General features: G+C 43.2%; 1 protein-coding gene across 4 annotated transcripts; it reads left to right on the top strand.

Annotated features, from left to right (window-relative positions):
* The first annotated feature begins 4251 nt into the window (after window positions 1-4251).
* On the top strand, window positions 4252-23183 carry ticam1 (toll-like receptor adaptor molecule 1). Of its 4 annotated transcripts, XM_039767099.1 has the most exons (4): window positions 4252-4318; window positions 15344-15426; window positions 16464-16553; window positions 20861-23183. In XM_039767099.1, exon 4 carries the CDS (start codon window positions 21003-21005, stop codon window positions 22992-22994), a length of 1992 nt encoding a protein of 663 aa, XP_039623033.1. In that variant the 5' UTR covers window positions 4252-4318; window positions 15344-15426; window positions 16464-16553; window positions 20861-21002; the 3' UTR covers window positions 22995-23183. The 4 variants fall into 4 exon arrangements, with proteins under 4 accessions (XP_039623033.1, XP_039623031.1, XP_039623032.1 ...); XM_039767097.1 differs by lacking the exon at window positions 16464-16553; XM_039767098.1 differs by lacking the exons at window positions 4252-4318; window positions 16464-16553 and having other exon boundaries at window positions 14951-15426.
* Window positions 23184-60948: the final 37765 nt, after the last annotated feature.

Raw genomic sequence — 60948 nt, 5'->3', positions numbered from 1 at the left:
TTGGGCACCGTTGTCATTTTATTGATTCCCAAACTTTTAGAACTAATTATTGGAACTCCAATTGGCTTGGTAAGCTCAGTGACCCCTGACCTACATACACAGGTGAATCCGAGTATTTAAGGGGGTTAATTGTAAGTTTCCCTCCTCCTTTCATTTTCTCTGAAGAGTAGCAACATGGGGGTCACAAAACAACTCTCAAATGACCTGAAGACAAAGATTGTTCACCATCATGGTTTAGGGGAAGGATACAGAAAGCTGTCCCAGAGATTGAAGCTGTCTGTTTCCACAGTTAGGAACATATTGAGGAAATGGAAGACCACCGGCTCAGTTCAAGTTAAGGCTCGAAGTGGCAGACCCAGGGCCGGATTTTCCTATAGGCTAACTAGGCTTCAGCCTAGGGCCTCAAGATCAAGAGGGGCCTACATTCAAATTGTTAGCAATTTGAACAAACTTAAAAATGGGAGGTGAAAGGGCCTCATAAGTGGAATAGCCTAGGGCAGTGATGGCGAACCATTTAGAAACCAAGTGCCCAAACTGCAATCCAAAACCCACTTATTTATCGCAAAGTGCCAACATGGCAATTTAACCTGAATACCACCTAAAACTGAACACCAGCATAACCAAGGAGCTGGTGGTGGATTTTAGGAGGCCTAGGCCACTCATGGACCCCGTGATCATCAGAGGTGAGTGTGTGCAGAGGGTACAGACCTATAAATACCTTGGAGTGCAGCTGGATGATAAATTGGACGGAACTGCCAATACTGATGCTCTGTTTGTCTATCTACTGAGCTTTTAGTTTAGAAAAGCCACTCATACATTAACATCTTTTGTCTTAAAAGAAAAACATAATAGCGGAGCTTTCAATGATACAAACAACTTTTTGTTGAAAGGTAAAAGTTTGCATTCGGTATGCTTTTGAACAATTAATGTGCTTTTTGCTGTTGTATGCATGCTGATAATTTGTCTAACCTTGGCTCATACTTTGTAAGTTTGAGAGCAACACATGCAGCACTCAGGTCATCTGTTAGTCTGTTTCTGGTGTCAGATTTGATTTAATTCAAAGCTGAAAACAGCTGCGCGCAAGCATAAGATGTTCCAAACAAAGTAAGGAAAGCAATCTCAAGTGCCTTCATTGATTTAAGATTATTTGGCAGAGAATTCCACACTTTAAGGATTTCATTTTCATAACTAACTGTGCTGTCCTTTGTCATCCCTTCGATCCTCTCAAGTGTTTCATGCAGGTCTTCCCTATTAAGCTCCGCCCCCAAAGCTTCCATTATATATTACGGGGTCGTGGTTTCAGGTGTGGCGATTAGCAACTCCCGGCAATAATTACAGATGCGGACGACTCCTCACCTGTGCGCTTAAGCGAGGACTGCCCGCATCACAAAGCTCCCGGAAACCGCTCCGGCCACTCTACCATAACCCCCTTTAAGCCGCGAGTGCGGCAATTATCTGTTAAAACTGGCCTTTTCAATTTTGAGCTGTGGACCCGCTATACCACATCCCTCCAACCCCACCACGAGAATCACAGGCTCAAAAGGCTGCAGTCCGTGCCGCACCCTCAAGCAACATGTGTGCCGCCCGCCTTACCCCAGACAGGAGAGGAAGGACGCGCTCCCATTGGGCTGCTGGGCAGAGGGGCGGGTGATGTGAGAAACGTCCTCCGGAGCGCGTGAAGAGGGGGAGCGGTGAGGGGAGCAGCCCGGCCCGCATTCCTCTGGCTTTATAGTAACGAACTCTGTGCTCGGGCGACGGCGCGCGTGCCCACTGAGAGGGCTCTGAGTGCCCCCTTTGGCACACATGCCATAGGTTCGCCACCACTGGCCTAGGGCCTCTTTTCATCTAAATCCGACCCTGGGCAGACCAAGAAAGATTTTGGATAGACAGAAGCGACGAATGGTGAGAACAGTCAGAGTCAACCCACAGACCAGCACCAAAGACCTACAACATCATCTTGCAGCAGATGGAGTCACTGTGCATCGTTCAACCATTCGCGCACTTTACACAAGGAGATGCTGTATGCGAGAGTGATGAAGAGGAAGCACAAACAGAGCCGCTTGAGGTCTGCTCAAGCACATTTGGACAAGCCAGCTTCATTTTGGAATAAGGTGCTGTGGACTGATGAAACTAAAATGGAGTTATTTGGGCATAACAAGGGGCGTTATGCATGGAGGATAAAGAACACAGCATTCCAAGAAAAACACCTGCTACCTACAGTCAAATATGGTGGTGGTTCCATCATGCTGTGGGGCTGTGTGGCCAGTGCAGGGACTGGGAATCTTGTCAAAGTTGAGGGACGATGGATTCCACTCAGTATCAGCAGATTCTGGAGACCAATGTCCAGGAATCAGTGACAAAGCTGAAGCTGCGCCGGGGCTGGATCTTTCAACAAGACAACAACCCGAAAGACTGCTCAAAATCCACTAAGGCATTCATGCAGAGGAACAAGTACAACGTTCTGGAATGGCCATCTCAGTCCCCAGACCTGAATAGAATTGAAAATCTGTGGTGTGAGTTAAAGAGAGCTGTCCGTGCTCGGAAGCCATCAAACCTGAATGAACTGGAGATGTTTTGTAAAGAGGAATGGTCCAAAATACCTTCAACCACAATCCAGACTCTCATTGGAACCTACAGGAAGCGTTTAGAGGCTGTAATTTCTGCAAAAGGCGGATCTACTAAATATTGATTTCATTTCTTTTTTGTGGTGCCCAAATTTATGCACCTGCCTGATTTTGTTTGAACAATTATTGCACACTTTCTGTAAATCCAATAAACTTCATTTCACTTCTCAAATATCACTGTGTGTGTCTCCTATATGATATACTTAACTGACATTTTTTATCGTAACAACCAACGACTTATACAGGAAAATAATGACTATTAACAAGGTTGCCCAAACTTTTGCATCCCACTGTATGTATATATATATCATTCGAAGTCTGAATCACTATCTGATTGTATGGGTGGTTACCTACCAGTTAACGCGTGTGGTTGGTCTGCAAGTCGGCAGACATGCGCCACGGGTGCCCTCTCAGTTGCGAGAAGCAGATTATAGAATGTTACATAGTTAACTGTCAAATAATGCAAAGAGTATGCGACACGTGTTTCGCCCTATTTTGGGCTCATCAGGCGTACACACTCCACTGCACCCCTCATCGGGGATCGAACCTCGGATGTCAGACGAACTCATTTCGATTGTGACATTGTGAGAAAAAAAAATCCTCTTTCAATTCCACATCCAGCCCATAACCTCCCTAAACATTTTTTTTAAATCCCTTCTTTAGTCGATATAAATTGGAAGGCTAACTAGATCACAGCCGGAGTTTTGCAGTAGCTCGCGCGTTTGATCGTGCGTGCGGGATGACCAGTGTGTGAGAAGAAGACAGATCTCAAACTGGTCGCCCTGTATGTCAATCAAGTGGCAAATGGCATAGGGAGGATATATGATAAACTAACGTTTAAAAAAATTTTTTTTTGAATGCAACGCGATCTTCCTGCACTACATTAGCGATCTACTGGTCGATCGCGATCGACGCATTGGGTACCACTGATTTAATGCATTTCATTATGAAAATGATATCAAGTATTTATCTTAGCATTCTAAATGTTCGGAAAGCAGGAATATCATGAAGTGAATGAATTCTTTGCGGCGATCACTGCCTGCGGGTAGTTTAAGAAGGACGCAGCGATTAATAACTAGGTCAGGGAACATTTAATACAAAGCATTTAATGTGCTACATTAACTTATGACAGGGTTTAAGAAAATCTAGCAAATGAAACATTGATTTTAAGATGAAGTTTACGAAATGGCAAAGTTAAACTAGAGAGAGAAAAAAACAAGGGTTTAAAGTGAAAATGTCGACTTTAATCTCGCTATAAATGGCGAGATTAAAATTGAAACGTCGAGAATAAAATCAAAATGTCGACTTTTGTCTCGACATACGTTTTATTTTTTTCTTCATTAAGTCCGTATTTTTTTCTTCTCCATGGCCCATATACCTGACAATTCCAAAGAGCATTCCACACTGTATAAAGCACAGTATTCCTAGGTGTCAAAAACTGAACATACAGACATCCTTGTGCTCCATGCATATTCCCTTATTTGCCTCAGTACTGTTAACACAGTCAGTACAATATAAATAAGCGGTTATATTTCTATTTAGCATCAATAATACAGAAATGCCGCAGCTCACGTAAAGGTAAGCTGGAAGAGGACACGCCCTCTCACCGGAAGACTTAAGGGCACGTGAGCGCCTCTCTGGGGCGGGGTCAATGTCAGAAAGCGGCTGTGTCTTCCTGAATTCAGTGTGTTTAGGTGAGCTACTTTCAAATTTTTTGAAGTTTTGGGGTATAGGTTGTTAGGTGATCAAAGCTTTTTTTCTGCTTCTTCTTAATATTGCGAGGGTAACTCTTTAAAGCAAACACGTTGCACTGGTTAGAGGAGCCGGACTCTATTGGAAGTTTTTGTTGACCTGCCTTCAGGTGCTTTCGTTTTTTGGAAAGAGAAAGGGACACGCAGTCGGTCGGCTAGAAAAGGAAATGACAGCAAATGCAGACGAGTAGGTGGAGCAAATGGGTTAAATCTGAACTGCGAAGAGAGTTGGCTGTGTGGTCGCAGCTACCGTCGCTGACACGTCAGACTCCCCATTTAACGCTTGGGAAGTTGGGTGACGCCGAGGCCAAAGTTCCTGACATCGGCAAAGTGTTTTTTTTTAAACGCATTAAAATAACTAACCCGGTTACTCTCCGTGATTTTCTTAAAGACCCGCGTGTTCGGTTAATGGGCCACTCTAAAACGGGCCTGGTGTGAGTTGTTAACGTTAACTGCTTAAACTGACTCCCTGTTCCGTGCTGATTCTTCCCTTGTGCGTTAGCAGTGCCGAAATGGTGGGCAGCAGGTTTATTAAACCTGAACTGCACATAATAAAAGTGGCCGCATGATTATGAATGGATTAAGATCTGTAGGAGGAACGTTGATGCAGTAACGGCCACTGAGCTGAAGCTGATCGGGGTTTGATTTTAGTTTCAGACTGACCTATAAGTTGGCTTGTTGTTTCATTGTTGATTTGGGGAAGTTACAGATGTGAGCTAAATGTGCCGATGTGTTAAAACAAGCCCAGGAAAATGTGCGCACGCAGTTGATTATTGTGTTCAGGGCACTGCACTTTCACCAGCTGAAGTCCCCTCTCTGAGCCAGCACTGTGACCCGAAGTAACCTTTCCCCACCTGCAAAAAAAAAAAAAAAATCAAGAGTGGTCTCCCCTCGACTTTATCATATTCTCAGATATGGGGATGGGTATTTGAGGAGTAAACCGCAAGACAATGATTATATTTTTATATTGTGTAAATTTAAAGAACCATCAACAACAAATCAAATTAATAATATATTGAACAGTTATTATCAAAGTAAGGCTGAATGAATCGGACTCTGCAGCAGCATTGGGAAGAAAAAAAAAAAAAAAGCACCACTTGTGGTTAGCAGAAATCGCTCAAAAGCGGATAGAAATCTGTTTTGTACCTAATACTTGTATTCAAAATTCGGTTGACTGAAGTCACAAGTGTCAAACTCCAGGCCTGGAGGGCCGCAGTGGGTGCAGGTTCTCTTTCTGACCCTTTTCCTAATCAGTGTCCAGTTTTCACTGCTAATTAACTTTTTTTCCCTCTATTTTAATATAGTTTTAAATAGTTTTTAAGGATTACGTCTTCTGAATTGTTTTCTTTTCTTCATTAAATGACAGCCAAACAGAAATAGACATGAAACGAACCACCAGATGACCAGCTGAATTGGGGCTTCAAACTCTAAACAGTTCCTAAATGAGAAGCTGATTCTTGCTGTTAATTAAACCCGTTATTCAATTCCATGGCTTGTTGCTGCTCTCTTTTTGCAGACATTTCTAAAACTGTTGATTTTTTTTTTTTTTTCCTAAGATCTCCTAAAATGTTCTGGTAACCTGAGGGATCAACCTTACTGAGACCTTCATCTTTATTTTCAGATTTTCTTTGATGGGTGCAGGTGAGCTGGTCATGTCCTGCTTGTTTTATGTCTCACTAGCGACTGGGAGACCGATTGAATCAGGCTACAAATTCTACGTTTGTGAAATCCATACTTTTCTCTGCAAAGAATTATTTGTTTTTTTTAAGTCCTTGAAATGATTTTGTTATCATGGCACTGATTTGTGCTTAAAATGGATGTTTTTCGGCCGATGTAGTGAAGAGCTTCCTGTTGAAACGAGGCTGCGAGACGTGAACTCAGCTCCTCAGCGCACATCATTTGATTTTTTTCCAGCAAACATATTTTCAAAACAAACCGTATTTTACGACTGTAATCAGAGTCGGAATAATAATTATGTTGCCGTGGTCATTTTAGATCTGAGATCGGCTAAAATTTAAACAATGACCGTTGTTAATACTCAGCCGTCATTACTCGGTTTGCCAATAGATGTCAGAAGGACGGATGCCAAAACTGAACTGCCCAAAGATAGATTTCGACATACCTAGCAAATGGCGATATGTTCTAAATTACTTACAGTTCCTGAGCTGTCGAAGGGTTTAAGTCAGTCGACGAGGTTAGTCCTGGAAGGTACACCCCACCAAACCAACGTCCCAAAAACCAACCAAACTTACTGTTGTCTGCTCGAACCAACACCGACTTACTATACTCCGCCGTCTAACAGCATCACTGACGCATTCGAACATTTTTAGCCAATCATGCAATACTGCGTCCGCGTTTGCCACGTGATGTTCTAACTACAGAGTCAGAGTCCCATTGCATGGTTCTAACTTGTATTGATGCGAACACCATACATACGGATAGTATCAAATTAAATATAATGATTAGTGTTTGACTGCTAATTAAGGAAAAAAACTACTAAGGGGCCTGAGTCAAGTTAATTTAAAGCTAAAGAAGTTAATTAGCATCCAAAACTGGTTACTAATTAAGAAGATGGTTAGAATGAAAACCTGCTGCCACTGCGGCCCTCCAGGACTGGAGTTCGACACCAACTAACTAACCCTTACCTCAAGTGAACTCAAGTTATCTTATAATAGACAGACAGACATAATTCCAAAAATGGTATTTTCGGACTCGGGGAGATCTAAAAACGTCGATTCATCAAAATTGCAATCCATTTATTTTATTTATTTATTTTTTGGGACGATTCCAGTACTTTCCCTATTTTTTTCATATACGAGAAAGTAAAAATTGATATGGAATGGTTCATACTAGTGGCCTACCCTACCCTACCCTACCCAGGCGGAGTGGTGGCTCTGAGGCTAGGTATCTGCTCTGGCAATCGGAAGGAATTTGAATCCCGTAAATGCCAAAAAGGGACTCTGCTCTGTTGAGCCCTTGAGCAAGGCCCGTATCCTGCAATTGCTGAGTGCTTTGAGTAGTGAGAAAAGCGCTAGATAAATACAAAGAATTATTAAAGAATTATTACCCTGATTGGCCTTAGGCCTGAAATATTTTGTTACATCTTGTGAGAAATCAAGCAAAATGACCCCCTTTATTGGCTAAATAAAAAGATTACAATATGCAGGCTTTCGAGGAAACTCAGGCGAGATGTAAGACAGAAACTGGAGTTCCCTGTGTTTATACACACACTAGGACAAGAAACATTAGTAAATCTTTAAGTGAGACATCTTGAATGTAAAGAAATTAATAGACCTCTTCAGATTTATTTAACAAGAGAGAACAATGTCTGGTTAAGATCTTTGGATAAGATGACTATCCAACACAGTCTTTTGAAGTTTCTGAGGAGTTTACATTTTGTAAAAATGTAAATTTGTAAAATTTTTTAACTGGGAATTTCTTATTTTATCTTTCCCTTTGGTTGCGAAGTGAAGTGCCAAATCCCATTGGTTTACTGAATTTGCAATAAATAAATAAATGAGATGGTTTTACGGTGTATATGTAACCTGATTAGTAGTAGTTATTAGACAGTTCACAAAACCCTAAGTTGCTTAATTGAGTATGTTTGACAAACGCCAAAAGAGTTTCTTTTTTTGAGGGATTATTACTGACATGGCAAAACAAATGCAAATATCACCGTTTTTCAAAAAGCCTCGTTTTTAGATGAAGACGAACGCCGGGACACACATGACACACAATATTTGTGGTGGAGATGATGACTGGAGCAAACGTTTCAGTCGTGTCTTCATCTGAGGAAACTCTGGCTTTAGCGGCCCCAAAAGACGAGTATGCCTTGATAGAACCACCAAATGATTCGTCAAAGCTATTCGATGAACCAACCACTCCAACTAGTGTGCATTTTTTCCGACAACTCGGATAATGGGAAAGAAAGACTCAATTTTTTTGCAAAATGGTAGGAACAATTCAAAAGGATCGAATACAGCATAGTGAAAGATGCCGTGTTCTGCAAAGGGACAGCGTTTGATTGCCTTGGTAATTTTTGCTCCACTTTTGCATGGTCTTAATAATTCAGTTATGTGAATATAACAGTATGAATTGATGGATTTTTTTAAATTTTTTTTTGGGGGAAAATTGCCCCTTATCTATTTTAAAACTAGAACAGCCATAAAATCTATTCCTGGCTACACGCCTAGTCCATGCAGTACTTGAATGTAAATTACAGTTTAGAGATACCACAGGAAATCACTCCATGGAATATACAATCAAATACATTAACTTGTATGATACTAGCCATGTGACAAGTCGAACACCAGTAATAGAATATGTTTAAAAAATATTTGATATCTTTTTGACTTGCGTGTACCTTCAGAGTCTTTCACAGGTATCTGTACGTGTCTGGACCTCTCTTGACCGGCGCTTCCTCTGTCAAACACATTCTCATAAAGCCAATTTCTCAGACTCTGGGATTATTTTCGAGGAGCCTCGCTTGCCTCCTGCCCTCTTTTTATATTTCCCATTTTTGAAGGTGACTCTCGTTGTGCCTGGCACTACCCATTCTGTGCTACCTGGTAGTGATGTGTTCCTCCTACACCTTTGCTACTCCTCCTGCATCTCGCAGTTGTACTTCCTCTTTCGATTGGATCACCAAAGCCAGACTGACCAATCAGATTACTGCACTGGACACACACAGACAGACAGGCCTTTGTGTTTTATTATACTGTAATCCCTTGTTTATCGCGGGAGATAGGTTCCAAGGCCGGCCGTAATAACTGAATTTCCACGAAGTTGGGACACCAAATTTATTTATTTAATTATTTAACATGTATTTGGACGGTTTTAAACCCTCCCTGTACTGTTTACAACCCACCCTTTACTCTATTAATAACAGGGACAACTGTTAAGCAATATGAAATCGGTAGATAAGTTTACAGTTACTGTATAGCGAAGTACACGTAGCTATATATGACGTGATGATAGTGATGAATATGCTGTGCAGTAAAAATGATGACAATGAAGGTGATGATGACTATTGCGCAGCCGATGACTGTATTTTACGTCTCTTCAGACGGCGGTGCCATTTCCTGGGGCACCTCTTCCACGGTTTCCGAAGGTGTATCCGTAGTAGTAGGAACTGGCTGTTTTTTGCGAGGCTGCTTAAACATTGTCATCGGCAGTTGCTGCCGCTGCTTCTTTTTCCGGTCAAAGCGCAGCTTGTAGGCGGTCATGACGTCCGCGACACAGAGACAAGGGGAGATGCTGTGGGATCTGGGCATCAGTCAAAGCACCAATCACGGGCCCGATTAGAAAGCGGGAAGCTGTGATTTGTCGTCTCCCATCCCATGTGCCAATCACAGCCCGTGTTACAACGCACTTAGTCACTGAACTTGTTTTGTTGTTCTTAGACTAGGAAATACTACTACAGTACTATATTTAAAAACCTGCAAAGTCGTGAATCCGCGAAAAGTGAACCGCGAAGTAGCGAGGGATTACTGTATACTATTTATTATACGCAGTACAGTTAGCTCACCAGGCAAGTAAATTGGTCACCGTCTGTGTAAAAGGTCATGCATATTTCAGACACAAACAGGTACCACCCCAGTGTGAATACCAGGTCAGGTTGGGGATCATCCACTGGTACCGTCTGTGTGGATAGCACTTTGAGTACTGAGAAAAGCGCTATTTAAATGTAATGAATTATTATTATTACAGTGCATTGCCGCACCCACCACATGACGAAACTGCTTGGGATCCTAGTTGGCAACCCCCCCCTCTAGTAAGACATGCGGTCCAGTCCCACCCTCTGTCTGCCGCAGCCAGGTGTCAGGTGGCCTGGTTCAGCCACTCGGGTCCTCAACAATGAGGATCTTACGAGCTGGATCGCCCTCGGGGTGGAATGCACCACATGGCCATAGTACCATAGCTGACTCTCCCCCTCAATGCAGTTACATTTGGTATGAATACCATCCTGTAAAAAGCTGTGTCGTGTGTGTGCCCACACGTAGGGACATCACAATACTAACATTTTTTGTATTTAATTCCACTGGAATTTTTTGATGCTCTACTCTTTGATACCACAACAAAAACAGAAATCTTATTCATTGGCTTTTTATTAAATCCAGATGAGCGACACAAACTCGGTGCTTGGAGATTCATATTTAACAATGAAGTTTGCCGCTTTGATGGTCTTAACTGCAGGTTTCGGTGATTCCACTGTTAACACAGTAGAGAGAGAGAGATGTGCCTTCAATCAATCAATCAATCAACATTTATTTATATAGCACATATTCATACAAAAAAATGTAGCTCAAAGTGCTTTACAAAATGAATAGAAAAATAGAAGACACAATAAAAGATAAACATAAGTCAACATTAATTAACATAGAATAAGAGTAAGGTCCGATGGCCAGTGTGGACAGAAAAAACAAAAAAAAAAAACTCCAAAAGCTGGAGAAAAAAAAAAATCTGTAGGGGTTCCAGACCAAGAGACCGCCAGTCCCCTCTGGGCATTCTACCTAACATAAGTCAAACAGTCCTCTTTGTATTTAGGGTTCTCACGGAAGGACCTGATGATGATGGTCACGTAGACTTCTGGCTTTCAGTCCATCAATATTGGTGCATCATGATGCTTTGAGTAGGTGGTGGTGGCGCAGGCCGCCACCACAAAGAAACCGGAAAAAGAAACAGAAGAGAGAATAGGGGTCAGTGTGGATTTTGTAGCCACTGTGAATAATTATTATGAAGAATTGAACATACAGAGTATCAGGATTAAGTTAAAGTGAAGTTATAGAAAGGCCATGTTAAAGTAATGTGTTTTCAGCAGTGTTTTAAAGTGCTCCACTATATTAGCCTGGCGAATTCCTATTGGCAGGCTATTCCAGATTTTAGGTGCATAACAGCAGAAGGCCGCCCGCCTCACCACTTCTTTTAAGTTTAGCTCTTGGAATTATAAGGAGACATTCATTTGAAGATCTAAGGTTACGATTTGGAATATAACGCGTCAGGCATTCCGATATATAAGATGGAGTGAGATTATTTAAGGCTTTATAAACCATAAACAGTATTTTAAAGTCAATCCTGAATGACACAGGCAACCAGTGTAGTGACATCAAAACTGGAGATGTCAGAGAGAGAGATGTGCCTTGTCCTTTAAAACATTGAAAAGCTAAACACATTTTATTTTAGTTTTGATAAATGGAGCAACTCCTGTCATCGTTGCTGTAGACAAGCCAAATGGCCACTCCGTGTTTGTCTTGCTTTGATCTTTACTTGCTGCAAATGTTGTTAGTGATGCCAGTCCCATATGCGTAACTATAGGAGAGAGAGTGTGAAAGCTATGGGGAACAAACAAAACAGTCCTGGGTTCAAATCAAAGGGGTGTTTATTACAAAATGCCTGGCACACACAACTATATACGTTGTCTCGTCTCTTTTTTCTGATCTCTCTTCCTCTTCTCTGCAATGACACTCCTTGTTATATTTAACTAGACGTGCCCCGTGGCTCGCCTGCGTAGTCGTGCAACAGGACAGTAAGGAGGGCCCTGCCTGGCTCCCTACTCCTGACATCACGCTTCCCCTTCCCCTCGGCCGGCAGCCTCTGTCTCGGATTAGCGCAAATATATCGCTCCTGCAAACAAAGTATGTGAATTTCCCCTTGGAATGTGAGTTTGCTCTTGGGATTAATAAAGTATCTATGTATCTAACGTATTGTGCCGTTCATTTCATATCTATCTATCTTTTTTTACAATAGCAGGGCCAACACCCACACCTCAAACACACACACTCTAGTGCCAATTCAGAATTCACCAAATCTGCATGTCATTGGACAGTGGGAGGAAACTGGAGCATCTTGAGGAAACCAGCGCAGACACAGAGAGAACAGGCACACTGCATGCAGGGAGAACCCGGGATGGTTTCCTTACTGTGAGACAGCAGCGCTAAGACTGCACCACCGTGCCACCCTCTTGTCTGATTGGCTAGAACAAATACAGTTGGCCACATTTACTGTGCTCCTCGGGGGATGAGTGCGATTAGTCCTGCTTAGTAATCATTAAGTACTGGGGAACCTCGGTTTGCAAGCATAGTTTTTTCCGGAAACGTGCTCGCAATCCAAAGCACTCGCATATCAAAGCGAATTTCCCCATAAGAAATAATGGAAACTCGGATGATTCGTTCCACAACCCAAAACTATTCATATAAAAATGATTAATACGAAATATAAAGTAAAATTCATAATACAAATTAACCTGCACTTTACCATTAAAAAGAATCATGGCTGGTGTGAGTTTCTAAACTCATGTGGGATTCCACCCAAAGAGACAACATGCAGAAGAGCGTCCCAAAGCAATCGCAGTCTCCCAGCGCTGTAGCAGTTTGCCGTTTAAGTGCATCCAAAAAGATCGTGGACATGCTATGAGCGCCTGTCGTCAATGGGTCATAAAAGGAACATTATAAAGATCCCGCTACAATAAATAACAGCGCTGTTGCTGTTTCAAGCAGAACAAAAGCTGGTGCTGTTAAAGTACTGAGACTCGGCTTAGTGTTTTGGGGAGCAAGATGGGGACTTGCACTTCACAAAACACACACAGTCACAATGCTGTAGTAAACCGTATACGCTCGTATGGATGTTGACTATATGAGTGAGGCACACAGACTCAGATGGAGAATAGGAGACGATTGCCAGAGAGAGAGAGAGAGAGACGGGCGAGCGAGATAAGGAGAGAGAGAGAGAGAGAGAGAGAGAGGCGAGCGAGATAAGGAGAGAGAGAGAGAGAGAGAGACGCTGGCGGCGGCGAGATAAGGAGAGAGAGAGAGAGACGCGCTGGGCGAGCGAGCGAGATAAGGAGAGAGAAGAACCATCAGCTCAGTTGTAATCACATGACGCTCAGCAGACAAAGTGTATCCATACTGCTCGTATTGCAAGACATCGCTCGTTTATCAAGTCAAAATTTATTAAAAATTTTTGCTCGTCTTGCAAAACACTCGTAAACCGAGGTTCCACTGATATATATGAGAGAGAGGGCATAGTTTTACTGTCAAACAATAAGAGTATGCGACACGTGTTTCGCCCTTTACATTGCACCACAGCGTGTGGTTCGTTTATTTGACATCATGTAGATCGGGGTAATTACATTTATGGCATTCGTAGTCTGAATCACAATCTGATTGTATGGGTGGTTACCTACCAGGTAACGCTTGTGTCGGCAAACATCCGTCACGCTTCCCTCTTCAGTTGCGAGAAGCAGATCATAGAATGTTGCAAAGTTTTACTGTCAAATTATGCAAAGAGTACGCTACACGTTTTTCGCCCTAATGCTGGGCTCATCAGGCGTACACACTCGCTGCATGATGGCGTCTGAGGCGAAGCCACGGAGTTTGGTTCGTTTATTTGACAGCATGTAGATCGGTGTAATTACATTCATGGCATTCGTAGTCTGAATCGCAATCTTATTGTACGGGTGCATGTGGGATGACCAGTGTGTTAGAAGAAAAGAGATCTTGGACTGGCCACCCTGTATGTCAATCAAGTGGCAAATGCCATAGAGAGGATATATGATAGACTAACGTTTTTTTAAAAAAAAAAAAATTTTGAATGCAACGCAATCTACCTGATCAGATACTGATACACTTGTTCTAAACAACACCTGCACTTGCGTTGCTCTGAAGCCCCGCCATTTCAGCTTTTACTGATGCATCCAGTTTCTTGTCATCATTCTGTGATGGCAAGTTTCTTAGCACAGATAATGCAGCTGCAACAGACTGATGCATTGCGATTTCAAGTTGCTGTTCAAAGCTGTTGTCTGATAGACGTCAATGAGGTCTGCCCCGTCCCGGCATTCGTGAGCTGCAGAGTGCAGACTCCTCCCAGTCCACTGTGCTCAGTCTTAGTCGGAGTTGGGAGACTGACTGCTGCTGCTGGTCTGTTGTTAACTGAATTAATCGGCAATACACTACACCGTGGGCCAAAAAACCGTGCCACCTGATTACCGGGATTCCACCCAACGGGACGACATGCGGAAGAGCGTCCCGAAGCAAATGCAGGCTCCCAGCGCTGTAGCAGTTCGCCATAAAAATGAATCGGAAAAGATCGTGGTCATGCTATAAGGGCCTGCCGTTGATGGGTGATGCAAGGAACATTATAAATGCAAGAACACAGGATTAGTTGGGCACTAAGCTGGGCACGACCCTGCTCGATTGCTGTGTCTCTGTATAGGAGAGAGCGGTAGATCCCGCTACAGTAAATAACCGCGCTGTTCCTGTTTCACGCTGAATAAAGCTGGTGTCGCTTCAGTACTGAGACTCGGCTTCGTGTTTTGGGGTGCAAGACGGGGACTCGCACGTTGCAACACACACACACGCGTGCTCACCATGCTATAGTAAACAGTATTTGCTTGTATGGATGTTGACTATAGAGTGAGGCATGCCATGGGAGATGGGAGACGATTACCCACAATCCTCAAGTGACGCTTGGCGGACAAAGTGTATACCTACTGCTCGTATTGCAAGACCTCGCTCGTTTATCAAGTTAAAATTTATTACATTTTTGCTGCTCTTGCAAAACACTCGTAGACCAAGTTACTCGCAATCCAAGGTTTTACTGTACTGTAAAAGAAAATGTACATGGACAAAGAAAAAGAGTTGGGGATCTATCCAGAAGATGCCATTCCATATCTGGTGTTGAAAGGTGAGGGGGAAAAAAAAAATCGGTTCGTAAAGACCCCGACCTCGTATTGAAGGCTCCTCCTTCTGTGGCGCTTTAGTTGCAGAGCTCCATCCTCTTCTAAAGCTGGTTCCGTAGTGATTGCTCATTTCCAGGAGATGCAGGATTTACATAAGGTGACAAGCAGAAGAGACGGGGCTTGTGATGATCACACTGGAAGTGACTTTGGTTGTCCTCCAGCAATGTCTCCTCCATTCCAGAGTAAATTGAAACGGCATTAATTCTGGTGCGTCACTTTTCTTCTTCCCACAGAATAAACCCCAGCTGTTGCCCGAGAGGCACTCGTGAAGCTTGTGTGACTGCCAGTACACAGGAGGGTGACATGGAGCGGAGTGGTAAGTGTTGCTGCATCATCATTCCAGGGTATTGGTCACTGGCTGCATGGCGTTTTTACGTTAACCCTGCGTTTGTATTATACACTGGCTTCCTCCATCAACCCAAAGATGTGGATGTTGGGTTAATTGGGAACTCTTAGTTGATTCTGAATAAATGACTGTGCCCAGTGAGGGACTGGCTGGGGGTGTCCTGGCTTGTTCCTGCCTTCTCCTTAATGCTTCTTGCCAACAACAACAACAACATCATTTCTTTCTAGAGCATGTTTTCATACAAATGATGGAGCTCAAAGTGCTTTACAAGATGAAGAAAGAGAAGTCAGTCAGGCAGATAATTAAGACTCAAGCTGCCATCGCAGTCTTTATGTAGAACTGGTTTCCTTTGAGAGCTGTCTGGAAGTTGGATGGATTATGCAGTATCGTAGCTTAAGTCCGTTGAAGCCAGGTAGTCTCCTTCTTTACGGGTCTTGTTTGTCTCGTGCATCTTTCTGAAACCATAACAATGAAAAGTGCCGTAGCAGATGACTTCTTATTGTTAATTCCTATCGCCTTCTATCCATCCATCCATCATCAAACCCGCTAAATCCAAACTACAGGGTCACGGGGGGTCTGCTGGAGCCAATCCCAGCCAGTACAGGGCGCAAGGCAGGAACAAATCCCAAGCAGGGCGCATACACACACACACACCAGGGACAATTTAGGATCGCCAATGCACCTAACCTGCATGTCTTTGGACTGTGAGAGGAAATCCACGCAGACAAGGGGAGAACAAACTCGGGAAGCGAACCCAGGTCTCCTTACTGCGAGGAAGCACCGCTACCACTGCGCTGCCCAGAAAGAAAACTTTATATAAAAAAAAAAAATAGAAATATAAGAATATCATTAGGCAATACTAAAATAACAAAAATAAAATAAGGTCTGATGGCTGGGAGGACAGAAAAAAAAAAAAACAAAAATCTTCAAGGGTTCTGAGACCACCCAGCGCCCCCTGGGCATTCTACCCAACATAAATGATCTAAATCAGTCCTCATGGTTTACAGGTGTCACGTGTGAGAATTTGATGACGATGGCGATATTGGGCTAGAGCTGGCCATGACCATGGATTGGGGATGGGCAATCTGATAATTGAGGTATGGAGATCTGAGGATTTCTTTAGTTTTAAACTGCCTTTAGTTAATAACAATACATTTTATTATTATTATTATTATTACCACCACGCTTTATTTTAACTTCACCTGTTTGTTGTCTGGTACAAATCTTGTAATCGATATTTAAGCCACTTCCTATTGTCCAAATGACTTGAAATTTTGCACATTTAAACACTTCCAATGACAATACATGAATCAATAATCGGTTTCACTAATTGATCAATTAATCCGTATTAATTAAGAAATGAAATTTTCATAGTTTAAGATTTCACCAATAGATAGCACTAGTAACGGATAGAAATATTAAAGGAAGTGTTAAAATATTGATTACAAAATTTATACTAAAACAAACAGACTAAAAATTTGAAAATAAAATATATATATAAAAAATACTTTTTAAAAACGACGCTTCTATTAAGTTAAAAAGTTTAAAAAAAAATCTCTTGTACAGTGATCCCTCGCTATATCGCGCTTCAACTTTGGCGGCTTCACTCCATCGCAGATTTTAAATGTAAGCATATCTAAATATACAGTGGTGTGAAAAATTATTTGCCCCCTTCCTGATTTCTTTTGCATGTTTGTCACGCAAAATGTTTCTGATCATCAAACACATTTAACCATTAGTCAAATATAACACAAGTAAACACAAAATGCAGTTTTTAAATGTTGGTTTTTATTATTTAGGGAGAAAAAAAAAATCCAAACCTACATGGCCCTGTGTGAAAAAGTAATTGCCCCCTTGTTCAAAAATCACCTAACTGTGGTGTATCACACCTGAGTTCAATTTCCGTAGCCCCCCCAGGCCTGATTACTGCCACACCTGTTTCAATCAAGAAATCACTTAAATAGGAGCTGCCTGACACAGAGAAGTAGACCAAAAGCACCTCAAAAGCTAGACATCATGCCAAGATCCAAAGAAATTCAGGAACAAATGAGAACAGAAGTCATTGAGATCTATCAGTCTGGTAAAGGTTATAAAGCCATTTCTAAAGCTTTGGGACTCCAGTGAACCACAGTGAGAGCCATTATCCACAAATGGCAAAAACATGGAACAGTGGTGAACCTTCCCAGGAGTGGCCGGCCGACCAAAATTACCCCAAGAGCGCAGAGACGACTCATCCGAGAGGTCACAAAAGACCCCAGGACAACGTCTAAAGAACTGCAGGCCTCACTTGCCTCAATTAAGGTCAGTGTTCACGACTCCACCATAAGAAAGAGACTGGGCAAAAACGGCCTGCATGGCAGATTTCCAAGACGCAAAACCACTGTTAAGCAAAAGAACATTAGGGCTCGTCTCAATTTTGCTAAGAAACATCTCAATGATTGCCAAGACTTTTGGGAAAATACCTTGTGGACTGATGAGACAAAAGTTGAACTTTTGGAAGGCAAATGTCCTGTTACATCTGGCGTAAAAGGAACACAGCATTTCAGAAAAGAACATCATACCAACAGTAAAATATGGTGGTGGTAGTGTGATGGTCTGGGGTTGTTTTGCTGCTTCAGGACCTGGAAGGCTTGCTGTGATAGATGGAACCATGAATTCTACTGTCTACCAAAAAATCCTGAAGGAGAATGTCCGGCCATCTGTTCGTCAACTCAAGCTGAAGCGATCTTGGGTGCTGCAACAGGACAATGACCCAAAACACACCAGCAAATCCACCTCTGAATGGCTGAAGAAAAACAAAATGAAGACTTTGGAGTGGCCTAGTCAAAGTCCTGACCTGAATCCAATTGAGATGCTATGGCATGACCTTAAAAAGGCGGTTCGTGCTAGAAAACCCTCAAATAAAACTGAATTACAACAATTCTGCAAAGATGAGTGGGCCAAAATTCCTCCAGAGCGCTGTAAAAGATTCATTGCATGTTATCGCAAACGCTTGATTGCAGTTATTGCTGCTAAGGGTGGCCCAGCCAGTTATTAGGTTCAGGGGGCAATTACTTTTTCACACAGGGCCATGTAGGTTTGGATTTTTTCTCCTAAATAATAAAACCATCATTTAAAAACTGCATTTTGTGTTTACTTGTGTTATATTTGACTAATGGTTAAATGTGTTTGATGATCAGAAACATTTTGTGTGACAAACATGCAAAAGAATAAGAAATCGGGAAGGGGGCAAATAGTTTTTCGCTGGTTTGCGGATTTCTGCGGACAATGGGTCTTTTAATTTATGGTACACGCTTCCTCAGTTTGTTTGCCCAGTTGATTTCAGACAAGGGATGCTATTGGCGGATGGCTTAGAAGCTACCCAATCAGAGCACGTATTACGTATTAAATAAAACTACTCGATGATCTAAGATATGCTTCCCACGCGGTGCTTGATTGTTTGCTTCTCTCTATCTCTCTCACTCTCTCTGCCTGACGGTGGGGCTGTTTGCACAGAGGCTGTTTGCCTAGAAGATACGGACGCTCCTGTAAAAAATGCCGCCTTCTCGCGGTGCTTCGGCATACTTAAAAGCCCAAAAGCATGTATTGATTTTTTGATTGTTTGCTTCTCTCTCTCTCTCTCTCTCTCTCTCTCTCTCTCTCTCTCTGACATTCTCTGCTCCTGACGTGTGCACTCCTTTGAAGAGATGATATGTTTGCATTCTTTTAATTGTGAGAAAGAACTGTCATCTCTGTCTTGTCATGAAGCACAGTTTAAACTTTTGACTAAAGGGTGTTCTCTCATGTCTAGAGGGCTCTAATAATGTTAACGGTGTGGGAGAGTTTATAAGGGCTTAAAATATATAAAAATAACCATACAAACAAATGGTTTCTACTTCGCGGGGGGGTCTGGAACGCAACCCCCGCGAGCGAGGAGGGATTACTTGTACATCACTCATAAAATAAAAGATATATTTATTGATTGATGAAAAATGCCCACCTTTTTATTCTATGAGTGATGTATAAGAGACGTATTCTGTTAACTTTTTAGCACACTTTTTAACTTGATATAAGCATGCTTGTTTAAATATTTATTTTTTTTATATAGTGCCTTTCCCACGCTCAAGGTGCCTGTTCACAGGCTTTTTAATGCCAAAATGTGTCGGATAAACCCCAAAACAATTTTGAGGAGACAGTAAATGAAATTTATTACTGTTTAAAAGTAGCAGTTCTCCTATGTGAAGTTGCTAAGGGGGCATAAACCCTTCACACCTTCTCCATTATTCATAGTGAGTGTGACTAAAATTAATAGGTGCCGTTGAGGTATGCCCCGTTCCAGCTAAGATTACCAAATGCGACCACTAAATATAAAGCAAAACCTCCATTGCGAATTGCGCCCAGCCTCTTAATCATAAGTTATTTTCGGTCTGTAATTGAACTCCTTGTCTATTTGCTCTCCTGGTTTAGCTCCATCTGCTTGTGAAGTTATCTAGCTGAGTCGGCTTTTGCATTTCAAGTTGGCGTACGAGCTCAAAAGATGCATACAACCTGAAGCAACTTATTGGGGAACGCCGAGCCATCTCTGGGCGAACCCTGGGCAAACTGGAAACTGTTGTGGGGGGAAAAGGAGGATGGTGGGAAAAATTGGAGGAAAAATCCCCTTCAGGAGGTGCCCTCTAATTGGAGCACTCTTAACATCCATCCATCCCACTATATCCTAATTACAGGGTCACATGGTCTGCTGGAGCCAATCCCAGCCAGCACAGGGTTCAAGGCAGGAAACAAATCTCGGGCAGTTTGCCAGCCCACCGCAGGGCACACACACACACACACACACACACACACACACACACACACACACACACACACTAGGGACAATTTCGGATCGCCAATGCACCTAACCTGCATGTCTTTGGACTGTGGGAGGAAACCCACTCAGACACGGGGAGAACATGCAAACTCCACCAGGGAAGCGAACCCAGGTTTCCTAACTGCGTGGCAGCAGTACTACCCACTGCACCACTGTGCCGCCCAGTTTGGATTGTAAAGGTCTTTTTTTTTTTTTTTTGAGAACTGGGTATGTACTAAATATGCCACCTTTTACAGGCCTGGTGTGCCACTAAAGCCCAGCAGAATGGGCAATGCCCACTTTGTCCTACACAGTAATAGTCCTTATAAACATTAGTAATACCTTGCTTGTATTTTTAAAGCAATTTCATGGTTTCTTGATTTATCAACAGCATGAAATATTCTGGGTGACCCCAAACTTGTGATAGTGTAAATGTGGTAACTGATTCTTTGGTGAAGTCATTAAAGTAGTTTAACTTTCAGATCAATTGCCGAAGTTTCTGATGGTATCGGAATGTTTGTTGATGTGATGCATCCATTTTCTAACATTTTTTTTAAATTTTATTTTATGAAACAGATTGGCATTTGTGAATGACTGTATTGAAGCCCATTTTGTCAACTGAACACACCGTGCAAATAAAGAACAAGTGTGTTGGCGAGTGCGGAAGTCTTGATGTGTTGGCCGATCCATATTTTTATATGGCACCTCATTAGCAAAAATGGCTGAAAAGCAGGACCCAACCGTGGAGGATGCATTCCAGATACTATCCAAGGCGCCGAAAGAGAGACTTCTGAGCCTGTCCTTCAGGGAAGTGCGGTCTTGTGCCGACAAACTTGTACATTCCATGATTCTTCTGAAACTCGGCCGAACTGTGGAAGCTCAGGCTGAACTCGAGAAACTTGATACCCAGGCGGCCAGCTATATTGCCAAAAGACTGGTCTGCGAAAGCCCGCCGATTGCCGAAGATGACAGAATGGCATCGTTTCAACATGACCCGGACTTCCTGGTGGATGTGGCCCGGATCTTTAAGGTTCTGGTTGCTGAAAACCTGTGCAAGGCCTGCTTGCGGGATGACGCTTATGTGGCCGCTGTGAAAGCGTATGAACGCAGACCTGGGAAGAGTCTGTCAAGTGTGGAGGAGCTGATCACGGAGAGCAGAAGAGAATGTGGACCACATTTGAATTTTTCGGGGATTGAGGAGAGTGAAGGAGGGCTAACCTCCCAAATAAACGGTCTTTCCCCCTCTCCTCCATCTCCTAGTCCAGCCCTGCCTTGTCCTTTAAGGTCCTGCGATAATAGCCCTTTTTCTGGTATTAGTCATCTGGAAATCAGCCAGTCTCCCACGGTGTGCCTTGCATCCAAAAGATCTGGGAATGAGGAGAATTTCAATTCCGGTATCTCCTCGGAGAGTGAAGTAACAAATGCTGCTGGTCCTCCTTCTTCAAAGTGTATGTCTAACAGACATGGTGAGTCCCTGATACGGAGCACTCGGTTATCGGGTCTGTCTCAGAAGGTGGCACCTCGCTCCGTTGCTCTCCCTTCCGGAGTGGTTCTTCAGAGCAGGAGCAGCGCCCCTGTTGATTCAAAGTGCACGATTGATAAAGGAAACGCACAAGGATGCCGTTTTCCATCCACGGCTGACCATCGCCTGCCTGTGTCAACCCCATCCGAAAGTGCCGAAAGCTTCGCTGCCCACAAAAACGGCAAAGAGTCGGTCACCAAAAGCGTACCTGAAGCCATTCGGACCCCGGGACCTCCAGACTTGCCGTCCAATGCACAGGAGGACGAAGTCCTGGATGTGGAGTTTTTTTCCTTTGTTTTACTGCACGCCCCAGAAGATGCTGAGCAGGCAGAGGAAGTTCAGGAGACCCTGGAGCGACTGGGAGCAGGAAAGGGGGCCACTTTCAGCCAGGACTTTGAACAACCTGGGAAGTGCCGTTTGAGTTGCCTTCAGGAAGCCGTCAACAAATCGGCCTTCACCGTCATCCTCCTAACGAGAAATTTTAACTCGCGCTGGGCCGCCTACAAGACCAACTCGGTGCTGACCGAGTCCATTGAGAACCGCCACAAGTACAACACCGTTATCCCTTTCAAGCCCAAAAAAAGATGCGCATCTCCTAATGACATCCCTTACGCGCTTCGCTGCATAAATCCGCTGGATGAGAAGAAACCGGGGTTTGAGAAGAAGGTGAAGAAGACGTTTGATAAAAATACAATCGAAAGCCAAAGGAGCCTCTGGCTACAAGAGCAAAGAATTTCTCAAAAAAACCAGAAGGAAGCTGAGATGAAAGACTTGAACCAAAACTTGCAGCGCCTGTGTAATGCCGACCTCCGCCTTGCTGCTGAGGAGAAGCACAAGCACGATCTCTTAAAAGCTTGGCAACAACAAATGTATCAGTTACAGCGGCCCCCCTTTCATCCTTCGGCGCAGTGTCTGCCACCCCCTGGTATGCAGAATCTTTTTTTCAATAATGGTCAAAATTACTTCATCCCAGAGCTACCGAATTTCCCTAACCCAGCAGCTACACCCACCCCAGGGGACAATCCAGAACTCGGACGACTGCACCCAGCCTACCAGCAGCCGAATATCATCCAGATTCACCATGCCCAGAACATTCAGATCGGTGATCAGGCTCGGATGAGCGTCTGCGTGGCTACTGAGAACGTGGAAGACAACGAAGACGAGGAAGAAGAAGGAGAGGACACTTGAGAACGGTCTGAAGGCTTGGAGACCTGCTATTGAAACGACGGTTGCTAATTTTCCATTAACGGGTTGGTGGGAGCGGTGATGTGGTTTATAGGGTCCTTATCGTCGTGTATATGGAGTTACAGTGAAATTCTTACTTGCAGCACGTTGGCACCTTGATTATATGATCCATGTTGTCTTGGAGTGACATTCTTTCTTGCATGTGTTAATCCAGTATGTGTCAACCACAAGGTTGAGGGTGGGTTGTGAGTTTATATTGGTAGTGGGTCGCCCATTGGGGGGGTGTGTGCTTGAACCCTCAACATGCCCTGCTTTGATGGTGGTGCTTGACCTTCCAAGGACGCTGATGATTGTGCTCGACCCAGCCTCTGATGATACCAATGATCGGGCTCGATTCACCCAGGGGACGTAGGTGGGTCTTATAGATGCTTGTATGGGGAAATGGGAATGTGGCTTATGACCCCAAAAACCTTATTAAACACCCTACCGGTCCGTGCTCTCCAACACCATGATTAGTGAATACAGCGCCCTGTGAAAGTATTCAAACCAGGTGTTTTGTCACATTACAATCTGGAATTCAAATGGAGGGCGCCACACAGTGGCGCAGTGGTAGCGCTGCTGCCTTGCGGTTAGGAGACCAGGATTCGCTTCCTGGGTCCTCTCTTCATGGAGTTTGCATGTTCTCCTCTGGGTGCTCCGGTTTCCTCCCACAGACATGCAGGTTAGTTGTATTGGCGATTCTAAATTGTCCCTACTGTGTGCTTGGGGTGTGTGTGTGCCCTGCGGTGGGCTGGCACCCTGCCCGGGGTTTGTTTCCTGCCTTGCACCCAGTGTTGGCTGGGATTGGCTCCAGCAGACCCCCGTGACCCTGTAGTTAGGATATAGCGGGTTGGATAATGGTTGGAATTCAAATGGATTTTTGGAGGGTTTGCCCCATTTGATTGACACAAAATGCCTACCACTTTGAAAGGGCAAAGTATTTTTAATTGTTACAAAAATAATTAAGACAAAAAAAAAATCTGAACTCGAGAGTGTGCATAAGTATTCACCCCCTAAAGTCAATACTTTGTAGTGCCCCCCACTCCCCCCCAACTAGGTTGCAATTCCAGCTTCCAGTCTCTTGTTGAATGTCTCTATTAGCTTGGCACACCTGGGAGTGTTGGCCCAACTGCTTCAAGTTTTGATGGGTTGCGTTGCCGTCATGCGATTGCCTCTCCATTGGATTGAAGTCTGGGCTTTGACGAGGCCTTTACAAAACATTCCAGTGTTTCCCTTTAAGCCAATCCAGTGAATTTCCCCTTGGGATTAATAAAGTATCTATTTAGCAGTCTGTAGTGCATGGGTGTCGAACTCCAGGCCCCCCTGGGGATGGGGGGTTCGGGGTCTGCAGTGGCTGCAGGTTTTCATTCTAATCATCTTCTTCATTAGTGACCAGTTTTTGCTGCTAATTATCTTTTGCTTTAGTCTTAATTAACGTGACTCAGGCCCTTTCATTGTCTCTTTTTCCATAGTTAGCAGCCAAACAATAATGAGACGCAAAACCGAGCAGCCACTTGACCAGCTCACCTGAGCCCACCACACAATATGTGAAAATAAAGAAAGGTGAAGGTCTCACTAAGGTTGATCCCTCGGGTCACCAAAACATTGTGATGGCGTTCTTAGGAAAAACAGAAAAATCAACAGTTTTGGAAATGTCTGCTGTGGCAGAATGAGAGCAACAACAAGCCATGGAATTAAATAACGGGTTTAATTAACATCAAGAATCGGCTTCTTATTAAGAAAGTGATTGGAGTGAATTGGCTGGAGTTTGAAATCCCAGTTTAGCTGGTCATCTGTTGGCTTGTTTCACGTCTCATTTCTGTTTGGCTGCCATTTTAAGAAGAAACGAATCAATTCAGAGGACTGAATCCTTAAAAACAGGGCTATTCAAACGAAGGGAAAGGAGTTAATTAGCAGTGAAAACTGGTCACTGATTAGGAAAAGGGTTCGAGTGAAAACCTACAGCCACTGCAGCCCACCAGGACCGGAGTTGGACATCCCTGCCTTAGTTGTTTCTTTTTCCTTAATAAGCAGCCAAACAATAATGAGACACAAAATGAGCCACCACATGACTAGCTAACCTGAAAAAAATAAAGAAAGGTGAAGGTCTCTGTCATGTTGGTCTGCGCAGGTCACCATAACATCTTGATGGTGGTCTTATAAAAAACAGAAAATCAACAGTCTGCTGTGGCAGAATGAGAGCAGCAACAAGTCTCGATAGTAAATCACGGCTTTAATTAACAGCAAGAATCGGCTCCTCATTAAGGAACTGGTTGGAGTGAAATTAGCAGGAGTTTGAAATCCCTTTACCAGCTTGTCATCTGTTGGCTCGTTTCACGTTTTATTTCTGTTTGGCTGCTATTTAATGAAGAAACAAATGAACTCAGAGGACTGAATCCTTTAAAAAACAGGGCTATTAAAATGAAGGCAAAAGGAGTTAATTAGCAGTGAAAACTGATAACCGATTAGGAAGAGGGTGAGGATGAAAACCTGCAGCCACTGCGGCCCACCAGGCCCGGAGTTCGACACCTGTGCTCCTAAAGGGTCATTCATTGTCCTGTTGGAAGGTGAAACTTTGTCTCAAATCTCTGGCAAACTCAAACAGGTATTCTTGAAAAATTACCCTGCGTTTAGCGCCATGCATCTTTCCTTCAGTCCTGACCACTTTTCCTGTCCCCACAGTGTGTTGCTGCCACCAGCCTGCTTCATGGTGTTCTCAGGATGGTGGGACGTGTTGGGTTTGCGCCATAACGTGATGTTTCTTATGATGGCCAAAAAGTTCAATCTGACCAGAGAACCTTCCATGTGTTTGTGGAGTGTGCCATCTGGTGTTTGGCAAACTCCAAATGGGTTTTCTTATTTATTTATTTTTTTATTTAAGCAATGGCTTTTTTTCTGCCAGCTCTTCCATAAAGCCCTGCTGGGTGGAGTGTGCGCCCTAAAGGGGTGCTATGGGCAGATACTCTCATCTCCCCTGTGGATCTTTGTCGCTCCTTTGGTGTCCTCCTTGGCGTCTTTGTTGCCTCTCTGATGAATGCCCTCCTTGGCCGGTCTGTGACTGGTTGGTGGGCGGTCTTCTCTTGTCCGGTTTGTAGTGGTTGCCATATTCTCTTTCCATTTTGCTCTCATGGATTTAATGGCATATTCAAAGTTTGGGGGTATTTGTTTGTAACCCAATTCTGATCTCTACTTCTCCACAACTTTTGTCTCTGACCTGTCTTGAGTGCTCCTTGATCTTTTAATGGAGTGGCAGAGTGAGGGGCCTTTCAGCGCAGGACCGTCATGTGACCGATCAGGTGACACTCATGTGAGCTTATTGAAAGGTTTCATAGCCAAGGGGGTGAATACTTGTGTGCGCTCAAAACTTTTCATATATTTTATATTTAGACAAGCCATTTTATTTTCAATCCACTTCAACATTTTGGACTGTATTGTTAAGTCCATTACATAAAATCCAAATGAAAATCCATTTTAATTCCAGATGGTAATGCAAAAAAAAACAACAAAAAAAAAGTGATGGAGATGAATACTTTCACAAAGTGCTGTAGAGTGAATTTTTGTTTTTAATATAACCTTGTTAATACCCTAAGAAATAAAAGCCAAAAAAGGCATTGGGCCAGTGGAATATTTTCGTGTTGGGTTGGTTGTGAGATCCTGCTGGATGAATGTGCAGGTTAAAGTCGGACTTTGCACCTGAAGCTGAGCACGTTTGGGTCCAGCCAGTGCTTGAATGGGAGACCATCGAGGACAGGGGTGTCGAACGCCGGTCCTGGAGGGCCGCAGTGGCTGCAGGTTTTCATTCTGACCATCTTAATTAGTGGCCAGTTTTTGCTGCTGATTATTTCTTTTAATTAACTTGACTTGGATCCCCTTTTGTTGTTTTTTTTTTTTTTCCCTGAATTATCAGCCAAACACTAATGAGACACAACGAGGCTGCCACACGACCAGCTCACCTGTGCCCATCACACAATATCTGAAAATGAAGAAAGGTGAAGGTCTCGGTAAGGTTGGGCTCTCGGGTCACTTAAACATCGTGACGTTGTGCTTAGAAAAAGCAGAAAAATCAACAGTTTTGGAAATGTCTGCTGTGGCAAAATGAGAGGAGCGACAAGCCATGGAATTAAATAACGGCAAGAATCGGCTTCTTAGTAAGAAAGTGATTGGAGTGAAATTGGTGAGAGTTTGAAACCCCGGTTTAGCTGGTCGTCTGTTGCCTCATTTCACCTCTCATTTCTGTTTCGCTGTCATTTTAATGAAGAGACGAATACATTCAGAGGACTGAATCCTTAAAAACAGGGCTATTAAAATGAAAGGAAAAACAGTGGATTAGCAGCAAAAACTGATTAGGAAAAGGGTTCGAATGAAAACCTGCAGCCACTGTGGCCCACCAGGCCCGAACTTTGACACCCCTGATCTAGGAAAAACTGGGGTTGCTGTTGGTGAGGTGTTCCACCTAAACGTCAGGACTTTAGAAGCTCCAGGACTTCGTCTTGTGGCCATGGCAGACGTTGGGCTGCTTTTTTTTGGGATTTTTCCCCGTCTTCTTCTTAGCTGCCGTCTCTCCCTTTAACATTAGAATTATTAAACATTAGCCTATGAAAAAAACTTGTAAATCCGTCCCACCTTAAATCCCTTCGCACCTCACCATCAGCGTCTTTTGTCTTGTAAATATGTTGATAAGCAGCAAGCAGCCTGCTATCACACCCCCCCCCCACCACCGCACAAAGTTTTCTCAGCTCAAGTCTGTTTACCTACGTGTCAGTTGCTGAGAGTCCTATCCATCCATCCATCCATCCATTATCCAACCCTAACACAGGGTCATGGGGGGGTCTGCTGGAGCCAATCCCAGCCAACACAGGGTGCAAAGCAGGAAGAAACACGGGCAGGGCGCCAGCCCACCACAGGGAGTGCACACACACACGCACACACTAGGGACAAATTGCTAATGCACCTAACCTGCACATCTTTGGACTGTGGGAGGAAACCCACACAGACATGGGGAGAACTTGCAAACTCCACGCATGGAGGACTTGCTTAGAGTTCCATCCATCCATCCATTATCCAACCCGCTATATCCTAACTACATGGGGGAAAGGTCTGCTGGAGCCAATCCCAGCCAACACAGGGCACAAGGCAGGAAACAAACCCCAAGCATGCAGACGCAGGGAGAACCCAGAAAGCGCTACCCACTGTGCTGCCGGGCCGCCCCCTTGCTTAGAGTTGTATAGAGTGAATACTATATCGTCATTTGGAATATACGTGTGCTCCGTGTCTACAACAATCTATGTAAATGTAAACACATCGTTAAAACAGAAACGTTTTTCATGTTTTAGTAATAATTGACAAAATGTAGACATGAAGTGTATAAAGTGTGTGAAGCCTGAACTACAAATATCAAGTAAACACTTTCACAAAAGGTACAAGTATAACAAAAGAAGTGCACTTCTATTCGAGAGCATAACTGCAAAAAATAATGGAAAGCGACCCCGCTTTTATTTTACGAGTGATGTATTTTTTACTTTTCAGTACACTTTTTAACTTAATATAAGCCTGGTTTTTAAAGTATTTATATCTACACTCACCTAAAGGATTATTAGGAACACCTGTTCAATTTCTCATGAATGCAATTATCTAATCAACCAATCACATGGCAGTTGCTTCAATGCGTTTAGGGTGTGGTCCTGGTCAAGACAATCTCCTGAACTCCAAACTGAATGTCAGAATGACAAAGAAAGGTGATTTAAGCAATTCTGAGCGTGGCATGGTTGTTGGTGCCAGACGGGCCGGTCTGAGTATTTCACAATCTGCTCAGTTACTGGGATTTTCACGCACAACCATTTCTAGGGTTTACAAAGAATGGTGTGAAAAGGGAAAAACATCCAGTATGCGTCAGTCCTGTGGGCGAAAATGCCTTGTTGATGCTAGAGGTCAGAGGAGAATGAATGGGCCGACTGATTCAAGCTGATAGAAGAGCAACTTTGACTGAAATAACCACTCGTTACAACCGAGGTATGCAGCAAAGCATTTGTGAAGCCACAACACGCACAACCTTGAGGCGGATGGGCTACAACAGCAGAAGACCCCACCGGGTACCACTCATCTCCACTACAAATAGGAAAAAGAGGCTACAATTTGCACGAGCTCACCAAAATTGGACAGTTGAAGACTGGAAAAATGTTGCCTGGTCTGATGAGTCTCGATTTCTGTTGAGACATTCAAATGGTAGAGTCAGAATTTAGCGTAAACAGAATGAGAACATGGATCCATCATGCCTTGTTACCACTGTGCAGGCTGGTGGTGGTGGTGGTGTAATGGTGTGGGGGATGTTTTCTTGGCACACTTTAGGCCCCTTAGTGCCAATTGGGCATCGTTTAAATGCCACGGGCTACCTTAGCATTGTTTCTGACCATGTCCATCCCTTCATGACCACCCATCCTCTGATGGCTACTTCCAGCAGGATAATGCACCATGTCACAAAGCTCGAATCATTTCAAATTGGTTTTTTGAACATGACAATGAGTTCACTGTACTAAAATGGCCCCCACAGTCACCAGATCTCAACCCAATAGAGCATCTTTGGGATGTGGTGGAACGGGAGCTTCGTGCCCTGGATGTGCATCCCACAAATCTTCATCAACTGCAAGATGCTATCCTATGAATATGGGCCAACATTTCTAAAGAATGCTTTCAGCACCTTGTTGAATCAGTGCCACATAGAATTAAGGCAGTTCTGAAGGCGAAAGGGGGTCAAACACCGTATTAGTATGGTGGTCCTAATAATCCTTTAGGTGAGTGTATATAGATATAATATATTTTAAACTTTTTAGTCTTGGGTTTGTTTTAGTATAATTTTGTAATCAATATCTTAACACTTCCTTTAATATTTCTCTCCATTACTAGCGCCAGCTATTGGTGAAATCTTAAACTATGAAAATTAAATTTCTTCATTAGCATGGATTAATTGATCAATTAGTGAAACTGATTATTGATTCATGTATTGCCATCCGAAGTGTGTGATTTACAAGATTTGGACCAGACAACAAACAGGTGAAGTTAAAATAAAGCGTGGTAATAATAATAAAAACAAGAACCCGTGTTAGGGTGGGACATTGACACGTCTTTAATACGATCGCTTTGGTGACGCAGCGGTAAGAACTGCTGACTGGTAATCAAAAGTTCACAGGTTTGACTCTGGACGACTCACTTTTGAGAAGTGAGCTGCTCTTATTCTTACTATTTTAGAATAAAAACACACATTTGATTTGAGTCTGTAACAGCCCGTGTAAATTTGATACCTATAACGGTTAGCGTTTTTAAAATTTTTTTAAATTCAGTTTTATTCTCCCAGTCGTGTTCACACTCCCCCTGATGTGACACTGCTGTTTTCACGTAAAAATGCGCTATAACAGAGGTGAACTCCGATGATGGTAAGGGTTCTACATCGGAGAAAGAATGCATGTCGCACTTTTGCACTTCGGTAACTCTAGTGTTAAATGGCGTGCTTTATGCAAAATTGCTCTCCAAAAATGGGAAAAAAAAAAAAGGAAACTGGAAGTCCCACCTGTGGGGCACCGCTGTCAGTCTCGGTCTGCAAGTACAACCCCCACACAACCTGATTGACAGCAGAAAAGCGTATTTTTATTTATGGGGCAGCACTACAGCGTGGCCAGTCCCACCCTCCAGAAATGACCCTCTATGTGCCACGTGCTACATGGGCGTCCAGCCACACAATAATGAGGGTCCTTTGGTGAATCGCACCACATGGCCGTAGTGTCGTAACTGACGCTCCCTCACAGTGCAGGTCATGTGCCTCATTCTGGACTCCATGACCAACACAAAGTCAAACCAGCAGTACCCAAGGATTCTCTGGAGAGACGCACATGAAGGAGTCCAGTCTTCGTCTCAGGTCACTGGATAGCGTCTTTGTCTCACAAACAGGGAGCACCAGGACTCTAAAGACTTGGACCTTCGTCCTTTTGCAGATTTCAGGGGCGCCACACACCCCTTTCCAGTGATCTCATGACCCCCCATGCTCTCCCAATCCGTCTACTTTCATATGAAGAGTCACCAGAGACATGAATGTCACTGCCAAGGTAAGTAAACCTCTCGATGAGGTCGACACTCTCTCCACAGACAGACACACTGCTGATGGCCGTGCCCAAGAGGTCATTAAAGGCCTGGCTCTTTGGTTTTTATCAAGCCGTCCTCTGTGACTCCTCTCAATGATAGTCAGAGTGCCCTGTGAGATGAATCATCTCCTTCTGGGAACACTAGTAACACTAACTAAAAATATACAAAATAACTGGCTTTCCCCCGCTGCCCCCTTATCTTGTCCTCCCGTCCAGGTAAGAGTCCCATACTCATCCCGTGGGTGCCAAGGTGGACCACCAGGGGGCGGACAGCCGCCCCAACCCGACACAGGCGGGCAGAGGCAAAAGTCCAGGACACATCACATGCTTATTCAGAGCTGGGAAAGCGCTTTTGCCTCACTCCCCAGCAGCAACCCCGTATGAAGTACCAAGCACACAATCCACTCCTTCCTTTCCTTTTCTTTTCTTTTTCTTTCTCTTTTCCACCTCCACTCCTCCCGACTCCTCTGACTTCTTGAGTGAAGTGAGGGGGCTTCTTTTATACCGTGGCCAGTGTCCCGGGGGACTTATTAGGCAGATCTGGCATCACTCCCAGCTGTGGTGAAAGCCCAATTTTGGGCTCTGCAGCTCCCTCTGGTGGCCCAAACAGAACCCAACAGGGCTGTCCTGAACTCCAACTCCCATGAAGCCCTGCGAGAATCCGTGGAGCCACTGCAACCCTGGCTGCCCTCTAGCACTCCGGGGGAGGCAGTGTCCTATACACATCTGCTCTCTCTGGACCTTCCGCTATGTCGACCTCCAGGCCGGACAAGGCCATCCGTCACACCGGGTTATCCCGCTTGTCACTCACAGAGTGCAGCTGACATGTCAGAGAACACCTGAGATGTGAAATAACAGACCTTTCGGAACCAGGATGTGAAACACCGTGTATCTCAAAAGTAAAATGTGAGAACTTTCATACGCTCTCTTAGTCAAAGGATGTTTAACCCCTTGTTGCCTAAATGTATTTACAATTACAGTCAAAGTAAAACGTTTGTGAACCCTTTGGACTTACCTGGTTTACTGCATGAATTGGTCATTAAAAAGTGATCTGATCTTCATCTAAATCACAGGTCCTGATATACACAATGAGCTTAAGCCAAAGAGACAAACAGTTCTACTCTTTCATGTCTTTGTTTTACAAACGCATTCAACGTTCACAGTGATAGTAGAAAACATAAGTGAACCTTGGGATTTAATAACTGGTTGACTCTCCTTTGGCAGGCGCTTCCTGTAACTGCAGATCAGACCTGCACATCGTGCGTGAGGGGGAATTTGAGGCCATTCTTCCCTGCAGAACTGCCTTAACTCTTCCATATTCTTTGGCTGTCTTCTGTGTGTGGCTCTCTCTCTTCAAGTCATTCAATAGGATTGAGATCTGAGCTCTGACTGGGCCGCTCCACAAGGCCGAGTTTGTTCTTCTGAAGCCATCGTGCTGTGGATTTGCTGTGATGTTTGGGCTCATTGTCCTGTTGCATCACCCAGCCTCTTCTGAGCTTAAGTTGACGGACAGATTACATTATCATCCATCCATCCATCCATCATCCAACCCGCTGAATCCGAACACAGGGTCACGGGGGTCTGCTGGAGCCTATCCCAGCCAACACAGGGCACAAGGCAGGAACCAATCCTGGGCAGGGTGCCAACCCACCGCAGGACACACACAAACACACCTACACACCAAGCACACACTAGGGCCAATTTAGAATTGTCAATCCACCTAACCGGCATGTCTTTGGATTGTGGGAGGAAACCGAGCGCCGGAGGAAACCACGCAGACACGGGGAGAACATGCAAACTCCATGCAGGGAGGACCCGGGAAGCGAACCTGGGTCTCCTAACAGCAAGGCAGCAGCGCTACCACTGCGCCACCGTGCTGCCCTTACATTATCATTATTATTATTACTATTACATTAGATCACATTATCCTGGAGAATTTGTTCATAAACTTGTGAATTTGTATTCCCCTCAATGATGGCAAGCTGTCCAGGCCCTGATGCAGCAAAGCAGGCCCAAATCCTGATGTTTCCTCCACCATACTTTACTGTAGAGATGATGTGTTGATGTTAATATGCGTTGCCCTTTTTATGGCAAATGAAGGTCTGCTTGTTCCTCCCAAATAGTTCAATTTTGCTTTCATCGCTCCACAAAACATTTTCCCAGTACCCTTGTGGAGTGTCCAGGTGCTCTTTCGCAAACTTCAGGTGTTCAGCGTTGTTCTTTTTTGATAGCAGTGGCTTCCTTCTTGGTGTCCTGCCATCGACTCCTTTCTTATTCAATGTTTTGCGTCTAGTTGACTCGTGAACAGAGATGTTAGCCAGTTCTAATGACTTCTTCAAGTCCTTTGCTGTCACTCTAGGGTTCTTCTTTACCTCATTGCTGACTTGGCGTTTTGCTCCTGGGGTCATCTTGGCAGTGTAGCCACAATACCAGATTGTCTCCATTTATAAACAGCTTTCCTAACAGAGGACTGATGAATATCTCAAGTCTCTGAGACGACTTTGTAACCCTTTCCAGCCTCACGTAGATGAACAATTCTCCATCGTAGCTCTTCAGACAGCTCTTTAGTGCGAGGCGTGATTCCCATCTGGATGTGCTTCTTGTCAAAAGATCCAACTCAAATTTTATGGTGTTTTTGATCAATCAAAGTCATTCTGGGCCGCACCTCTGAACTCAGACTCCACGTGTGCAAATTTCCGACTGCAATGTGCTTTTTAAAAAGTCCTTAGCTTAGGCTTCACTTACTTTTTCCAACCTTCAGTTTCACAGTTTGAATGATTTATTCAATATGGTCAACAAGTCTCTGAAAATCTGTGTGTCTTTAGTTCTAGGAGACGGTGTTTGTTCATTATTGTGACTGATATGAAGATACGACCAGGTTTGATATGGGAATTAGACATAAATACGGTGGCCATGGAAGTCGGAACCTGATAAGGAGTGTGTAACAACTCACCTGCCGATTCAACCAGCCCTGAAAATGGATGGTGCTGGAGTGTTGGGCCCATACCCAGATATCACTGGCACTGGTGTCCACAAGGGCTACACCGTGACATCTATCTATCTCTCTAGATAGATCGCAAAGGCACTATATAACAGATAGATAGATAGATGAAAAGGCACTATATAATGATAGATAGACAGCAAAGGCACTATATAATAGACAGGAAAGGCACTATATAATAGATAGATACAGTAGACAGATGGATGAAAGGCACTATATAACAGATAGATAGATGATATGATAGATAGATGAAAGGCACTATATAATAGATAGATATGCAGCAAAGGCACTATATAATAGATAGGAAAAGCACTATAGAATAGATAGCAAAGGCACTATATAATAGATCGATAGCAAAGGCACTATATGATAGATAGATGAAAGGCACTATATAATAGATAGATATGCAGCAAAGGCACTATATAATAGATAGGAAAAGCACTATCGGATAGCAAAGGCACTATATAATAGATAGATAGACAGGAAAGGCACTATATAATAGATAGATACAGTAGACAGATAGATGAAAGGCACTATATAACAGATAGATAGATAGATGAAAAGGCGCGGGTGGAGCCTCCGCAGGTGCAGATCTTGGTGGTTGTACCAAATATTCAAACGAGCGCTTTGAAGGCCGAAGTGGCGAAGGGTTCCATCATGTGATCAGCCGTCGGGCAAGCGCCTTTCCGAACTGTGGGGGGATGGAACTCTGTTGCCCCCCAGGCCCATCGAAAGAGAGTCGGGTTCAGATCCGGAGTGGCAGAGAGGGACGCCCCCGGAGTTAAGGAGCGCCCTGTGCAGTGACACAAACGATCCTGGAGAAGCCGACGGGAGCCCTGGGGTGAGTTCTCTTTTCCCGTTGAGTGCTGTGATTATTTAATTAAAGACTGGCCACAGACCCTCTATATCACACACCCATTCTGTCACATTTGAGAGACGTTATCTTTCAGGGTCTACCACAAGAGTGGAGTGTTCTGCCTGTATTTCCAGAACAATAAGATTTTATTTTGGGGTTTTGTGGCATCCCTCAGGGTGTAAGAGGCTACTAGATGGACATCTTGTTCTGAGCTCATTGATGTCCGGCGTTTCCCAAACATTTGGTCTTTCTCGGGATATGCCTGGACGCCATCTTCTGGCGGCTCCTGAGCTCTCCTAAATGTTGCTGAACTTCAGCACGTTGATCGAATTCTGACTCTCGGACTCCTAAGAGGAGGACCGAGTTTGGGTCACTCTGAGAACTCTGAGTCACGTTTGGACTGCTGTGTCCTACTCTGAGACCCCGGCCCAGAACCTGAACCCAGGACTTCCGAGCTGGAAATTGTGAAGCTCTACCCAAGGACACATAAAATCGGATCTTTCTTGATCTCAATATTTTGAGGAGCGCGAAGATGTCGCCTTTCTGCAGGCGTTTCATCTCGGAGCTCGGCTGATCCGGGACTGGAGTTCCCAAGAACTGAGAGCCAAATAAAGCAACGTGCTGATCTGAAGTATCAAGTTAACGCGGCTATAGGATTGGAGTCCAGGACTGGCAGAGGCACACGAGGTCATCGCTGTCGGACTGGAAATCTGCCCAGGATGCGATTATTGGGTTGGGGGTGCGGTACAATGGGTTATGGGGAGGTTCCTCTAACTGGAATGTTCTATGGCCGCTCAAAGCCAGACAGGCATCTGTATTACAGAATTTCGAAGAAAGTCGAGAATTTCTTCCAGGTTGGCACAACGCGCAACACGAAATACGATCTGCTGAAGAGGGGCACATTTTTGGCAGCTTGCTGTAGAATCCAAATGGCGCTGACCTCATCTTCTGCTTAAAAAAACTCAACAAAGCCAAGCGGTCTGCAGCTGTCGGTGAGGAAGCCCCCCGCTTTATTGTGGCTGACCGAGTGCTGACCTCTCATGCCAGTCTCTGCAGATTTCACAAAGCAAGGCCAAGGCCAAGGCAAAGGGCTGACATTTGTAGCATCGGTTCTGCACTGGGCTGATTTCTGTCCATTAGGGATGGCTGGCCTACCTGTGAGACATTTAGAGGTCGCGCCATCCTGAACACTTCATTCGTATTGTTAGTCCGCGCCCAGTCTCGTGTGGAGTACGAAAACTGGATAAGTGATTGACAAAGAGTCAAAAAATAATAACCAGACAACATTCTACTACTAAGTAGGAGTTTCCAGAAGATTCCAGTAGTAAATGGAAGTTTCAAGAACATTGTAGAAGTTTCCAAAATAGTCTGGTAGTATGTGGAAGCCTCCAGGATATTCTAGTACCAAGTGGAAGTTTCCGGAACATTCCAGTATTAAGTAAGAGTTTCAAGAACAGTCTAGTAATAAATGGAAGTTTCAAGAACATTCTACAAGTTTCCAAAATAGTCCGGTGGTATGTGGAATTTCCAGAACATTCTAGTATTGAGTGGGAGTTTCCAGAATAGTCTAGTAGTATGTGAAAGCGTCCAGGATATTCTAGTACCAAGTGAAAGTTTCTGGAACATTCCAGTATTAAGTTCGAGTTTCAAGACCAGTCTAGCAGTAAATGGAAGTTTCAAGAACAGTCTACAAGTTTCCAAAATATTATACAGTACAGTATTGAGTAGGAGTTTTAGTAACATTCTAGTAGTAAGTGGAAATTTCAAGAACATTCTAGAAGTAAGTGAGAGTTTCCAAAACAGTCTAGTAGTAAATGGAAACTTACAGAACATTCTAGAAGTAAATGGCAGTTTCTGGAACATTTTAGCAGTAAGTAGGAACTTCCAGAAAATTCTAGTGTGGAGGTGGTGCACTACTACACGTATTTGGGGGTCCACATAAATGACAAGTTGGACTGGTCTGGAAACACAGAGGAATGCTAGAAGAAAGAGCAGAGCAGAGTAGACCCTTTTACACCTTAGGAGGCAGCTTACTGTTGGGGAGTGACGTCCTTCATACTGTCTGTGACTCTGTGATGGCCACTGTGGTGTGCTGGTCTGGTAACATCACTTCAAGGGAAGACCCCCAAATCAACAGGCTTATTTGAAGGGTAGGCTCAGTTATGGGCACACGCTGGACCCTCGGAGGTCGTAGCGAAGGAGAAAATTGAAGCAAAACTGAGTGCCATAATGAACAACGCTGCACATGATCTCCTTGAGACTCTGAGGACGTTCAGGCAATGAATCATTCAGCAGAACTGGGACCTGGAAACGTCACAAGGGGGGCTCCTTTATGCCAACAGCTATATATTGGTATGGCGCCTCACTGGGACTACCAAGTCAAAAATTTTCATTCTTTTTAAATTTTTAGTTTTTTGTTTTAGTCATTCTGATGTGTGTTCATATATCTATCTATCTATCTATCTATCTATCTATCTATCTATCTATCTATCTATCATATAGTGTCTTTCTCATCTATCTACAGTTGTACTTGAAAGTTTGTGAACCCTTTAGAATTTTCTATATTTCTGCACTAAAATGACCTCAAACATCATCAGATTTTCACTCAAGTCCTAAAAGAAGATAAAGAGAAATCAGTTAAACAAATGAGACAAAAATATTATACTTGGTCATTTACTGATTGAGGAAAATGATCAAATATTACATATTTGTGAGTGGCAAAAGTATGTGAACCTCACGGATGATCAGTTAGTTTGAAGGTGAAATTCGAGTCTGGTGTTTTCAATCAATGGGATGCCAATCAGGTGTGAGTGGGCACCCTGTGTCATTTAAAGAACAGGATCTATCAAAGTCTGCTCTTCACTACACATGTTTGTGGAAGTGTATCATGGCACGAACAAAGGAGATTTCTGAGGACCTCACAAAAAGAGTTGTTGATGCTCATCAGGCTGGTAAAGGTTACCAAACCATCTCTAAAGAGTTTGGACTCCACCAATCCACAGTCAGACAGATTGTGTACAAATGGAGGAAATTCAAGACCATTGTTACCCTCCCCAGGAGTGGTCGACCAACAAAGATCACTCCAAGAGCAAGGCACACATGTAATAGTCGGCGAGGTCACAAAGGACCCCAGGGTAACTTCTAAGCAACTGAAGGCCTCTCTCACATTGGCTAATGTTCATGTTCATGAGTCCACCATCAGGAGAACACTGAACAACAATGGTGTGCATGGCAGGGTTGCAAGGAGAAAGCCACTGCTCTCCAAAAAACATTGCTGCTCGTCTGCAGTTTGCTAAAGATCACGTGGACAAACCAGAAGGCTACTGGAAAAATGTTCTGTGGGTGGATGAGACCAAAATAGAACTTTATGGTTTAAATGAAAAGCGTTATGTTTGGAGAAAGGAAAACACTGCATTCCAGCATAAGAACCTTATCCCATCTGTGAAACATGGTGGTGGTGGTATCATGGTTTGGGCCTGTTTTGCTGCATCTGGGCCAGGACGGCTTGCCTTCATTGATGGAACAATGAATTCTGAATTATATCAGAGAATTCTAAAGGAAAATGTCAGGACATCTGTCCATGAACTGAATCTCAAGAGAAGGTGGGTCATGCAGCAAGACAACGACCCTAAGCACACAAGTCGTTCTACCAAAGAACGGTTAGAGAAGAATAAAGTGAATGTTCTGGAATGGCCAAGTCAAAGTCCTCACCTTAATCCAATCGAAATGTTGTGGAAGGACCTGAAGCGAGCAGTTCATGTGAGGAAACCCACCAACATCCCAGAGTTGAAGCTGTTCTGTACGGAGGAATGGGCGGAAATTCCTCAAAGCCGGTGTGCAGGAATGAGCAAAAGTTACCAGAAACGTTTAGTTGCAGTTATTGGGGGGTCACACCAGATACTGAAAGCAACGGTTCACATACTTTTGCCACTCACAGATATGTAATATTCGATCATTTTCCTTAATAAATAAATGACCAAGTATAATATTTTTGTCTCATTGGTTTAACTGGTTTCTGTTTTGTCCACTTGTAGGACTTGAGTGAAAATCTGATGATGTTTTAGGTCATATTTATGAGAAATATAGAAAATTCTGAAGGGTTCACAAACTTTCAAGCACAACTGTATCTATCTATCTATCTATCTATCTATCTATCTATCTATCGATATAGTGCCTTTCATATCTATCTATCTATCTATCTATCTATCTATCTATCTATCGATATAGTGCCTTTCATATCTATCTATCTATGTAGACATGAGAACAAAAATGGAAACTTTTTCCTTTTGAAAAGATATTGACACAATAAAGTGCTCAGAAAGTGAAGGGGTCTGAAGACTTTGTGAATCCACAGTAAGAGCACAATTTCTGTGGTGTATTATTGGGTACCATGATTATGAGAACATACATTTGATTTAAAAATGCCAAGATAGATATAGATATGAAAGGCACTATATAACAGATAGATAGAAAACGTAGTTGGCAGGATTACATAGATAGATAGATAGATATGAAAGGCACTATATAATAGATAGATATAACTTGTGACTTGGCTGTCCCAGTTCCCGGTAAGGCACTATACAGGTGTATTTTTCTGGTTAGACAGGACCCCATTGTGTTTCCCACCCCACTTCTGCTGAATGACTCGTTGTCTGAAAGTCTTCTGTGTTGGTGTGTCACACAGAGAGGATGTGTTGCGTTGTTCATAATGGCACTCAGTTTTGTCTTCATTGTCTCCTCCACTACAACCTCCAGGGGGTCCAGAGTGTGTCCCATAACTGTGCCTGGCCTTTTAATGAGCCGGTTGCTTCGGTGGGCTTCTCTTGACGTGATGTTATCAACCCAGCACACCACCCTGGCCATCACAGGCTTATAGAAGATGTGAAGGATGTCAACACACACATTATAGGAACACAGTCTCCTAAAGAAGAAGAGTCTGCTCTGCCCTTTCTTCTAGAGGTCCTCTGTGTTACAGGACCAGTCACACCTGTCATTAATGTGGACCCTGCCCTGCCCCAAGTACTTGTAGGAGTGGCCCACCTCCACATCCCATGCTTGATTGGTGACCGGACACAGAGGCTGTTTGGTGCAGTGAAAGCCAATGAGCAGGTCTTTGGTTTTGCTGATGTTCAGTTGCAGACAATTCTCAAAGTTCTCCCCATGACTCATCTCCTTTGTCTGATCCCCCTTATCAATACCCCAACCCACCACCCCCCATAAGTGCTGAATCATCTGAGGATGTCTCCAGGTGACCTGACCTGCTGTTCTATTTCTAGTCTGAGGTGCACAGAGTGAAGAGTGAAGCAGACCAGCCTGTTCCTTGTGGTGCTCACACAGTCCTTGAGTCTCACAAATGGTGGTCTCTCCCTCACAGATGGTCCACAATCAAGACACCACAGGCTCCTCCACCTGCACATCTCTGAGTAGATCCCTTAACAGGAATGGCCAGATGGCATTGAAGGTGCTGGAGAAACCAAAACACCTCATCGTGTTAACAGCTGCCACCGTGTCCCTTGAGGTATTCATTACAACAACATGGAGACGCAAAGGACGCACTTGAAAAATCAAAAATATGGCAGTAGCTGAAAGACACAACTTCTAAACCTGATTACCAAAAAAAGGCCAGCGGCAGCTGCTGAGCTACACCTGATATGCACAGAGGTGTCAAAGTCCAAGATGGTGCTGAAAGGGGCAGACCTCTTAAAGAGGATCAGCAAGCAGACCTGTCAGCAAGAGCGAGACGCAGGGGCCGCCGACCCCCTCGGCTTGAAATGAGGCCTAAGGACGCTCGCTGCAGTTTGGCAAAGTCCCAGAAGTGACATCAAGCGTCGGCGTGTGTCTGTAGAGCTTGAGGTCCTTAAGGGAGGCAGCTTCCAGTTATTTTATGTTTGATTTTATTGCCCACGTATCGCTCAGCTGAATGGCCGACACTCCGCAGTGTCCTGCTAACAAGAATGACTTGGAGAAACGGACGTACAGTCTTTAGGCGGGATACAAATGTGAACCCCGGGAATGCTTTTTATTTAATTAACCTTTAATACCCGCATTAGGAAAGACCAGGGTCCAAAGTTATCAAGCGTCTCAGAGGTACTAAGGAGTCCGAGTGGGATTAGAAGAGAAAAAACAGAACAGCTTCCCTATGGCGCCCATGGATTTGGAGAAGGTGACACGTCGAGGGGTCTGGAGGGGCACACGAGAGAGAAATGAGGACCAGAGAAGGGTGTGAGGGACTGTCTAGAAGATGCATGACGGAGTGAGGACTCGGGTTAGAAGCAGTGTTGGGGTAACAGGCAAGACCCCAGTTGAGGGAGGTCTACACCTCTTTGATCTGCAGATGGAGGTGTTGATTGGTGGGATGAAAGACCAGACCCCCCCCGGTGCAGGCTTTGTGCTGACGACATTGTGTTGTGCACCACCAGAGAGGAGGAAGTGGAGGAGGAAGTTGGAAGAATGGAGAAGGGCTGTGGAAGAAACAGGAAGAAGAAGAAGAATATGTGAGGTTTAATGAGGATCCGGACTCAGAAGTTAGACTGCAGGGAGATCCACTGAAAAGAGTGGAGATATTTAAATATCTAGGAGCAAATCGACAAGCTGAGTACAAGGGCAGACACCCTCTGGACCCCCTGGTGGTCGTAATGTCGGGGGGGTAGAGAGAAAACCAAACTGAGGGCCAATGAATCATTCAGCAGAAGTGGGTCAAGAAACACAACAGGGGGCTCCTTTACACCAACAGCAATACGTCTATAGAGGGACGGGGCCTGTGAAGTCACAAGTGCTTTTCTTTCTATACTTTTATCCTTTTTAGTAATTCTGGTGCGTGTTCAGGCCACGGTGTGTATGTGGATATTTACTTATTTATTTATCTACCTATTTATTATCCATCCATCCATCCATTATCCAACCCGCTATATCCTAACTACAGGGTCATGGGGTCTGCTGGAGCCAATCCCAGCCAACACAGAGCGCAAGGCAGGAAACAAACCCCAGGCAGGGCGCCAGCCCACCGCAGCCTATTTACTATTGTTGTATTTAAAGAGCTTGGGAAAAAGGCCAAATTTCCCCTTGGGGACAGATTAGATAGCTAGAACTCTGTTTTATAGTGCCTTTCATATCCACCTGTTTATCTATCATGAATTGTCTATGTGATATACACTAGTGTCACAGTATGCATCTATTTTATAGTGCCTTTCACATCTATTATAAAGTGTCCATCTCATATAGTGTCACTGTATCTATTTATCATAGCGTTTTATACAAGTGTGATATAGTGTTATTATATCTATTTTATAGTGCTTTTCACAGCTAACTACAGTTTAAGAAATATGATATCACCATGTTTATCTATCTATTATAAAGTGCCTTTCATATATATGTATTTATTATATAGCGCCTTTCATATCTATTTTATAGCGTTTTTCGTATCTATCTATCCATTATAAAGTGCCTTTCATATCTATGTATTTATTATATAGTGCCTTTCACATATATCTCTATAGTGCCTTTCATATCTATCTATTATATAGTGCCTTTCACATATATCTCTATAGTGCCTTTCATATCTATGTATTTATTATATAGTGCCATTCACATATCTATATAGCACCTTTCATATCTATCGATTATAAAGTGCCTTTCATATCTATGTATTTATTATATAGTGCCTTTCACATATATCTATATAGTGCCTTTCCTATCTATCTATTATATAGTGCCTTTCACATATATCTATGTTGTCTTTCTTATCTATCATAGTGTCTATGTGATAGTGTCACCATATCTATTTTATAGTGCCTTTCACATGTATCTATTATAAAGAGTCTATATGATATATTATCACCATATCTATCAATCATAAAATGTCTATATGATATAACTATCACTGTATCAATGTATCAGTCTCTATATCTATCATAAAGTGTCTACATGATATGGTGTCGCCATATCTATTCATTTTACTAGGGGGCTTCGCTCGCCAACCCCCAGGTTTGGTTAACCGGATGTACAATTGTTTTTTTCATGGGAATTGTTACAAATTCATTATTTTCACTTTTACTTTAAAACTTCACTAAAAACAATATTTGGAATTAACTTTTTGTCAATATCGCATTGAAGTTTCATTCTGTGTTTGGACTTTCATCGTGACAATGTAACGTACAACTGCCCGTGAGTGAATCTCGTTTCTTTCTCTGTAATAAATAAACCGAATGTTTGTCCCTACGATTTGTGAATTGTCTTAGCAAAAGCTTTTCTAACGGGAAGCTGTAAACGTTTTAATACAAATGGCATATCAAGATCTCCTTTGGCGTCTAATGCTATCCCTGAAGATGTACTCCATTACCTTTCTTGTCACCTGTTCAAATTTTACGTGTCTCGTCTCCCTGCCTAGATTTCTTTTTATAATAGAGAGACAGCTCCTCTCACGTCTATTTGTCAGAGAGTTTCACTCTGTCTGTCTTTCTGTGTACATATCTCTATCTTTATAAAGTGTCTCTATGACACGGTGTCACTCTGTCTGTCTAATACAAAACTGATTACAGGGGTTTCTAAAAATTGCATGACGAGTATCACAAAGTGCTTTTAGAGCAGAAGGTATAAACACTTTACCAACTCTGCTTTTGTGATAATGTTCTAGAAATGCGATGCTGTGATTTAGCTGCTGAATTATTAAATACTGAAGAGTGTGTGTGTGTGTGTGTGTGTGTGTGGGGACGAGCGCCTCTACTTATGACATCTGAGGCTCTGGCATCCCAATAAACACGGTTTATGAGCAAAGATGAGACGAGTGTCAGCCAACTGTAAAACTTCACGAATCAGCAATCTCTGCGAGGCAAAATGGCCGAACCCTTGAGGTAGATACTGAACAGCTGATAATTCACTTAACATACAAGTTGTCCTACTTTAGAAATCATGATTGTATGTTCTCTACGTGGAATATGACATGCAGGTTAGATACATTGACGATCCTAAATTGTCCCTAGTGTGTGCTTGGTGTGTCTGTGTGTGTGCCCTGCCTGGGGTTTGTTTCCTGCCTTGTGCCCTGTGTTGGCTGGGATTGGCTCCAGCAGACCCCCGTGACCCTGTCGTTACAATATAGCGGGTTGGATAGTGGATGGATAAATTTGCTTAGTTACAGTGAATTAGGTAAGATTTGCATTGGGTGTGACGAGGATGGACAGGATTAGAAATGAGGACATTAGAGAGTCAGCTCAAGTGGGACGGTTGACAAGACTGCGTTGGTTTGGACATGTGCAGAGGAGATATGTCCTCTCCCCTCACTAGAAGAACTACATAGCTCCTGTTGTCTCAGGAACGTCAAGAAAATTCTTCAGGACCCATCACACCCAGGACATGCATTGTTTGAACGCCTGCCTTCAGGTAGACATTTCAGATCCATAAAGACTAAGACAAATAGACTGAGAAACAGTTTCTATCCTTCAGCCATCACCATACCGAATGCTGCTAAGTGGTCATTCTGACCGAGTGCACCTTCAGGTTTACAATACGGCCCTAAGTCAACATTGGCTATGGGACAAGCGCAATATGACATATGGATGAATGGATCATTTTAGTTTGAACTTGAGTAATCGTGTTTTGTTTTTATTTTACTATTGCATTGGAAAATTTCACCAAAATGTCATTGCATAATGTCTCATTGCTACGATGACAATAAAGATTTTGATTTGATTTGCAAAATGAGAGAAGGCTACTAAGGATAGAGCTGCCAGGAAAGAGGAGCAGAGGAAGGCCTAAGAGGAGGTTTATGGGTGTGGTTAGAGAGGGCATGAAGGTGACGAGTGTGACAGAACAAGATGACGAGGACAGGAAGATATGGAAGAAGATGGTCTGCTGTGGTGACCCTAAAGGGAGCAGCCAACAGTAGAAGAAAAAGAAGTTACGATGAATTAGGATTACAAATAATTAAGGAAAGGAACATTTATAATTAACTATAATATGCCCAGGGTTTGTTCCTGCCTTGTGCTGACTGGGATTGGCTCCAGCAGACCAAAGCTGAGTTTGTGCTCTGACGTGAACTGTCAACTGTAGGACCTTCTATAGACAGGTGTGTGCCTTTCAAATCAGGTCACATCAACTGAATTGACCACAGGTGGACTCCAATGAAGCTGCAGAAACATCTCAAGGATGATCAGAGGAAACAGGATGGACCTGAACTCAATTTGGAGCTTCATGGCAAAGGCTGTGAATACTTATGTACATGTGCTTTCTCAATCTTTTTATTTTTAATAAATTTGAAAAAACCTCAAGTAAACTTTTCTCACGTTGTCATTATGGGGTGTTGTGTCTAGAATTCTGAGGAAAAAAATGAATTTAATCCATTTTAGAATAAGGCTGTGACATAACAAAATGTGGAAGATGTGATGCGCTGGGAATACTTTCCAGATGCACTGTATATATAATATATATAGTGTCTATATACATATACATATATATACATACATATATATATGGAGATCTAATTATGCAACTTTCATTACGTTATAACTTATTAAGTTTATTACATAGAAAATCACCAGAAAAATCCCGGAACAATCGAGAAGTATGCGAACTGACGACATGAAGAATCGTCTTCGCACCGAACTGGAATCGTCCCCGCATAAATCAAAGTCATTCAGCCGAGCTGGATCTGCATAATTAGATCTGGACCACCCTTTATATTTACAGTCACCTAAAGGATTATTAGGACCACCATACTAATACGGTGTTTGACCCCCTTTCGCCTTCAGAACTGCCTTAATTCTACGTGGCATTGATTCAACAAGGTGCTGATAGCATTCTTTAGAAATGTTGGCCCATATTGATAGGATAGCATCTTGCAGTTGATGAAGATTTGTGGGATGCACATCCAGGGCACGAAGCTCTCGTTCCACCACATCCCAAAGATGCTCTATTGGGTTGAGATCTGGTGACTGTGGGGGCCATTTTAGTACAGTGAACTCATTGTCATGTTCAAGAAACCAATTTGAAATGATTCAAGCTTTGTGACATGGTGCATTATCCTGCTGGAAGTAGCCATCAGAGGATGGGTACATGGTGGTCATGAAGGGATGGACATGGTCAGAAACAATGCTCAGGTAGACCGTGGCATTTAAACAATGCCCAATTGGCACTAAGGGGCCTAAAGTGTGAAAAGAAAACATCCTCCACACCATTACACCACCACCACCAACAGCCTGCACAGTGGTAACAAGGCATGATGGATCCATGTTCTCATTCTGTTTACGCCAAATTCTGACGCCACCATTTGAATGTCTCAACAGAAATCGAGACTCATCAGACCAGGCAACATTTTTCCAGTCTTCAACTGTCCAATTTTGGTGAGCTCGTCCAAATTGTAGCCTCTTTTTCCTATTTGTAGTGGAGATGAGTGGTACCCGGTGGGGTCTTCTGCTGTTGAAGCCCATCCGCCTCAAGGTTGTGTGTGTTGTGGCTTCACAAATGCTTTGCTGCATACCTCGGTTGTAACGAGTGTTTATTTCAGTCAAAGTTGCTCTTCTATCATCTTGAATCAGTCGGCCCATTCTCCTCTGACCTCTAGCATCAACAAGGCATTTTCAACCACAGGACTGCCACATACTGGATGTTTTTCCCTTTTCACACCATACTTTGTAAACCCTAGAAATGGTTGTGCGTGAAAATCCCAGTAACTGAGCAGATTGTGAAATACTCAGACCGGCCCGTCTGGCACCAACAACCATGCCACGCTCAGAATTGCTTAAATCACCTTTCTTTGCCATTCTGACATTCAGTTTGGAGTTCAGGAGATTGTCTTGACCAGGACCACAGCCCTAAATGCATTGAAGCAACTGCCATGTGATTGGCTGATTAGATAATTGCATTAATGAGAAATTGAACAGGTGTTCCTAATAATCCTTTAGGTGAGTGTAGATATAAATACTTTAAAAACCAGGCTTATATTAAGTTAAAAAGTGTACTGAAAAGTAAAAAATTCATCACTCGTAAAATAAAAGCGGGCCGCTTTCCATCAATCAACATTCAAAAAACACTTTGTAAAAACTTAGCAAATATATATATATATAGGGCGGCACAGTGGTAACGCTGCTGCCTCGTAGTAAGGAGACCTGGGTTCGCTTCCCTGGTCCTCCCTGCATGGAGTTTACATGGTTTTCAAATTTTTACCAACGATACGGCTATGGAAATTTTCTAATTTCTTAAGAGCCAAAATTCTGGACATTTTCATAATTTTATAAATTCCTCCCGGACAGTCCATGGAGCAATTAAAAATGAGGATGCGTCCAGGAAAATGAGGACGGTTGGCAGCTCCACAGGCACAGGAACTTTTAAAGGCATCTTGAGAGTTCACAGTAAATGGACGCGTTTGTAAATCAGGAAGAGCGAACATTTCACTTTCCTGTTTCCTTGATTATCTCACTCGGTGCCACATGCTATATAGCTTAATTCTTTTTTTTTTTTTGTCAGCCAGATCAAGCAACAATGGATTAGGTAAAGTGTCCGTAGTAATTCCACACGAGCAAGAGCCGCATACCGGGCAATGGAAAACGTGGGCTGCTTTGGCACTTTCAAATCTCGTCTTTTTATGGCGCGTAGCACCATTTGTGGAATCGTAACAAACTATTTTTAAAGACCCCGTTTTCGCTGATCACTTTAGATTGTACGTTTAATTGTGGGTTTTGCTGCACATTTTCGAGTGAACTTCTTCAGGCAGCTGGTAATCAGGGCCTCAGTTGCCTCGAAAGCTTGCACATTTTAAAATCGGTTCATTCAGCCAATAAAACGTGTCACTCTGCTTGACTCCTCATTGCATACACAATGGCTAACACGGTACCACACGCTACTACTACAGTTCTTCAATGTCAAATTTATGGGGAAAAGACCCCACTCAAAGACTCAGAACTTAACTTCTCCTTCCTTGTCTGGAATTGAAATGCAAAGACAAATTGTTAATATGTGGTCAAACACTCGTGGACTTCTGCAAGAACGATAAACCTGACCCTGAATGTCGATAAAACAAAGACGATCACTGTCGACTTCAGAAAGAGCCATGCCAGCCCACAACTACCAATGGCTCCAGCGTGGAGTCGGACAGAAGCACAGAGTTCCTGGGAGCGGAGATAACAAATGATCTCTCCAGGTCGCCCACCACACATGACTGCACATCCGGCGGCGCATGAGACAAGCTTTTCTTCCCAATTTCCAATCTTGGCTCTTTCTACAGAAGCAGCATCGAGAGTGGATTGACCACCATGCATGTCTGTCTGATGTGGGGGGTCAGTATACCTCAGACCAGACTTCCCTGCAGAGAGTGCCGAGAGCAGCTGAAGAAAGCACTGGGATATACAGGACATCTCCAACAAACGCTGTCACAACTGGGTCACCAACATTATCTGAGACCCCAGTCCCCTCCCCCGAACAGTGGGGCATTTGCCCTTCTGCCCTCTGGCAAACGATACCAAAGTGTGGAATTGCCAGATTTCATCAAATGGACTCCCGTATTCCACCTGTATATGGATTAAAGACTTCCTGACAAGACCGCACACAAAGGGTTAGGGTGGGCCCTCACATCTCCTCGGTCATCAGCATCGGCGCGCTCCTCAGGGCTGTGTGCTGGGACCCCTGCTCTTCACGCTGTACACACACGACTGTGAACCACAGCAACACCATCGTCAAATTTGCAGACGACACCACTGTGGTGGGGCGGCTCATCTCTGGGGAGGATGAGGCCGCCTAACAGGGACTAAGTGGAGCGGCTGACAGCGTGGCGCCAGACAACAACCTGCACCTGAACACAATTAAGACCAAGGAGCTCGTTGTGGACTTCAGGAAAAAGAAACCCTCTACATCAGAGGGGACTGTGTGGAGAGGGTGTAAGATGTCCACTTCCTGGGAGTCCACATCATGGGGTTTTGAACACAGCTGGGCTGTCCTCAGGAAAAATAACACCCCCCCAAAAACTGCTGGTGCCCTTCTATCGCTGCTCTATTGAGAGTATCCTGGGCTAACTGCTTCTGAGTGGGGTTTTCCAGCTGCACAAAAGCACAGAGGAAAACACTTCAGCGGATCGTAAAGACGGCCCAGCAGATCATTGGCTGTCCTTTTTGCCTCTCTGGATGAACTGCACGGCTCTCGCTGCCTCAGGAAAGCGGAAAACATCTTAAAAGACTCCTCACACCCCCCCGCTCATGACGTGTTACCATCAGGCAGAAGATAGAGGAGCATCAAAACGGTTCACAGACAAAAGCGCGATAGACTTATGGGCCCCGACAAAACCACGATGGACAAATGAGCGCCGACAAACCCGCTAACTGGTTTTTCGACAAATGCGCCCCGAAAAGATCGGCACGACAAAATCGCGAGAGAGGCCAAGAGAGTGGGACGCGTACGTGCGCGCGCGTACGTTACACATTATGTGCTAGGTTATAACTGTCATAACTGCTGATGGCATGCCGCAAACAAATAACTCAGTCGAGGGTTGGCATAACGCGTCGTATACAAAGCGGAATTACCAGCAGTCAGGCAGCCAGCAAGTCTAAATACGCTCAGCTATCAAGACGTCTTCCTGCAATTCTTCCTACATATGCAGGCCGTGATCTTAAGGACTATCTGCGTGCCGTGCTGATGGCATAATGTGTCTCATAATATTGACTTCTAAAATAAACATTATTATATATGCTTTAAACTAGTAATTCATATTTAATGAAACTTTCGCGACTTTGTTGGCGCGATTTTGACGCCGCGCTTTAATCGGCGCACATATGTCTATCGCGCAAATGTCGGGTCACAATGAAAAACAAAGACTAATTGACTGAATCGCAGTTTCTACCCTGCTGCTATTAGGGCACTGAATGCCACCTCATCTCCTCCAATGTAGCAGTGCAATAGATGACATGTTGTGTAATAGTGTTCATGTGCAATTAAGGTCTTACGTTGAATGTCTGTGTTCTACCTCATTTCTTATCTTATCTTTTTCCTATCCTTTTGTAATTATACAGTGGGTACGGAAAGTATTCAGACCCCCTTCAATTTTTCACTCTTTGTTATATTGCAGCCATTTGCTAAAATCATTTAAATTAATTTTTTTCCTCATTAATGTACACACAGCACCCCATATTGACAGACAAAAAAGAATTTTTGAAATTGTTGCAGATTTATTAAAAAAGAAAAACTGAAATATCACATGGTCCTAAGTATTCAGACCCTTTGCTCAGTATTTAGTAGAAGCCCCCTTTTGAGCTCATACAGCCAGGAGTCTTCTTGGGAAAGATGCAACAAGTTTTTCACACCTGGATTTGGGGATCCTCTGCCATTCCTCCTTGCAGATCCTCTCCAGTTCTGTCAGGTTGGATGGTAAACGTTGGTGGACAGCCATTTTTAGGTCTCTCCAGAGATGCTCAATTGGGTTTAAGTCAGGGCTCTGGCTGGGCCATTCAAGAACAGTCGCAGAGTTGTTGTGAAGCCACTCCTTCGTTATTTTAGCTGTGTGCTTAGGGTCATTGTCTTGTTGGAAGGTAAACCTTCAGCCCAGTCTGAGGTCCTTAGCACTCTGGAGAAGGTTTTTGTCCAGGATATCCCTGTACTTGGCCGCATTCATCTTTCTCTCGATTGCAACCAGTTGTCCTGTCCCTGCAGCTGAAAAACACCTTCACAGCGTGATGCTGCCACCGCCATGCTTCACTGTGGGGACTGTATTGGACAAGAGATGAGCAGTGCCTGGTTGTCTCCACACATACCGCTTAGAATTAAGGCCAAAAACTTCTATCTTGGTCTCATCAGACCAGAGAATCTTATTTCTCACCATCTCAGAGTCCTTCAGGTGTCTCTTAGCAAACTCCAAAGGTTTACCTTCCAACAAGACAATGGCCCTAAGCACACAACTAAAATAACGAAGGAGTGGCTTCACAACAACTCTGTGACTGTTCTTGAATGGCCCAGCCAGAGCCCTGACTTAAACCCAATTGAGCATCTCTGGAGAGACCTAAAAATGGCTGTCCACCAACGTTTACCATCCAACCTGACAGAACTGGAGAGGATCTGCAAGGAGGAATGGCAGAGGATCCCCAAATCCAGGTGTGAAAAACTTGTTGCATCTTTCCCAAGAAGACTCATGGCTGTACGAGCTCAAAAGGGGGCTTCTACTAAATACTGAGCAAAGGGTCTGAATACTTAGGACCAGGTGATATTTCAGTTTGTCTGTTTTAATAAATCTGCAACAATTTCAAAAATTCTTTTTTTTGTCTGTCAATATGGGGTGCTGTGTGTACATTAATGAGGAAAAAAATTAATCTAAATGATTTTAGCAAATGGCTGCAATATAACAAACAGTGAAAAATTGAAGGGGGTCTGAATACTTTCCGTACCCACTGTATCTCTACATTTAAAAGGCAAAGCCCTCACTGACTCCTCACTAATTGTCCCGCTTTCCATATTGGTGGGAAGCTGAAATTTCACGTGTTCATTCCTTGCAGTGTACTTACAAAAGTTAGGTATGTTTCATGTCCTATTGCAACACCCAATGGGAGATGGGTGTACCCCCTTAAACTGTATAGGGTGGTCAGGATCTAATTATGCAATTTTCATTTTGTTGGCTATTCTTCCACATAATTGGATCTGGCAACACATTTTCATTCTGCTATGTGTGGTTTTGAATGACAAATAAAGAGAAAAGTCAAGCAAGATGACAGCCCTTATTGGCTAACTAAAAAGATTACAATATGCAAGCTTTCGAGGCCACTCGGGCCCCTTCTTCAGGCGAGATGTACCGGAGTGGCCTCAAAAGCTTGCATATTGTAATCTTTTTAGTTAGCCAATAAGGGGTGTCATCTTGCTTGACTTTTCTCTACATTCATAATGGCTAACACGGTACAACACCCTAGTACTAATGACAAATAAAGGAATACTCCATTCAAAAATGATGATAATATACTTTACTAAACCATGAGGGGGTCTTTTCGTATGACCTCTGGGGGCCGGAGGGCAGGGTCAGCCACTGTCCAGCATCACAGAAGCAATTTTCAAGATACATTTCTTAAAATGTTTCTTACTCTACTTACATTGAAGTGATGGCCAAATAAAATTTGAATCTCATGTTAATAAATTTTATGCTTCGATGGGCTGTGAATGGTGGCCAATGCTGTAAACAACAAAAAAAAACCATCAAGAACATCCATGACAAACAGATCATCACGTTACTCGTGTAGAATAATCCACGTAAATTCATTCAGTCAAGCAACCAAAACGCGTCAAATATTCTTTCCGAGTGTTTATCCGAAGCCGAGTCGCGGGAGGCAACACTGTTAGCAGTGAGGCCCATACGTCTTTCCCTCCAAACCCTAGTTGCCGACTCGTACTGCGGGATCCCAAGGGTGTTCCCAGGCCATCTGGGTGATATAATGTTCCCAGCAAGCTAAAATATTGTTAAACTGAATCCCTGGCTAAAATAAAAAAAAAACGACCCCTTCAATCAGGGGTTTTGCTTTTGAATGGAAGACCCCGCATCTCTCCCGGGATACACGGACCAAGAGTCTCGTCTCAACTCCCAGAGGGGCTTAAAGTGGAGAAGGACAAACAAACTGTAATGACCTTTACTTCACTATTAGCACGTAGACTTGTCTCGCTTAACTGGTACAATCGTAACCCACCTCTGCTAAGTCAGTGGGTAACTGCTGTTCTACAGGGTGCCCACAAAAACACTCCTTGGTTTTAAATGGTTACAAAATCAAAACGTATTGGAATGTGTTTATAAATAAGCGGACAGCAAATACATTAACTCAAAACATTTCTTCTTTTCCACAACTTACTGAGGTAGGTGACTTTTCAACAAGATGGGGCACCACTGCACTGGCATCTCGCTGTCCATAATTTTCTCAACGAGCGCCTGCCAAACAGATGGATTAGTCACGCTGGACAAAATGGCCAGGTGTTCCTCAAGTGCCCCCCTGAAATCACCGAACATTACCGTTTGTAACTTTTTCCTTTAGGGGGTGCGTGAAAGACAAGAGTGTACGGACCTCCACTACCTGCAACTATGGATGATCTGCAGGAACGCATCACTGAAGCTATAAACTCGATCACGTCGGATATGCTTTGGAGAGTCCGGTCCGAGCTCGATTATAGTATCGATGTTTGCCGAGTAACAGGTGGGGCGCACATCGAGTGTACGTAATCAACAGATACCACAGGAAACTTTAGGAGATGATGAAACTGTAGCTTCAAAGGTGAAAGAATATTTCAATAAATTTTGCAGTTGCCATTTTTGCCCACCAATCTACACGTAATAACCCCTAATGAAAAGGTGATGTCAGGTTATCAGAAACGTCTGCAAATTTATTAAAGATCAAAAACTGAACTCTGTCATTTCTAGAAGTATTCAGACCCTGTGTTGTGGCCTGATGGCTCCTTTTTTACTTGAATTTTCCTTGAACTGTGTGAACAACTTGACTGGAGTCCACCGCTCATAGAGGTAGTCAGACCCTTAATTGAGTCATTTGTAGAAGCCCCCTTTAGGCAGTAATTCCAGATTTGGGTCTTCTTGGGTAAGTCTCTACAAACTTTGCACATCAGGGTTTGGGCAATTTATTCTCTTCTTCCTGGCAGATCTTTTCAAGCTCCATTAGACACGGCAAGTGTCAGAGTGTCCTTGAGTGGCCCAACCAAAGCCTTGTAGACGATTGTTGCAAAATCGCTTGAAACCGCTTCAGGCCTGAATGCAGCCGAGGTGGTTGATGCGTATTCGATACATACCAAGGATCGTAATGGAAGCACTGGTCACGCCATCTAGCAGTCGTCGTGGAAACTACATCAGCCTGATGGAAGCGAAGTGTTGGCGTGGCCGTGCGCGTGGATTTTGGCTGTTAATTTCGAGAGATTGTCCAAAATTTGTGGTAAGTTGTGCTAAGATAAAAATACATACCAGCTTATTGTTTGCTTGTGTGCTATATTCATATTAACAATCTCCACTTAATTTAGCATCTGCTTGACAGCAAAAACACTAATAATTTATTTTTCATATACAGTCAAAGTAAAAAGTATGCGAGCCCCTTGGAATTCTCTATATTCATGTCTAATCTTAATATATAAAGCAGAGTTTATGTATGTATTTATGTTTGTTTGTCCGCCACACAAATCTGCACCAGGCGTCCGACTGCCACCAAACTGGGGATGGAGCTCCTTTGTGAACAGGAGGAGGTCATGGCGTATGTTTGGTTGGGAAAAATGTTCTGGGTGAAGCGCAGGGCACCTTTTCACCGACACAACATTCGGCACACGTCCTCGTACTTATCATCAACAAGATGGCCGCACATTGCAACAGATGTTAACTGCAGCACCATCTAGCGGCACGTTTGGTCCCTGCGCGTCGCTCTTTACCCATGTTTCTTTAAATTGCCAACCATCAGATGGCGGAAGTGTCCAAGTATGAGAAGGCCGACTGTTTTCATCGGGTGAAGGGGAACTGCCGTATGGATATAAAACGTGAACGACCCACTGAGCGGGACTGGCTTTCCGTATTTGTGGAGCTATTTGCTCGCTTTCCGACTCACAGTACGATTTCAGTGTTGCTCTTTCTGACTGACTGGTGCTATTTGTTCGCTTTCCGACATATTGTAAATAACATACATTAATCTCACTGTGGTGCTTATTCCGTACATAATACCATGTAACACATTATAATGGTCCTGCTTTTCGCTAATACACCCATGCCACCGAAAAAAAGACGAAGAATTAGAAAGTCCACTTCAGATACCAGAAAAAAGTATTTCAAGGGCATCTGAAACATTGCGCAAGACGTGAAAATGTTTTCATACCAAGAATTCTGCTGATTCTGCATGATTTACCCTTTGATTTCAAACGGCTACAATTTCCTGTTTGTTTGGCTTTTGTTATGTCAATTAATAAGGCTCAAGGCCAATCACTACAAGTTAAAGGCATCAATTTGGAAAATCCATGCTTTTCACACGGACAACTCTAAATAGCACGTTCTAGAGTGGGCAATCCTCAGAATTTGTTCATTTTCGCACCACAAGGCAAAACATAAAATACAGTGTATCCAAAGGCTCTGGAATGACCATTTATATTACTTATTACAATAAACTGTTTGTTCTATTTCTATGTTCTGTTTCTTTTATTTAGGAAATTCAACAGTTATAGATTCCCAGGCAATGCTGGGTACTCCTGTTAATTCCCATATCAAACGTGGCCGTATCTTCATGTCGGTCACAATAATGAACAAACACCGTCTCCTAGAACTAAAGACACACAGATTTTCAGAGACTTGTTGACCATATTGAATAAATCATTCAAACTGTGAAACTGAAGGTTGGAAAAAGTAAGTGAAGCCTAAGCTAAGGACTTTTTAAAAAGCACATTGCAGTCGGAAATTTGCACACGTGGAGTCCGAGTTCAGAGGTGCGGCCCAGAATGACTTTGATTGATCAAAAACACCATAAAGTTTGAGTTGGATCTTTTGACAAGAAGCACATCCAGATGGGAATCACGCCTCGCACTAAAGAGCTGTCTGAAGAGCTACGATGGAGAATTGTTCATCTACGTGAGGCTGGAAAGGGTTACAAAGTCATCTCAAGGATTTGAGATATTCATCAGTCTACTGTTAGGAAAGCTGTTTATAAATGGAGACAATCTGGTATTGTGGCTACACTGCCAAGATGACCCCAAGAGCAAAACGCCAAGTCAGCAATGAGGTAAAGAAGAACCCTAGAGTGACAGCAAAGGACTTGAAGTCGTCATTAGAACTGGCTAACATCTCTGTTCACGAGTCAACTAGACGCAAAACATTGAACAAGAAAGGAGTCGATGGCAGGACACCAAGAAGGAAGCCACTGCTATCAAAAAAGAACAACGCTGAACACCTGAAGTTTGCGAAAGAGCACTTGGACACTCCACAAGGGTACTGGGAAAATGTTTTGTGGAGCGATGAAAGCAAAATTGAACTATTTGGGAGGAACAAGCAGACCTTCATTTGGTGTTAAAAGGGCACCGCATATCAACATCAAAACATCATCTCTACAGTAAAGTATGGTGGAGGAAACATCAGGATTTGGGCCTGCTTTGCTGCATCAGGGCCTGGACAGCTTGCCATCATTGAGGGGAAAACGAATTCACAAGTTTATGAACAAATTCTCCAGGATAATGCGAGGGTGTCTGTCCGTCAACTTAAGCTCAGAACTGGGCAATGAGCTCCAACATCACAGCAAATCCACAGCACGATGGCTTCAGAAGAACAAACTCGGCCTTGTGGAGCGGCCCAGTCAGAGCTCAGATCTCAATCCTATTGAATGACGTAAAGAGAGAGAGCCACACACAGAAGACAGCCAAAGAATATGGAAGAGTTAAGGCAGTTCTGCAGGGAAGAATGGCCTCAAATTCCCCCTCACGCACGATGTGCAGGTCTGATCTGCAGTTACAGGAAGCGCCTGCCAAAGGAGAGTCAACCAGTTATTAAATCCCAAGGTTCACTTATGTTTTCTACTATCACTGTGAACGTTGAATGCGTTTGTAAAACAAAGACATGAAAGTGTAGAACTGTTTGTGTCTTTAGCTTAAGCTCATTGTGTATATCAGGACCTGTGATTTAGATGAAGATCAGATCACTTTTTAATGACCAATTCATGCAGTAAACCAGGTACGTCCAAAGGGTTCACATACTTTTTACTTTGACTGTAATTGTAAATAAATTTTGGCAACAAGGGGTTAAAACCAACAGACTGGAAGAATGGGACAAACCGCCCAAATCCAGGTGTGCAAAGCTTGTAGAGACTGGCCCAAGAAGCTGGACTTCCTGCCAAAGGGGCTTCCACAGAGTACTAAATTCAATTTAAAATTTGTTACAAAATTAACTGGGGTAACGCTTGAATTAAAAACAAACATTTTTGGGTAAAGTATTCCTTCAACCTTACTGTGAAAAACATTTCATACAGATCTCAAGTCACAATCTCACACACACAATGGGTGCCACCGAGTCGTTTCCATCACTCGCATCAGAACCAGTGGCTCAGATGAACAAAATCAGCAGCCCCACCTCAGGTCCGCTCCTGCAGTGTAAAGCTGCTGCTGTCCGGGAAGGCTCTGCATCCCTTTAACCCTGAACTGCAAGTAGCAAGTTAGAACCTGGCAGCCATTTTTTGCATCAGTACGCTCACCACACATTGGCTATTAGGTGGTGAGAGAGATAGCCAATTAGAGATAGGAGATAAACTGGGGGTCAAATGACTAGGCTATGGTGGGCATTTTAGCCAGGATTTCAGGATATGCCCTACTCATTACGAAAAATGCCCAGGAATCTTTTATGAGCACTGAGAGTCAGGACCTCAATTTCACGTTTCATACAATGGATGGTGCGATTTACACATCACTAGCTGATTACCCAGTGGCTTCGCTCACTGAGTGCAAGGGAAAAAAATAAAATGTAGTATATAAATTATTAAACAGTAAAACATTAACATGTAAGCAGTAAAGATACATTGAACAGTACTGGAGTGCTTTCAGGTAAAGTACATTTTAAAGGCGCTATAACACAACAGGTAAGTAGCAATAACAGCAGCTTAAATGTATTTGGATCATCTCTCGGTGGCAGATCCCTTGTGAAAGGCGCTACGCGACCGCTGTGGTGTAGAAATAACATTTTCTATGCAATCCTGCAAATACCTGCATGACAACCTTGCGCTACGTGCCTGTGATTTAAGAGAAAAATTATTCTGAGAAATGTGGACGCTGCCCTTCAGTGCTTAACGGGCAGAAGGTCCAAACAATTCCCAAGTCCAAAACTTAACATGAAGAGGTCGGTACATCTTCTTAGATGTAAACCCTCCATCGTCTTAAAAGAATTCATCACAAAAGCAACCTTGAATGTTGCGGGGTTTTAGTGACCTGAACTCACCTTAAGGGACAGTAAGTAGTCGTGCAGTGCAATTTACAAAGAGAGTCACGCTTCTATGGCGCCGATTACACTCATTCGCAAAGATTTCCACCCTCCTAGGAGCCGAAGGGGCACTCGAAGTGTCACAAACAGTGCGAGAAGGAAGGACGCCCCCCGAAACTTCGAAACTCTCGACCCGGTGGAGGAGCCCGACATTCTGTGCCTCCCAGCGTCCACTTTGTTCTCACGACCCCTCGCCACTGAAGGCGGTGTCGTCTTCACATTGCTAACAGCTCGGTACAGTTAAAAAGTAGAAAGACGCAAAGCTGTTTTCCTCATCTCTTCTACTATCAAGTACTGCCAATTAAAAAAAAAGTTACAATGTGGCAGTTTCCGCGACAGTCATGATGAATAAATAAAACTTCTCTGCCAGAACGCACCTGACGGCAGACGGCTCAGCGCTGGAGTCCAAAGAGGAGTGCTGGGAGAGGGCGACGCGGGGTGCACTTCTATGGGATAGATTGGCGTGTTTGTGTTTACTTCTTTTCAATATCGGTAAAATAACTCTCACACAAATAATAACAATTCGTAAAGACGATATAAAAATGGCGTCCACAAAAGTGATTAGTTCCTGTATTATCATATGTTCTGTGATCATGTAATTTACGTTTTGCGTGGTCATACGTAGTTTCAAACACGAAAAGAATTATACATACATATATATATATATATATATATACATACATATATATATATATATATACATACATATATATATATATATATATATACATATATATATATATATATACATACATATATATATATATACATATATATATATATATATATATATACATATACATATATATATATATATATATATATATATATATATATATATATATATACATACATATATATATATATATATATATATATATATATATATATATATATATATATATATATATATATATATATATATATATATATATATATATATATATATATATATATATATATATATATATATATATATATATATATACATATATATGTATATATATGTATGTATGTATGTATATGTATGTATGTATATATATATATGTATATATATATATACACACACACAGTGGTGTGAAAAACTATTTGCCCCCTTCCTGATTTCTTATTCTTTTGCATGTTTGTCACACAAAATGTTTCTGATCATCAAACACATTTAACCATTAGTCAAATATAACACAAGTAAACACAAAATGCAGTTTTTAAATGATGGTTTTATTATTTAGGAGAAAAAATCCAAACCTACATGGCCCTGTGTGAAAAGTAATTGCCCCTTGTTAAAAATAACCTAACTGTGGTGTATCACACCTGAGTTCAATTTCCGTAGCCACCCCAGGCCTGATTACTGCCACACCTGTTTCAATCAAGAAATCCTTAAATAGGAGCTGCCTGACACAGAGAAGTAGACCAAAAGCACCTCAAAAGCTAGACATCATGCCAAGATCCAAAGAAATTCAGGAACAAATGAGAACAGAAGTAATTGAGATCTATCAGTCTGGTAAAGGTTATAAAGCCATTTCTAAAGCTTTGGGACTCCAGCGAACCACAGTGAGAGCCATTATCCACAAATGGCAAAAACATGGAACAGTGGTGAACCTTCCCAGGAGTGGCCGGCCGACCAAAATTACCCCAAGAGCGCAGAGACGACTCATCTGAGAGGTCACAAAGACCCCAGGACAACGTCTAAAGAACTGCAGGCCTCATTTGCCTCAATTAAGGTCAGTGTTCACGACTCCACCATAAGAAAGAGACTGGGCAAAATGGCCTGCATGGCAGATTTCCAAGACGCAAACCACTGTTAAGCAAAAAGAACATTAGGGCTCGTCTCAATTTTGCTAAGAAACATCTCAATGATTGCCAAGACTTTTGGGAAAATACCTTGTGGACTGATGAGACAAAAGTTGAACTTTTTGGAAGGCAAATGTCCCGTTACATCTGGCGTAAAAGGAACACAGCATTTCAGAAAAGAACATCATACCAACAGTAAAATATGGTGGTGGTAGTGTGATGGTCTGGGGTTGTTTTGCTGCTTCAGGACCTGGAAGGCTTGCTGTGATAGATGGAACCATGAATTCTACTGTCTACCAAAAATCCTGAAGGAGAATGTCCGCCATCTGTTCGTCAACTCAAGCTGAAGCGATCTTGGGTGCTGCAACAGGACAATGACCCAAAACACACCAGCAAATCCACCTCTGAATGGCTGAAGAAAAACAAAATGAAGACTTTGGAGTGGCCTAGTCAAAGTCCTGACCTGAATCCAATTGAGATGCTATGGCATGACCTTAAAAAGGCGCTTCATGCTAGAAAACCCTCAAATAAAGCTGAATTACAACAATTCTGCAAAGATGAGTGGGCCAAAATTCCTCCAGAGCTGTAAAAGACTCATTGCAAGTTATCGCAAACGCTTGATTGCAGTTATTGCTGCTAAGGGTGGCCCAACCAGTTATTAGGTTCAGGAGGCAAATACTTTTTCACACAGGGCCATGTAGGTTTGGATTTTTTCTCCCTAAATAATAAAAACCATCATTTAAAAACTGCATTTTGTGTTTACTTGTGTTATATTTGACTAATGGTTAAATGTGTTTGATGATCAGAAACATTTTGTGTGACAAACATGCAAAAGAATAAGAAATCAGGAAGGGGCAAATAGTTTTTCATACCACTGTATGTATATATATATATATATATATATATATATAGATAGTGTCCCCCCTGTCTCTGTACTGGAGTATTGGGGTCCACACACAGACCATAAGGTAAGCACCCCCTGCTGGCCTCACCAACTCCTCTTCCGGCAGCAACCCAAGCTTTTCCTAGATGGTCTCCTATCCAAGTACTGGCCGGGCCCAAACACACTGAGCTTCGGGTGGATGACCTGTTCTGAAGAGCGAGTGGTATGGCTGGTTATAACTCAACTTGGACAAAGGTGTCTGTTAAAGTTATAATAAAAAGCAAATGACATGTACAGTGGAACCGGAGAGTATTCTGAAACCCGTTCACTT

This window comes from Polypterus senegalus, chromosome 10 (genome assembly GCF_016835505.1).
Source record: "Polypterus senegalus isolate Bchr_013 chromosome 10, ASM1683550v1, whole genome shotgun sequence".
Lineage (NCBI taxonomy): Eukaryota > Metazoa > Chordata > Cladistia > Polypteriformes > Polypteridae > Polypterus > Polypterus senegalus.
Note: the sequence above shows the minus strand (reverse complement) of the source record. Positions and strands in the feature narration are given on the sequence as shown.

Coding starts and splice junctions, on each gene's coding strand:
- ticam1 (XM_039767097.1), top strand. CDS start 21,003: ATGGCTGAAAAGCAGGACCCAACCGTGGAGGATGCATTCCAGATACTA.